The 60,948-nt window shown below is 33.3% G+C and overlaps 3 protein-coding genes and 2 long non-coding RNA genes across 5 annotated transcripts; 2 read left to right on the top strand and 3 right to left on the bottom strand.

The window, feature by feature from the left end:
- Nucleotides 1–4,384: 4,384 nt before the first annotated feature.
- LOC128280463 (ankyrin repeat-containing protein BDA1-like) lies at nucleotides 4,385–10,171 on the bottom strand. The gene is made up of 3 exons (XM_053018611.1): nucleotides 9,590–10,171; nucleotides 9,027–9,477; nucleotides 4,385–4,545 (listed from the first exon to the last, which is right to left on the bottom strand). Exons 1-3 carry the CDS (start codon nucleotides 10,169–10,171, stop codon nucleotides 4,385–4,387), a joined length of 1,194 nt encoding a protein of 397 aa, XP_052874571.1.
- Nucleotides 10,172–11,742: 1,571 nt separating this feature from the next.
- Nucleotides 11,743–12,396, bottom strand: LOC128280462 (uncharacterized). Its single transcript, XM_053018610.1, has 2 exons — nucleotides 12,284–12,396; nucleotides 11,743–12,123 (listed from the first exon to the last, which is right to left on the bottom strand). The coding sequence occupies exons 1-2, from the start codon at nucleotides 12,308–12,310 to the stop codon at nucleotides 11,743–11,745; spliced, it is 408 nt and encodes a 135-aa protein (XP_052874570.1). The 5' UTR covers nucleotides 12,311–12,396.
- A 2,739-nt stretch (nucleotides 12,397–15,135) lies between these two features.
- LOC128280377 (uncharacterized) lies at nucleotides 15,136–20,333 on the top strand. Its single transcript, XR_008270552.1, has 3 exons — nucleotides 15,136–15,275; nucleotides 16,193–16,234; nucleotides 20,134–20,333. It is a non-coding gene; the product is annotated as an uncharacterized LOC128280377 (long non-coding RNA).
- Nucleotides 20,334–24,874: 4,541 nt separating this feature from the next.
- LOC128280822 (uncharacterized) lies at nucleotides 24,875–27,097 on the top strand. Its single transcript, XR_008270999.1, has 3 exons — nucleotides 24,875–24,981; nucleotides 25,449–25,532; nucleotides 26,742–27,097. It is a non-coding gene; the product is annotated as an uncharacterized LOC128280822 (long non-coding RNA).
- A 24,277-nt stretch (nucleotides 27,098–51,374) lies between these two features.
- LOC108451375 (ankyrin repeat-containing protein BDA1-like) lies at nucleotides 51,375–52,595 on the bottom strand. The gene is made up of 3 exons (XM_017749070.1): nucleotides 52,122–52,595; nucleotides 51,620–52,009; nucleotides 51,375–51,521 (listed from the first exon to the last, which is right to left on the bottom strand). Exons 1-3 carry the CDS (start codon nucleotides 52,593–52,595, stop codon nucleotides 51,375–51,377), a joined length of 1,011 nt encoding a protein of 336 aa, XP_017604559.1.
- Between the last annotated feature and the right edge of the window lie 8,353 nt (nucleotides 52,596–60,948).

Here is a 60,948-nt window from a genome sequence, read left to right as displayed (position 1 = left end):
GACGAGTCGAAAGAAAGAAAAGCGATCTACTACCTCAAGAAAAGTTCATCGAATATGAGGCAAAGTATTCATCCATTGAAAAATACTGCTATGCCTCGGTTTGGATAGCTCGGAGACTCGTGCAATATATGTTGTATCATACAACATGGTTAATTTTAAAGCTGGACCCAATAAAATACATGATGGAATCACCTGCACTCTCAGGAAGAATGGCACAATGGCAGATTTTACTATCGGAGTACGACATCGTCTATGTGAGTCAAAAGTCAATAAAAGGAAGTGCAATAGCTGACTTCTTAGCAACTCGAACAACGGAGGATTACGAGCCACTGAGATTTGATTTCCCAGATGAAGACTTGATGTGCATTACAGAAAAAGAATGCGAGTCACCAAAAGAGAAGTTATGGAAGATGAGCTTTGATGGTGCATCGAATGCATTGGGACACGGGATTGGAGCTGTCTTAGTATCACCAGAAGGGAACCATTATCCGCTCAACGCCAGCTGAATTTCTTCCGCACCAATAACATAGCGTAATATGAGGCTCAGATCATGGGACTTCAGCAGAACTATTGAACTAAACGTCAAAACTTTAGAGGTATACAGAGACTCACCTTAGTGATTTACCAAACCGTGGAGATTGGGAAGTGAGAGACTCGAAGGTTAAATACAGTGATCTAGTGGCGAGTTGATTAAAGAATTCAAGAAATAACTTTATATACCTCCCACGAGAAGAAAACCAATTGGTCGATGCCACGCCACTTTGGCTTCAATGTTCAAGCAAACAGAGAAACAAAAATAATGCCTCTTCAAATGAGCATATATGAAGTTCCTGCACATTCTTTCAGCATTGAAAAAGAGCCAGATGGACGGCCATAGTTCCATGATGTCTTAGAATATATTAAGAATCAAAAGTATCCCGAACTAGCAAACGAGAACGACAAAAGAATAATCAGAAGAATGGTAGCGGGATTCGTTCTTAACGGGGATATCCTGTACAAAAGAGGAAAAGATCAGGTGCTCTTGAGATGCGTAGATGCTGTTGAAGCTAGAAAAATACTTAAAGATGTCCATGAAGGAATTTGCGGGACACATGCCAATGGTTTCACTATGGCCAGGAAGATTTTGAGACTCGGATATTACTGGCTGACGATGGAAAGCGTCTGCATTAATTTCGCACGAAAATGCCACAAATGTCAAATTTATGGTGATAAAATTCATGTAGCCCATTTGTTTCTTCACGTCATGACTTCTCCGTGGCCTTTTTCTATGTGGGGCAATAGGGCCAATTTCCCCAAAGGCTTCTAATGGACACCGATTCATTTTTGTGGTTATTGATTACTTCACGAAATGGATAGAAGCCGCATCGTTTGCCAATGTGACGAAGACTGCGGTTTGCGTGTTTTGAAAAGGAAATCATTTGTCGATATGGTTTGCCGAAAGAATCATTTCAGATAACGCCTGAATTTGAACAACAAGATGATGAAAGAAGTGTGAGCAATTCCAAATAAAGCATCATAACTCCTAGCCTTATCACCCAAAGATGAATGGAGTGTTGAAGCGCCAATAAGAATATTAAGAAGATTATTGGGAAAATGATCGAGACGATAAAGACCGGCACGAAGCTACCGCTTGCTTTGTAAGCATATCGCACGCCTCAGACGGACGCTCACGGGCAACTCCTTTCTCTCGGTCTGTGGAATGGAAGTCGTGCTACCTATCGGTTGAGATCCCTCTCACGAGTCTTAATGGAGTCGAAATTAGAGGAAGCGAATGGGTTCGAGCTCGATATGACCAATTAAACCTCATCGAAGAAAAACGTCAAGGCAATCGCCATAGATGATGTACCGTAAGAGAATGATCGCAGCTTATGATAAGAAAATACGGCCAAGAGAATTCTACGAAGGAGAACTCGTGCTGAGAAAGATTCTCCCAATACAAAGAGACCTGCGAGGAAAATGGGCACCGAATTGGGAAGGACCATACGTCGTAAAGAAGGCATTCTCGGGCGGAGCTTTGATTCTCACCGAGATGGATGAGAAGGAGTTACCAAATCCAGTGAACTCAAATGCTGTAAAGAAATATTATGCCTAAAAAAAAAAAGGAGTGATCAAGGTGAAAACCCGAAAAGTGCGTCTTGATTAACACAAAAGATTAGAATGAAAACCCGAAAGGGCGTTCTAATGAAGCAAGCACTGGCTTAAAAAGCAAGGCATTTGGAACGGTGGGTCAAATAGTGAGACTACCATATTTGAAGTATTTCTGAAAGCTCAAAATTTTCTACGCAAGAATCCATGCTCGAAAAGATTCTTGATTGAGGAACGTGGAAGAGTTCATGCATTGATTATCTAGAGTACTTGTATTTGTTGAACGCAATCCTTTTTTCTTTTTATAACACTTTTTTTACTATCATTTGTTAACTTTCTTTGTTTGCTACATTTGAAATGAATAAATGCGAGGTATCCTTTTGTCCCTACCTGACCATTTTTTTCATGCATCTCATTGTGTGGTTCGTTTACATGATAAATAGTGAAATGACATACTCTAAACAAAAGAAATGTTAAGCATTACCCGGGTAAGAATTTGATAAGTACAAGAGCCTCAACGCAAGGACAAAGCTCAACCAGGGGCAAAAGAGTGATATCTAGGAAATACAGATTATTCATGAAGCTTGAGGACGGGTATAGAGCCTGAAGAGAAAGTCAAAAGTCAAAGCAATGAACACAGATCATCAAAAATCGTGACGAAAAGGGAATATATGACAAACATGCCTAAAGCTCATATCATAATCATGTAGGCATAAATGCGTTTAAGACAAACATGTGCATATCATGATAACATCATACATGACATTTACAGGTACTCCAGTAGAGTAAGAGGATGTAATGATAGTTGTACTGAATCAAAGGAAAAGACACCTGAGTTCCACCAGATGACATGTTTTGGTAATCTAATGTTTTTATTTCTGTTCCAAAGATCAACTCATATGGCGAGAGGTGAGTTGAGCCTCGGGACACGCTGAGGTATTGTCAATTTTTTTGGATTTTTCAAAAATTAACTCATATTATGAGAGGTGAGTTGAGCCTCGGGGCACGCCGAGGTATTTTCAAGTTCTACTTAAAAAAATAAACTTATATTGCGAGAGGTGAGTTGAGCCTTGGCTCACGTGTTGAGTCAGTTTCAATTTATGTTTTTCAATTTATTTTTTTCGAAAATCAACTCATATTGCGAGAGATGAGTTGAGCCTCGGGGCACGTTGAGGTATTTTCAATTTTTGTCTTTCAAAATAATCAACTCATATTGCGATAGGTGAGTTGAGCCTCAAGACATGCTGAGGTAATTTTGATCTCCGTTTTCGAAAATCAACTCATATTGCGAGAGGTGAGCTGAGCCTCAGGACACGCTGAGGTAATTTCAATTTCTATTTTCAAAAAAAAAAAAATCAACTCATATCGCGAGAGGTGAGTTGAGCCTCGGCTCACATGCTGAGATCTTTTCAATTTCTATTTTTAATTTCTGTTTTTCAAAAATCAACTCATACTGCGAGAGGTGAGTTGAGCCTCAGGGCTCAGGTAATTTCAATTTCTGTTTTCTCCAATTTATGTTTTTCAAAAATCAGCTCATATTGCAAGATGTGAGTTGAGCCTCAGGGCACGTTGAGGTATTTTCAATATCTGTTTTTCAATTTCCGTTTTTCAAAAAAAAAAACCCGCTCATATTGCGAGAGGATCACATGACGAGTAAAGAATGAAGATTGGAGCTGATTGAAGACACCAGATCTTGTCTCCTTGAAGTTATAGTGGAGCTGATCGAGGATATCAGATATTGCCTTTCTAAAGTTGCAGAAGAGAAAACCACAAACCTTATCTGACTGAAGCAATAGAAGAGTAGATTGAAGCCATAGATCTCATCTTTCTGAAGCTACAATGAAGCAAATCGAAGCTAGGAGCCTCATACCCCTGAAGATGCGGGCAGATTGAAGCTACAAGTCATGTCAAAAGATGCAGTGGATCAAACCAAAGCTACAAGATGTGGTGGACAGAAAAGAGACTACCTGAACAAGAAGAGCACTAAGACAAGTTAAGACTCGGCAAGGCTGAGAAAATTTGGTCTTCTTTGAAAGTCTTTGCTTTATTCTCGTTGCACGACAATAAGCAAAGAGGGGCAGCTGTAGAAGCCCAAATTAGCCCGGGCCTTTTACAAAAAATAAACCCAAACCAAATCAATTACAACAACCCACAAAGCCCAGTCACATTCAGCTAAACCCAATTACCCATTTGCCCATTTTTAAACCCTAAACCCGAGAGCCCAATTAACCTACCCAAACCCATCGGACCCACTAACCTAAACCTAGCCCACTTACAACCCCAAACCCAAACAGAAACCTTAATCAACCAAACCCCCCACTTGCCCCCTACTTACGCCGCACGCCCCTCTGCCCTTGGCTACCACGCCCCACTTTCCTCTGACACTAGCACCATCCTTGGTCACTCCCATACCGTCTGCCACCGCATGCTTCTCCTCCACTTCCCTGACACCTCCATACCCTGCAAAGACAGAAGCAGACCAAACAGAATAGGACAAAAAAATAAATAATAGTTTCCTAGTTTTGTAATCTGCTATAAAGCCGAGAAATAAACATTTGTAAAGGGGGGTGGTAATACAGATATTGGAGATCAAAACAAGTAAAAACAACAAAAAGAAACAAGGAACGAAAACATAAATCGGAAGGTGATTTTGTTTTTTTTTTAAATCTGTTTTTTTTTTCTTTTTCTCTTTTCTTCCTCATTTCTAACATACATACACATATATTCGAAAAAAGAAGAAGTAAATTTTACCTTTTTCGGTCACCGCGTGCTGTGACCGGCGCCGGCGCTGGCGACGGTCCGGCGATCAGACCGACGCCCTCTCCTCTGGCCGAAAATCGCTCCGGGGCCTCCCTCTCCCTCTTCCTCTTTTCTCTTTTTTTTTCTTCCTTAGTCTCAAATGAATTTTTTAAAATTTTTATCTTTATAGGGACCAAACGCACTGCTTTGGTCCCCTGCTTAATAATAAACGACGTTGTTTTGAACACGGCCGGGTCGACCGACCCGCTCCGACTAGGATCGCGTGTTTTTTTAAGGGAGAGGCTATTTGCTAATCGTCCCTCCGCTTTTTCATGCATTTACAATTAAGTCTTTTATATTTTAATTTAGCCCCATAATTTTCATGGTTTTCAATTTAGACCCCTATGCTACTACTGCGTTTTGGACATCGTGAATATTGCGTTTTTGGTCCCCCAGGGTTGCCCGCGTGTTCATTTTGGTCCTTTGCCCTTTATTCCTTTTTAAATTTGCCCCCAAAATTCTGTTCTTAGTTCGATTTAGTCCTTTTTTTTATTTAGTTTCATTTTTTTTTACATATTATTAATATTATTACTATTATTTTATTTCTATCTTTATTATTACTGTTAGTATTATTTTCATTACTATTATTTTTATTAACATATTAATTATTTTCTAACGTATTATTATTACTAATTATTACTATTTCTAGTTTTATTATTATTATTAATACTAGTGTATGTATATTATATATGTATGTATATGTATTTATATATAGTACTATTTTAATTACTTTATTTTAATATTACTATTATATTATATTTGCTTTTTATATACTTCATTATTATTTCTAATATTATTATTATTATCAATCGTTATTTATTTCTAATATTTATATATTATGTAAATGTTTAAATATTATATTATATATATTCTTCATGTATGTTATGTATATATGTTTTCAATATATATATTTTTATATATATTATTATATATATTTTAATATTATTAGTTATATATTTTTATACTATTATATGTATATTTCTAATATTATATTGTATATTTCTAATACTATTATTTATATATATATGTGTGTGTGTGTGAATATATTTGTGTAGTGTACAAAGTAGTTTTTATTATTATTATCATTTCTAAGGTATGTATATATTGTATACGTTTTATATATGTTATGTATATATTTTAATATTAATAATTATATATATTTCTTATACATTTCCATGTACATATTTTTATACCATCTTATGTATATATTTTTAAACACTATATTGTATATATATATATATATATATATATATATATATCTTAATACCATATTGTGTATATATCATTATTACACTTATTTTATTTCTACTATGTTTGTTATTAAACTCAAGACATATATTTTATTATACTTGTATACATATTTTATATATAGTATTATTTTCAGTATATCATTATAATTATTATACCCATTATTTTCACTATTATCACTTATTATTTTATATTACTATGTATATATTTTTATATACGTCATGTGCACACATTTTTCATATGTATATAGGTATATATTATGTATATATTTTAACATTATTAGTTATATTTTTACTATCAAACATTATGTATAGTTTACATACATACTCTTAATATCATGTATCTACATTCATTATTTCCATTTCATATTTAATTCTAGTATCATATATGTCTTGATTGTTTATAATATTATTGTCACATTTATATTCGCTTCAATGTACCTCTAGATTTATCTTTTATTTATTTTTATTTATTAATTTACTTTACATTGTTTCGAACATACTTATTCGTGTTTTTATTTCAATAAGCAAGGCAACGTACCGATTTAAACACTATGTCATCGATTTCATCGCTATGTTGGGTGAATATCAATCGACTTGTGTTAAAACGGTATATCCTTCTCAGAAGAAAACGAAGCTTGAAATTTCTCGTGTTTTACTCGGTCACGATTCAATGTTACTTTGAACTCGCAATTTTGAAAATTAAGACAACACTTGTTTATAAGATACCAATTTTGGGCGTCGCGAGGGTGCTAATACCTTCCTCGCGCGTAATCGACTCCCGAACCCTAAATTTTCTCTGAATTTTAACGTAGACCTAAACTCAGCCTTTTATTTGTTTTAATAAGAGATCTAATAGGTGTTCGATCACACCTAGGAAAAAGGATCGGTGGCGACTCCCTGTTTATTTCAAAAAATCAAACGTCAAATTTCAAACTTTTTTAATAAATCGCCACAATTAGCGACCAAGCGAAACTAAAATTTTTACGTCGCTACAACATTATTGTAAATTTAAACTCGAAATTAGAAAGATGAGTAAAACTCTTTTAAAAATAAAACCTTTTCAAAATAAGTGAAACATATTCATTCTCTTTACTTAAAATAAATCATGGAAGACGCTAATTGTTACCGATTGCATTAGTTTATTGTTAACTCATATACTAAAACATGCGTAAAAATTAATACTCCTACCAAACATAGCATTATTGAACTATGATTTTTATTGTGGATTCTAAGTAAGGCCTTGAACACATATTATTAGGATAACTTGTGTAAACAATAGTTGAGAAACACCATTCATTACCCCTTAGTTGGCATATGGCGAAATCAGAATTTCATAATATATTTAGATACATGTCATGAACCAAGTAACTAGACTTTTCTGATAACAACATTCCTCCTATCACATAAATCATATACAAGTTTTAGCATATTGTTCTATCTACTTGAGAATTGCATTAGCATCGGTACCCATTTGATAAGTTTTATCAACCATGTAAATTTCATGATATCATCATCCCGTTCTTTCACCTCCTTGTTAGTAATAGCATCAAATAATTGATAACATAACCAGAACAAGTCAATTGGACATTCTCTTGTTATCGGTTGTTTTTCAATTAAAAGGTTGGCTATTACTTTTGATACAATGCCTACTTCTACCTATTACCCTTTTCCTAACTCTTAAATCAGAAGAAAAAATATGATTCCTAATTCCTTTAATAGCAATGGTTCCAATTAAACTAAGACTCAACCATTAAAAGGTCGGTTATTAAAGTTATATCTTTCAATTTTATAATAGCTTCCTCGTATGGAAAATGAAAATTATGTGTTTGCAAAGTGGAACATTTTAGTTGTCACTAATAAACTAATCCTTTCTAAGTGGTGTTCGATACATTTATCTAATTGGTCAAAACGAAGATTATGTTGGGCAGAATAGTTGGATCTTCATCTTTATAAAAATTTCACTAAAAAATTTTAATTTATTGAAATATCAAAAGAAATTCATAATAAAAAAACTTAATTGTAACAAAATCTAATAATAATAAAATTAAAAATTGAGTGAGAATATGATCATATTTGCATTTTTAGGAGCTAAATGTTGATATTGAAACATCAATGAAGCCATTAGATAATAGTGGATTAAAAAAAATATTTCGGGTTAAAATATGGGTAAAGAGAGAGAGAGATAGGAGATTTAGGGTTTTTTAAAAAGAATTTTTTGGATATTGTGTGAAAATAAACGAAGGGGGAGTAAGGTTTAATTAGTGCATTTCGTTATATCAAAAATCGAGTGGCAAGAATTCAATAAGAATTAACATCCCATTCGATATCGAAATACTATTATAAATTATATTAAAAATCCAAAAACAACTTATTTTAAGTAACATTCTTAAAAACTAAAATATTCATGAAATTGTTTACTTCATAATATGCCAAATATTTAATTAAAAAATACTATAATAAATTGACAGAAAACAAGAATAAATATAAATTTGATTTTTTACGAGTTACAACGTGCACGACATCCCTTTGTGCAGAACTTACATAGACTAATGAATAACCAACCTCCTAAGAATAGGATTATGAAGTACAAACAATATCCTACAATTAAAATGGATCCTTGCGAAAATTCATTAAAGAGAAAAATTAATAACCCTGGAATAACCAAAATCCCAGAATTGAAGTGATGAATTTTGACGCCCGATAAACAATACTCATCAGCACCAATAAGAAAACAAAGAATATCGAAAATATGTAGATGACATCTTGCTAGATCTGTTGGCTCTTTGATAATTATTGATTGATTGAAGCATATCGCCAAAAATGCAAGTAGTATTTGAAGTGTTGTCCTGAGGCTAACGGGAAATGGTTTAAGGAGGGCTACTGTTAAGAAACATGCCGTCATAAACACAACATAAGTTGGAACAAAGAAACGAAGAAAGTAAACTTCACCCAAGACTGATTTCCCCGGCGCATTTGCATCATATGATCCTTTGGACTTTGAGAAATTTTCTCCTTGCAAAACACCACCAGGCGGGCTAAGATTCACTTGGAAGGATGCCTTTAGAAGCAGTACTCCTAAAATTATTAGTAAGATACTGCGGTCCTCGCTTGATATATTGTCTACATCGTCAAAGATTAACAATGATGCCTTTGCCACATACTTGCCAATTTGTTTCTTCAACTTATATTTGAAGTTGGAAACTCCTGGACAACAATCACGCAGAATGCTAATGCTTTCTATATTGTTCTGTTGATCCGCTACCTTCAGTGCCTTCAGTGCCGTAAAACCAGCCTCATTGGTCTCATGCTTATCAGCTTTGCATTCTAGTAGTAGTTTGAGCAGCTATTTAGTCAATAATTTGAGATATTAAAAAAGAGAAGCAACAACCAGTCAACCATGAAATACAAAACAATCCATGTAATATTAATTATATACAAGAGATGATGGATCGAACCTGGGGTTGATTATTGATAGCAGATATGTGCAGTGCGGTGTTGCCATCTTCGTCTTTCCTGTTCACTACTTCTTGACAGTAGTCTTTCTTTTTAAGTGTTCGGATTAGAACCTGGAAAGCGTCCAATCTATTCTTTTCCGCTGCAATATGCAAAGCAGTACGATTCCTAGTTGTAACGTTTTTTATACTTTGGGGACAAACCTTCAAAAACCTATCGACCAAGCCATCAGGGTTTCCAACTTTACTTATCAAGTGCAAGGGAGTCTTACCCTTCTTCCCTTTGACACGAACAAGATCTTTATCAATCTCTAGGAAGCGTAGCACCATCTCTTTATGCCCTTTTTTAACCGCAATGTGAATTGGGCTCAAACCTTGTTGGTTTAGCTTCCTGGCAAATGATGGCTTTAAGTTCATCATCTCCATTGCGAACCCAATGCATCCTTCTTCTGCAGCTACGTGTAATGGAGTTTCCATAAACTCCACTTCATCAAAACTCCTCAAAACATTTCCATTTCTTTGAATTAATGAATACAAATCACTAACATTTCCTGTACGAGCAGCTGTTCTCAAACTTTCATCCATCTTAGGAGGAAGGATTGATAGACAATAAGAGAGAAACTGAAAGGGTTTAATCAAGTCCCCCACTTACAGCAATTTGCTGAAAAGACTAAAGACGTGATGTATGGTCTATGTATTGGAGTCAACAAGGAAACAGCATCTGGATAGAAAGGGCACCCAAATATACGTATATCTTTTTGGTCTTGGTCTTCGACGAGCACATCAATTAAATATTTGAAAATAGTATTTTACAACTTTTAAAGTAGTCCATTTAAAAACAAGTTTCTAATTTAATCAAATACTAAACAAATTTTTATTATGCCAATAGCTTGCAATGCTAATTAATTATTCATAGTGGTAAGTAAGATCATTCAACAATCAACATGATTTCTGACGTTAAATCTCAATATCTGAAATATTTTAAAGATGGGTTTTGTTTTGATGTATGAAAAGTTATAATATACAGGTTAAAATTTGGTTTCTTACGTCTTTTGTTGTTTTATACCTTAAAAACTTAATAAATTTAAATTTAATTATTAATATGATTAAACTTTTTTTAAATTTATTGGTATGATATTTTAAAATGTAATAAAAAGTGTTATAATGAATCTAAATTTAATAAAAAATTTTAATAATATTAAAATTAGATTTACTTTTCAAAATTTAAAAATTAAAAAATTAAATTATAAAGGAGTACAACTTAACCTAAAATATATAATTATGAAGGGTAAAGTTGGGTTTAATCACAAAAAGGACCGAACTCAAGGGGTTGGTTTGGACATAATGGGAGGAAGAGAATGACTTTGTCCTGTGGGGGCGAGAACACAGATGTGAATTTCGTCTTTTGAGTAAGACATTTAAAGCCCTTCAGTGCCACGTCATCAACTTTTTTTTTTGGGTGCTTTTATCTACCTACTAACCAGGGACCAGTGTTACGTTACAAAAAGTGGTTGCCAATGGTCTCACATTCATTTATTATTACAGATACTACCAGAAAATAGACTTTTAGCGGTGCTTTTTAAAACGCTGCAAAAAATGCCGCTATAGGTAACGCCACAAAAATTTGTGGCGTTTATTGAAAAAAATGCCGCTAAAAGTCACGGCTTTTAGTGACGTTTGTGGGAAAAACTGTCGCTAAAAGACACGGCTTTTAGCGGCGTTTGTGGTTAGCGCGTTTGTGTGAAAAGTGCTGCTAAAAGACGTGTCTTTTAGCGGCGCTTTTCCCACAAACGCCACTAATTTTGGCAGATTTGCAATATTTTTTTTCACCAATATCCAGCCCTTCCTGTATTGAAATCCAATCAAATACAACAAATGTAGTATAAAATGCAGCCAAAAATAGTAAATTTAGCATAAAAAATACAACCAAAAACATTAATTCTAAATGATACTTCAAATTTAACTAAAGATATATGATATAATTAATAAATAAAGTATAATTTAAAATATTCTTACAATAATGTTAAACATGACAAAACTTAAAACATTCTTACAATAAGAAAACTAATGTCTAAGATGGCGGCTTTTACGATTGCTAAAACATATGCATCATCTCATGAAGTCAGAATGGAGGTCATCGTACTTTTTGCTCGCTGCTACCATCGCCGTGCCTCTGCCTCTCTCGCTGCAGCCGCTGCCTCCCTCTCTGCTGCCTCCACTCTAAGTTGTTGCTGGAGTTCTTCATATTTTCGTTGAACCTCGGTAATTTGCTCAACCGTGTTCGCTTGCATCTGAGCTATCTGGTCTCTTAACCTCTGAACTTCAGCTTGAGTTTGACTTCCGGAAGGCATGTATTGCTGGGAGCCGGATCCAAAATATTGGGTCGAGGTAACACCAGATCCTTGAAATCGAACCCGACCGTACCTTTCAGGACCCAAAACTTCAGTGATAATTCTGTTATCAATGTTCTCAATATTAACAGAACTATCACTCGAAGCAATCGCTTCATATTCCGCCTTCTTCTCCTTTAGTTTCTCCTAAAAAATCAATTAAAGAGTTAGAAACGAAATATATAATAAAAAGGAATGCAACATAACTTAACATTATTTAGAACTACTAATGATGAATTGAATTAAACAATTTTAATTAAAGATTATAAATATTTAGAATAAATCAAATATTATTAAGTAAATATACCATAATTTCTCCAGCTTCGGATGTCATAGGAGATCCATCTTTCTTCCTATGTGTAATCTCAAAAAGCTGAAGGCGTCCAACTTTTTGTCCGGATTTGACTTCCTACAATATAGTAGTAAAAATATTATTTAATAATAGAAAGTTATTAATATTTGAAAGAATTAATAAATTCATAATATCTCGGCCTCAACTACAGAAGCAAAACTTCTCGACCCTGCCGTGTGTGTGAATTTTTGTTTTTGCTTGCTGCTTGTTCCAACTCGCTCACGGTCCTACATAATAAAATTATTATTGCGTATATAGTAAAAACTATATATAAGAGTTTAGAAATACGCAATACCTCTCATTTATTTGAATTCCAAAATCTAACCGCATCTTTCCATTGATACCTTAGCATTCTCGGTGGGACATTTCTCAATTTTTCCTCGAGGCTTATTTCTTTCTTAAAATATTGTTTATTTAAAGTGCTTTTATTGTCTCTCCATCTTTTACCTAATGCCTTCTTGATATAATCATCGGAGACTTCTAAAACAAATCTCTCCTAAAAAAAACATAAGTTTAGAATGTAAATATAAATGAAACTTAAACCAAAGTATTATAAATTACATTCACATTTTGTTACCTTAATATTAGCGAGAGCCTGATTTTTGTTGCTATCAGGCATGTGATGCCATGATTCGTAGTTGATGGGCAACATATTTGCATTTCGTGCTAAAATGTCCAAATAGCCTGCTAAAAGTCGAGCTTCAGATCCAACAATCTGACCATGAGTATTTCTACTTACTTTAACACGCTCGACAGGATCTAAGTCGTATAAATCTCTAAGCAGCGTACGTCCTCGAACTCTGCGCGTCCCACCACTTTCAGCTGAAAAATGATATACTATTATTATATTAAAATTGACAAATAATTCAATAATAAAAGTCAACACATGTAAAATGAACGTAACATTACTTTGAAATTCTTCAGGCTCATCAAGTGTCTCCGGCACATTCGAAGATCCAACGACTGTCTGCTGTTCACTATTTCCTTATTCCGAATTTGGAGTATTCTGGACAATACTTAAATCTCGTAATCTTCTTCTACGCATTTTTCCTGCAATACACATAAAATAGTTAAAGTTTTAGTAACAAATTACAACAATAGTAGTACATATAAAATAGTTAAATTATATAACATGACAAAGATTAAAATTATAATATTACATATAATTAAAAAATTGTAAAATCTTACTACATCATTATTCGTAAATATCTTCATCCACATCATGTCGAACCCATTGATATTGTGTATTAGTACTAGGGATATTTTCATTTAAGTTTTGTTCTGGAAAAGGTAATGTTTCTGATCTTTAGACGATGTCATCTCTACTTCCATTACCCATGTCAAACAAGTCTCTAGGGGTGTTCCGGAGTACAAATACCAACCCTCATTAGTTGGATCTTTCGAATAAAAAACTTGTTTCACTTGAGAGGAAAATACATATGGCTCGTCCATCAATTGTTGTCCAGTGTGAATCAAGCGAGAGAAATTCAACATTGTAAAACCAAATTGATCTTCTTTAATTCCTTGAGCAGTATTAACATCAGCCCAATCACACCGAAATAAGACAACTTTCCATCTACCATAGTAATCCAACTCAATAATGTCGGTAAGACCGTAATACTCCACATTACCCTCAACCGGATTACTGTCCCTAGCACTAGTATAACTTGTAATTGAAGAATTAACAACAACTTCACAATTTTGAGTTCTCCTCATTCTCTCACGATACTTTGTATGAAATTTGTATCCATTGATGAGGAAGGCACTATATCTTTTTATTATTCTGTTCGGATCTTAGGAAAGCCATTTAACTTCGTCATTGACATCCTTTCCACTCCAAACCTATTGAATCGAAAGTAAATTGAATAATTAACTAAATTTCAGGATTATATGTAACTTATTAACTTTAGTTACATACCGTTTGACTTAACCATTCATGAAAAGATTCGTGAATAACTTATTAATCTCGATGTTGCAATCTTGAGAGCGTGCACGAGATCTCAAAATTTGTTTGTACTCACTATGTTAAAAACAAGTGTAATTGGTTAGATGATAAACAAATCAAAACGACGAATATGTGAGGAAATTTTAGAACTTACTTGCGTAACGGTTCAACTAAATCGTGGTGAAAAAATACATATCGATGTGCTTATATCCACGATATATCATCTAATTCTGCAATTTCAACTTTGTCGATTGGTTCTCCATAACTTTGGAATAAATAAGTTTTGGCCAAGTTATGATCATTGAGCCCAGCATTTCTATTTGGTCTATTCAATCGTGTTTCAACATCTTCTAAATATCTAGAACAGAATGTCATGCTGTAACGTCCTAATTTTCGGGAATTCTGTGAATGTTGGCATAGGTTTAATTATGTTAGTGGGCCTCTAGAAGGCCCAAGCTTAAGATAGAACCCGTCAATTTTAGTTAATTTTTTTGTTCCATAAGAAAAAATGGGGTGAAATTATGAAATAGGACCTATGTGAAAATGTTTGAAAATGCTATAGACTAAATTGAAGTGGCCAAATAAATAGGAGTGCAAAATAGGAGGATTTGCATGACAAACCTCCCATTTTACATGAAGTGGCCAGCCATCATGTTGTTGTAGACAAAATGTGCACTTGATATCCATAATTTATGGTACAAATTGATACAAATTGATAATGGGTTAGGTAAATGTTCCATGATAATGGGTTAGGTAAATGTTTCATGATAATGGTTTAGATAAATGTTCCATGATAATGGGTTAGGTAAATGTTCCATGATGGGAATTTCATGTCTTTTGTATTAAAGAATTAAATGGATGAAATATGAAATTTTATTAAAAAAAAAGGGGTGAAAAGAACAAAGTTTTGTCCATCTTTGTTCATCATAGCCTAAAGTTAGAGAAGAGAAAGGAGAGGAGAAAGCTCTTGAATGTTCGGTCACTTGGGGAAGAAAATTGAAGGTAAGTTCATGGTAGTTTGCTTTTATTTTGAGGTTCATGAGTTCTTCTTGATTCTACCTTAACTCTTGAAGCATATTTTGGCTTTTAGTTGTGTTGTGAGCATTCAGTCATGAATTAAAATGAAGGAAATGGTTGTTGTTTCATGTTCTTTTGATGAAAAAATAGAAGATAGGTGAAGTTGAGCCAAACAAATGAGCATGCATGTGCCTTAGATGTTAAAGGGAAAAATCGGCTAACATATTGTGCTTTAAAATGATGAAATGGAGATTATACTTCAGTAAAATCATAGATATGTGATGATTGATTGGTGATATACATGTTTAAATAACATGCATGCAAGTTATGTGTGAAAGAGTGATTTGGTAATAAATCTGCTTGGGACAGCAGCAGTAACGTGACTTTGGAAAATCACCATAAATTGTGAGAGATGAGTAAGAAGGTGAATAAATTATGTAATTAAAACTTAATGAGTCTAGTTTCAAATAAAATAAACGAGAACATATTTTGAATTCTGTACGATGAGAAATTTGATTCGTAATGAAGAGTGGTCAGATTAGTCAAACAGTGAAACATGGGAAACTTTAAGAAAAATCTGGTATTTATTGGCCAAACTAAAAATTCTGAAAATTTTATGGATAGAATATATATGAGTCTATTTTCAGGGAAAATTAACGGCACTTGATATGGAGTTTCGTAGCTCCAGTTATAAATGATTTAGTGACTGTTGCTCAGGAAGACAGCTTGCAGTGAAATTATGATTATGTGGTAAACATTGACAAATATTTGTTAATGAGTTGCTTATTGATTTCTTATAAGCTTACTATGATCTGTAGGTGTGGTTGGCCGAATATTGTAAGGGGTTAATACATAGTTTGTATTTGAATAGTTAGATTAACATGTTAGAAATCCAATTGTAGGCGGTTCGTGTGTGGATCGCGTCAGCATATCGTCGCAAACAGGTGTGTAACTAACACCCTCTTTCTTAGTCTAGATTGGCAAAAGTCAAAAATCCGAAATGCCGAAAACCGGTATTTTGTAGATTTGCTGAAGTCTGAATGCTCGTGAGGTAAATCTATTAATGTTTTTGGTAAGCTGCAATGTTTGGACCGCAAAGTGCATGATTTACGTGCCCTCGATATTTTTGGGCTTAATGGGCCAAAATTGGAATGATGGGCCAACGGGCCTAATTCGGTAAGAACCCTCGGTACGTGATTCGTAGTACGTGAAAGGTAGGAATATGCATAAAAACCCTAAAATAGATAAATTACTAAAAATCCTTTAAAAGTGAAAAATTTGCGCTTTACCTGAGAGGTAAATTACTGAAATACCCTAGGGTTAAATTGACTTAAATGCATGTTTGATGTTTGTTATTTATTGCATGCCATGTTGTTATTATCGATGCATGGGATTGGGATATTGGCGGAGGAAGTACTAAAAGTGGCTTGTCCACGTCTTGGAGGCTTTGCCTCAATTCTATCGTAATCGAAGCAAGAATGTCAAAGCTGTGGAGTGTTGGGCTGGGTGGGTTGAGCTATCCCCACATGGAGTGTATGGCTGGTACGGGTGGAGTGTAGTTGTAACGCCCCAATTTTCGGGAATTCTGTGAATGTTGGCAAAATTTCTTGCTTTAATTTTGTCATTTGTGAGTGAAATTATGAAATAGGACCTATGTGAAAATGTTTGAAAATGCTATAGGCTAAATTGAAGTGACCAAATAAATAGGAGTGCAAAATAGGAGGATTTGCATGACAAACCTCCCATTTTACATGAAGTGGCCAACCATCATGTTGTTGTAGACAAAATGTGCACTTGATATCCATAATTTATGGTACAAATTGATACAAATTGATAATAGGTTAGGTAAATGTTCCATGATAATGGGTTAGGTAAATGTTCCATGATAATGGGTTAGGTAAATATTCCATGATAATGGGTTAGGTAAATGTTTCATGATAAGAATTTTATGTCTTTTGTATTAAAGAATTAAATGGATGAAATATGAAGTTTTATTAAAAGAAAAAGGGGTGAAAAGAACAAAGTTTTGTCCATCTTTGTTCATCATAGCTGAAAGTTAGAGAAGAGAAAGGAGAGGAGAAAGCTCTTGAGTATTCGGTCACTAGGAGGAGGAAAAATTGAAGGTAAGTTCTTGGTACCTTTCTTCTATTTTGAGGTTCATGAGTTCTTCTTGATTCTACCTTAACTCTTGAAGTATATTTTGATTTTTAGTTGTGTTGTGAGCATTTAGTCATGAATTAAAATGAAGGAAATGGTTGTTGTTTCATGTTCTTTTGATGAAAAATGGAAGATAGGTGAAGTTGAGCCAAACAAATGAGCATGCATGTGCCTTAGATGTTAAGGGGAAAAATCGGCTAACATGTTGTGCTTTAAAATGATGAAATGGAGATTATACTTAAGTAAAATCATAGATATGTGATGATTGATTGGTGATATACATGTTTAAATAACAAGCATGCAAGTTAGGTGTGAAAAAGTGATTTGGTAATAAATCTGCTTGGGACAGCAGCAATAATGTGACTTTGGAAAATCACCATAAATTGTGCGAGATGAGTTAGAAGCTGCATAAATTATGTAATTAAAGCTTAATGAGTCTAGTTTCAAATGGAATAAACGAGAACATATTTTGAATTCTGTACAATGAGAAATTTGATTCGTAATGAAGAGTGGTCAGATTAGTCAAACAGTGAAACATGGGAAACTTTAAGAAAAATCTGATATTGATTGGCCATACCAAAAATTCTGAAAATTTTATGGATAAAATATATATGAGTCTATTTTCAGGGAAAATTAACGGCACTTGATTTGGAGTTTCGTAGCTCCAGTTATAAATAATTTAGTGACTGTTGCTCAGGAAGACAACTTGCAGTGAAATTATGATTATGTGGTAAACATTGACAAGAATTTGTTAATGAGTTGCTTATTGATTTCTTATAAGCTTACTATGATCTGTAGGTGTGGTTGGCCGAATATTGTAAGGGGTTAATACGTAGTTTGTATTTGAATAGTTAGATTAACGTGTTAGTAATCCAATTGTAGGCGGTTCGTGTGTGGATCTCACAAGATATCGTCGCAAACAGTGTGTGTAACTAACACCCTTTTCTTAGTCTGGATCGGCAAAAGTCGAAAAGCGAAATGCCGAAAACGGTATTTTGTAGATTTGCGAGTGTGCGAATGCTCGTGAGGTAAATCGATTAATGTTTTTGGTAAACTGCAAAATTTGACCGCAAAGTGCATGATTTCTGTGCCCTCGATATTTTTGGGCTTAATGGGCCAAAATTGGAATGATGGGCCAACGGGCCCAATTCGGTAAGAACCCTCGGTACGTGATTCTGTTAGTACGTGAAAAGTAGGAATATGCATGAAAAACCCTAAAATAGATAAATTACTGAAATACCTTTAAAAGTGGAAAATTTACAGGTTTACCCCTAGTAGATAAATTACCAAAATACCCCAAGGATTAAATTGACCTAAATGCATGTTTGATCGTTGTTATTTATTGCATGCCATGTTGTTATTATCTCGATGCATGGGATTGAGATATTGACGGAGGAAGTACTGAAAGTGGCTTGTCCACGATCTTGGAGGCTTTGCCTCAATTTATTGTTAATGAGCGAAAGGTCAAGAATCGTGGAGTGTTGGGTGGGTGGGTTGAGCTATTCCCACATGGAGTGTATGGTGGTACGGTGGAGTGTAGTGGTTGGTGGGTTGAGTAGTCTCCCAAATGGGTTTGCATATGTTATTGATGTTGCATGTATTTTGAAATGGGCCTATGGGCCATACTGTTATCTGAATAAGGGGCTAAGGCCCAGTTTATTGTAATTTGAAAAGGGTTTTGGCCCAGTACCACTGTTACCTGAATGGGCTTAGGCCCAATAGGCTTGAGCTAACTTGGGCTTTGAATGGGTTTTCCTTACACACTGAGTTTCCCCAAACTCACCCTTTTATTTTCATCCACGCAGAAATCCCCAACCATAGTGGGCTTGGAGTCGTGAGGGAATTTGAGTGGCCACCCGCTCGAAAGTTTGATTTTCTTCGGTGAACTGGACATCCTTTTAATTACGTTTGAGGTTTTGGGCTTTTAAATGTAATAAAGTCGCTTATTTATTTTTGATGGTTTTTAATATGTATCACTAAGATAGGTAATACTTATTTTAATTGTTGAAATTGGATAGCTTTAGGGCGCGTTTTCAAAAACAACAGTTGATTTCAAAATAACACGACAACAAGCAAAGCTTCCGCAATGAAAGTATTTTCCAAAATTAATCACTTTTCCTAAAAATGACTTAATCGAATCGGTTTCCTAGAAATATCCATGACGTTAAGGTGTGGCAATGGCGGTATGCATGTCTAGGATTGGATCCGAAGGGAGCTTGGTACTTAAGCAGTCCGATGGATTCACCACCTCTTTTCCGGTTTCCTACCTGGTGCACAGCTTCCATTCACTTTAACCCTTAATGAATTAATCTTTTGAACATCAAGTACGATTTTCTGGACTTAGAATGGAAAATTTTAATGTTTTTGATGTGGCATGCCGGATCCAGCCATAACTTCTGGGCCGGGTTTGGGGTGCTATAGTAGTGGTTGGTGGGTTGAGTAGTCTCCCCAAATGGGCTTGCATATGTTATTGATGTTGCATGTATTTTGAAATGGGCCTATGGGCCATATTGTTATCTGAATAAGGGCTAAGGCCCGGTTTATTGTAATCTGAAAAGGGCTCGCCCAGACCATCATTACTGAATGGGCTTAGGCCCAATGGGCTGGAGCCGACTTGGGCTTTGAATGGGTTTTCCTTACACACCGAGTTTCCCCAAACTCACCCCTTTTATTTTCATCCACACAGGAAATCCCCAACCATAGTGGGCTTGGAGCTGTGAGAGAATTCGGAGTGGCCACCCGTTCTGAAAGTTTGATTTTCTTCTGGTGAACTAGACATCCTTTTAATTACGTTTGAGGTTTTGGGCTTTTAAATGTAATAAGGCCACTTATTTATTTTTGATGGTTTTTATATGTTTTATTAAGATAGGTAATATTTATATTTAACTGTTGAAATTGGATAGCTTTAGGGCGCGTTTTCAAAAACTGTAATTGATTTCAAAATGACACGAAAACAAGCAAAGCTTCCGCAATGAAGATATTTTCCAAAATTAATCACTTTTCCGAAAAAGGACTTAATTAAATCAGTTTCCTAGAAATATACATGACGTTAAGGTATGACAATGGCAGTTTGCATGTCTAGGATTGGATCCGAAGGGAGTTTGGTACTTAAGCAGTTTGATGGACTCACCTCCTCTTTTCCGGTTTCCTACCTGGTGTACAGCTTCCATTCATTTTAACCTATAATGAAATCATCTTTTAAAACACTCAGTAAGTTTTCTTTCTGGATCGGAAATGTTTTGAATGCTTCGATGTGGCATGTCGAATCCGGCCATAACGTCTGGGCCGGGTTTTGGGTGCTACACATGCACTCCTCTGGATAACGCTTATTGCGACAATAAGATTTCAATTTGCTTAGGAACCTAAACACGATATACAATATTTATCAAAAGTTGTAACTAAATGTATAGACGTGAATAAATAAATACTTGACAAATAAATTAGCACCTTTCTATTGGATACATCCATCGATAAAAAACCGGTCCACCAAGTATTGCTTCGTGAGGGAGATGGATTACCAAGTGCACCATAATGGTGAAGAAAGAAGGTGGAAAGATCTTCTCCAAATTGCATAAAGTCAAAGCAGCTCGATCCTATACTTTCTTAAGTTCTTCAACATCCAAAACTTTGCCACAAATAGCTTTCATTATATTGGATAGTTTAATTATACAGGACGTCACATTTTTTTGACATGCAGCACTGTAAAGCAACTGGGAGTAAATCTTGCATCAAGATGTGGTAATCATGTGATTTTAATGAATATAATCTTCGATCTTTAAGACTCACACATCGAGATATATTTGACGCATACGCATCTGGGACCTTTATATCCTTCAACACCATACAAAACACCTCTTTCTCTTCCTTTGGCATTGAAAAAATAGAAGGCGGCAATCGATATTTCCCATTCGGAAGTACTTGAGGATGAAGATCACACCGAATTCTCATGTCAACTAAATCAAGTCAACTCTGAAGATTGTCTTTTGATTTTCCATCGACATTCAAAATTGTCCTAATTATGTTCTCGTAGACATTCTTCTCAATATGCATGACATCAAGATTGTGGCGTAAAATATTATGCTCCCAATAAGGCAACTAAAAAAAAACTTCTTTTTTTCCACAAGTCTGCCTCATTAGGATCATCCTCTTCGTCAGATTCATCATCAGATTCATCCCTCGATCTTCCCTTTGATTGCGTGTTAGGTGGTTGATTCATCTTCCTATAACTGAAGTTGATATCTTTTAACATAAACAAGATTTCAAATCCAACGGTCTGCTGAGGAGCTCCTCTGTACTCTTCAGTACCGTCAAATAGAGTCCTCTGAAATCTAAATTTATGATTTCCATCTAACCACCGACGATGGCCCATGTAAGAGAACTTCTTCCCATTGTACAACCACTTCGAACAAGTTTGCGCAGCACAACAAGGACAAGCATAACGTCCTTTAGTACTCCAACCCGATAAATTAGCATAAGCCGGGAAATCATTAATTGTCCACAATAAAGCTGCACGTAAATAAAAGTTCTCTTTTCTTAATACATCATATGTCTCAACACCCGACCATAATTGTTTTAACTCTTCAATAAGTGGCTGCAAATAGATGTCAATATCATTTTCGGGACCTTTCTCTCCAGGAATAATCATTGATAAAATAAACGAAGATTGCTTTATGCAAATCCATGGAGGCAAATTGCAAGGAACAAGCACCACAGGCCAAGTACTGTACGAAGTACTCATGATTTTAAATGGATTAAAGTCGTCAGCTGCTAGCCCAAGCCTCACATTTCGAGGATCGCTTGCAAAGCTTGAAAATTTTATGTCAAATGATTTCCAAGCTAAAGAATCCGTAGGATGTCTTAATAATCCATCATTGGTCCGTTGATCATTATGCCACCTCATAGATTCGACCGTCTTTGACGACATGAAAAGCCTTTGAAGTCTTGGTATTAGGGGAAAGTATCGCAAAACCTTGACTGCCTTCTTTCTTAACTGTGCCCCACCTTCATCCGTATTCACATCTTCTGTATTCCCATTCATCCAATGAGACTTGCCGCAAACATTACAACACTGTTGGTTCTTCTAATCACCCCAGTACAACATGCAGTCATTTGGGAAACTATGAATTTTATCATACCCAAGGCCCAAATCTTTATTAGTCTCTTCATATCTTGACAAGATTGGGGATTTTTGCAAAAGGAAACATCTCTCTCAGAAACTCTAGCAGCATTGTAAAAGAATTTCCAGTCCACCTTCCCAAACATTTTAAGTGAAATAAACGAATGCAGAAGGACAATTTCGAATATTTTGATCCCTCGTAAAGTTATTCGTTCATTTCATTAAGTAAATTTTAGAACTTCGCCGCTTCTTCATTTGGCTCCTCATAAGGTGCACTTGTTTCCGTTTCACCAAAAACATTTCCACCAATATTACAATCATCGGATGCAATAAAGTCAGGTAGAAACGATTGCTCACCATGATTGTGCATATTAAATGCATCCCGCAACATACCTTCCATGTCATATTATCTAACATACTGATGGTAATCAGTATCAGGATAAGTCGGATCAATCGTTGAAGAAGTTCCACTAGATGTACACTCTCCATGGAAAATCCATTTTTTATACCCCCGAATAAAGCCATCAACAATTAGATGTTCGTAGACAACTTCACGAGTATGCCAATTAATGTTGCCACACTTCTTACACGGGAAAAGAATCATGTTCTCTTGGCTTGCATTTTGAAATGCAAAATTCAGAAAAGTTTGTACTCCATTTCGATAGGCGTTGCTTACCCTTGACAATTTCATCCAACTCCTATCCATTTCGTAGTTCTTGAATTCTAAAGTTGACAATAAATTACACAGTAAGTTGTTTATTATGTAAGTCTTGATATGATATATTTTTATGTTTTATGTAAGTTATGTAGATTATGTAAGTTATGAAATTTAAACTTTAAACTATAAGCTTTTAAGGAAATTATTAGATTACACTACATGTATTAGTTAAGTTATGTAAGTTGTTATATACATTATGTGAGTTATGTAAATTATGTAAGTTATGTGAGTTATGTAAGTTGTTATGTAAATTATGTAAGTTATATGAGTTATGTAAGTTATGTAATTTATTTAAGTAATGATCAATATTGATACTATTTTGATAAAAATTAGTTATAACTTTTAAAGACATTTAAAATTATTAAATATTAAAATCAAACATTATTAATATAAAAATAGTAATTTGAATATAATAATATCAAAAAGAATCGTAGTTTAATTTTTATAAGTAAATTGGAAATAAATTAAGGTTATATAAATATTCAATAGTAAATGAGCTCGATAGAACTTTTTTCAAGTATTTTTGAATTTTTTAAGATTCATCATACGTGGCGTTGTTACACCTAGGAGGATCCATTATATCTTACAGCTCGATATAAGGCAACCCGTCAGTTTCCACCTATATACTTTGAATCTTTAAAATATTTAAAATAAAGTTGGAGAGAAGGTCAGCTATTGTTGTAATTTTAATGGAAAAGCAAGCTACATGGTAATAAAATTAATTCATACTTATTCATACTTAAGTTGAATAAAATAATAATTAAGTTGAACCAAATATAAAAGCTTATTCATACTTATTCATACTTCAAATAATAAATAAGCTACAAGAATCAGGTCTGGTTCAAGTTTATTTAAAGGGCTGCAATTCATACATTTGATTAATGTTATGAAATAAAGAGTGTGCTTGTTTTTCTATCCCATAAAGGATATCCCACATGCGCATATTACTGTAAGTTGAACTATACCTCATGGTTAAGTAAGCAAAATTGTACAAACACATACAAGCATATCTAAGTAACCAAATTTCACTTGCAACATAACCAATTCATACATTGCTCACTTGACTAACATTAATCATTTTTCATGTCATTTAGCCAAATCAAAACATGTCAATTTCATATGCTATAAATCATGCTGAAATTTCATATACACAAGAAAATCAATTTATATATATTCGGTCATTTAATATGACTTCAATATAACAGTTAAAACATGTAACAGCCCGATTTTGGGTCTAGTCGGAACAGTGGTTTTGGGATCACAAATTGGACGAGAAAAAAAAATTAATTATTTTTATTATATTTTTATAGTCTATAAATTTATGAAAATATTTCGTAAAAATTTCATTCGAAAATTTTGACGTTTGAGCACTCAATTTAGTCAAAAGGACTAAATTGTAAAAAGTGCAAAAGTTGCGTTCTTTATATATGAGGTGCCTAATTGTTATGAGTTTTAAATTGAAAGTCCTTATGTGATAATTATTCCTTTAATAAGTTAGTGAATGGATATTTGTTTGGTATTTTTGAAATTTGGTTGAAATAAAAAGGGTAATTTTGTAAATCAATTAAAATAGCCTAATAAGACAAAAATGATAAAAGCTATCATTTTTTTTCCATTCTTTCTTCTTCAACCGTGGGAAAGAACCGAAAATGGCAGCCATGGATGAGCTCCATTCGGCCAAGCTTCTATGGCTTATATAGGTACGGTTTTTGTCCTGTTTTTAATGATTTTCGTATTTTTGAGATTCCCGAAGCTTAAATTTTCTATTTCTACCAATTGATTGAAGAGAAATTAGAGTTTAAAAATTTACCCATTCATGATATGGTTGTGTTTTGATGATTTATAGTGGATAATGAATGTTTGATGTGTTAAATATGAGTTTTATTCAATGAATTTCGGTAAAAATGTCAAAAAGGGGTTAAATTGTAAAAGTTATAAATTGGTCATAAGTGTGTGAATTAGTGAAAATTTGGAGTTGCCATAGAAGAGAAAAATGTTCAGCATGTCTTAAACCTTATAGAAATTGAATAAAAATTAATTTACGAGCATTGGGGCAAAAGTGCAAATATGCAAAAGTTTAGTGGTCAAAATGAAAATTTGTAAAAATATGATTTTTAGACCCATATGAATATTGTGACTGATTATTAGGCTAAATGTGATATTATAGATCAAGGAAATCGAGATTTGGACCTAGAACGGAAAGAAATCGATTAAGGGATGATTATGTCCTTTTCACCTTTGTGGTATCGAGGTAAGTTTGTATGTAAACAATACCATGCTAAACATGTATTTAAATGTTATCATTACATGAATTGTACAGATATTAAGTGTATGTGATTAATAGAATTATGATAAGACAAAGCCTTGATAGGCGAGGAAAAATCCCGTTTGAACTTTAGGAATAAATTAGGATATGAGTGACATGTCACTAGGAATTATGAGTCCAGATGACTAGCTCGAGAGTGAGCATTGAAATGTCATGAGATATGAGGTAGCTTTAGCTACAATTGAGGCACTTATGTGCAAAGGCTTTTCCGAGTATCCAATTAGTATTCCAAGTGTTTAACGGGTAATCCAAGGAAAGAGTTGATGATGGTCCCAATGAGGTAAGTCATTGGTGAGTATGCACTTGAGTTATGTTACGAGTTGTACAAGTATGTATACTAAGCCTATGAGAATGCCTTGATATGTGATGATCTATGATGCATAATATGTGTTCTTACCATGATGGATGAAATGATGTTGTATTAATTTTGTGAACAATGATCATGAATGAGTAATTTAGCCTTGACAGATTTGAGTTACTGCAGTAGTGTAAATCTGAAAATACACTAAAAATAGTGGAAAATGAGTTAGCAGCAGAATAAAATATGGGATTAAAGCTTAATGAGTCTATTTTCACATGAAAGAAACAGGGGAAGAAAAAGAATTCTATATTGTGTGATATTTAAATTCTTGTGAAACAGGGTCTGAATGAACTCGAGATCCCCTGTTCTGATTTTAAAAATTCACCATAAATTGTAAAAATATTATTAAGAGTCATACCTTACATGAATGGATTCCTTATTGAGTCTATTTTTATGGTAAATAAACGTAATGGTTGTTGAAATTCTTTACAATGAGAAATTCGGTTTGTAGTGCACAGGGGTCAGAGTAGTCATACCCTAAAACAGGGGAGACTTTAACTAATAAACTGTACTAAATGGCCTAACCAAAAATTCTGGAAATTTTATGAAAGAAATATAAATGAGTCTAGTTTCAAGGAAAATTTACGAAACTTAATTCGGAGTTTCGTAGCTCTAGAGATAAATAATTTAGTGACTATTGCTCAGGAAGACAGCTTGTTGTGAACTTGAAAATATGTTGTAAACATTGATAAAACAAGTTAATGAGTTGCTTATTGTTTTCATATGAACTTACTAAGCGAAAGCTTACCCCCCTTCTTTTCCATGTTTTCTAGAGTTTTCAGGTTAGCTCGGGTTGGAGGCCGTCAGAGATATTATCACACTGTCGAGTTAACGCTATCGGCGTAAGTAAACTCAAGTGATTCTAGTCTATGGCATGTATAGGGTTTTAATGTGAGTATGTAATATTATGATTTAGCCAAAGGCATTGGCTTGTTATTAAGGTAGTATTAGTCATGTAAATTGGCCTATGTCGGCTAATATCGTTATGGGCCCATATGATTATTCTTATGCATGTATGTTATTATCTCTTGTGATGTGGCTTACAACATGTATGCCTAGAGATTGAATTGAGATTCATCCATGAGCTAGTAACTAATGCAGGATTAAGTGATTGATAAATAGTTAATAATGCTTCATGAATGGTTTGTGATGTAATGATAGTTATGTCTAGTATGTGGTAATGATATGGGCAAATTCTATAATATTTATTGCATAAGAAAATAACTTGAGCATAACATGTTTGTAGATGTTTAAGAGCTTATTTATGCCACGTTGTATGTTATTGGATAAGTATGTATCTATGCATGTGGTGTGAGAGTGACAAAAGGCTTGATAATTAGCCTATTTCTGGCCACACGGCCTGAGCACATGGGCGTGTGAAGCCTTAACGCAAGAGATTTTTCTAAGTTTTTCATGAGTTCTCGATTGGGTCCTGAACCACTCCAGATGTATGTTTTGGGCCTCGTAAGCCCGTATATGGGACAGATTGTATATGAAAATTTTTTTTTTAATTATTTGAGATTTCATGGCCCTATTTAGTATGGAAGTGTTAGTAAAAGTCAGGTAGCACCTCGAACCCCGTCCCGGCGTCGGATGCGGGCGAGGGTGTTACAAAACATATTCATTCTTGCCATCGTAAACCAAACATAAATAGTCAAATATCATAGCCGAACATACAATAATATATATATATATATATATATATATATATATATATATATATATATATATATATATATATATATATATACAATTTGACCTTTACATCCCAAATCACCAAAATTCATGACATAAGTACATATGTATTCATTTATCTATCATCAACCAAATATAACAGCTCATCACTGCCATTTCCCAAACTAATAAATAAACAAATTACAGTCAAAATGTAATTCAATAATAAACCATACCCAAAACACATCCAACAACCATACTTAATTCACTTGAGCCGAATTATAACAACCACAAATGCATATCATACCAATTAACAATCTTACCAAGATGAGCTAATTATAAACCATACTTATCATTACTTCATACCAAATCATATACCTAAGTAAAATGATTTTTTTCAAAATCATCAAGATGAAACTATTATTTATGCGAATTTTGAACTAAAACGTACCTTAATAATTTCAACAAGCTGGACTACTCCACTCTCACCAGGAAACAAAGGCTACAGTCAGAAAAATAGTATTTGTTAAGTAATTGGAAGTGAAAATGCATATAAATAAGCAAAAAAAGTATGCAATAAAACACGTGCTCGATAGTACCTAGAACTGATGTAAGATATGTTTGGTTCCCCTTTCACCTGACAAAGTAGTTTTTCAACAACCTGGTCTACTCCACTCTCACCAGCAAACAAAGGCTGGAGTAAAAAAAGTTGTATTTCTTAAGTAAGTTAAAGCAAAAATGCATAGAAATAAGTTAAGTAATTTAGCAACAAAACATGTACCTAGAACAGATGTTAATGGCTGTGGTGTATTTAGTTGCACCAAATATTAATTTAGGTGCTCGATAGTACCTACAAAAGATGTAAGATAATAAGAGTAGCACCAAATATATTTCAGTTCAAGCAAATATAATGAATAGGAAACATAGGGAGATTAAGAGGCTGGCTAAGGAGATTAAGAGGCCGGCTGGCCTATATTTCTCATGTACTACAATTAACTACATCACTAGCCATAGTGGGAATAACTAGTGATTTGGTTGAACATTAAACTATGTTAAATTAGATTCATCACATGCAAAACAAATTATGTAATAAATATATCTATAAAATATTAATGTAAAACTAATGAAATTTTAGTTAAAATAGTAAAGATAAAATGTTTAAAATCATATTATTTTAGATTTAAATCCATTTTTAAATTTTATATAAAAATATAAATAAAATAAAATACATTCGAAATAATATTTTATTACTTTATAAAAAGGGATAGTATAACTCAATCAAACACTTAGCATTATAATTAGTATAGACAAGTAAAATTTTAAGCTAATCGAGGTTTTAGCCTCAGGTCCTTTATCACAACACTGCACGAAATGGCAGCGTTGGAAGCTGGGGCAATCAACAGCAGAAGCATAATAACACCCAGAGCTGAGATTTTGATTCTCGAACCCATCATTATTCTTCTGTAAAAAAGAAACATTTGGCTTTAATCAATGACTGCTACTTCTGATTTACCTGCATTTATAGGAAGCTTTGAAGGGCTATACTTGTCAAGCATGATCTATTTATCAGTTACTTAGAGATCACGAAACATCATATTAGAAAATGTTGACGAAGACGAAGATTAAGGCACATACCACTGCTTTACATGGGGCGTATTGTTCCAGCAACCTGTCAAAAAATAAGAAACCCACAGATTTAAGCAAATAAGTCCGATATCCGAAAATCAAACTGTTCATTTAACGTTTTTAAACATAGAAACAAAGTCAATGACAGATACAGCTTTCAGTCAACGATTTAAACTTTATTCAACAAAATGCAAATAATGTAGTCAATCTGTGCTTTGTCATCGATCAAAACTGAAACAGTGATGAATCTATCCATCTAAAAGTTCAAAGAAAAGGGTAAACTTCTCAAATTCTCGATGACTTTACAATTTAGTTTCGGTTTAGGTAGTTTCCATCAGTCCCACAACATGAGATATTATGTTTTCGAACTAAAAAGTGGGAAGCGAACTGTTGCATGTTTAAACAAAGAGATGGAAGAGATAGAAAGGCACTTCAACGACCTATATTAACCTCATCGCCACCAAGGTGGAAGAGCTCAAATAGGAAGATTTTTCGGATATCTGTAAAAGACAAACTCAAATATAAATTTAAGAAAGCGAGGGGACCATGATATTGTATCACGAGCATGTTGAACGGATTAGTTTTGATCTTAAAACTAGTAGAGTTGAAGAAAAATACTAATAATACGTAGTGGAAATGTTTTCATGGAGGCTAACCTGAAAAAATGCCAGAAATTAAATCGAAAGTAAAATTTTTCGTAACATCAAGTGGTTCTCTGCAGGAAGTAGAAGGCCATAGATCCGGATGCCCAAACTTCAATTGAGTGTATTTCTTAGAGCATGACTTGAGGATTAAGGAGAAAATAAAACAAATATGCAGTTACCAAGACAGAAGGAAACGATAAGATAACTTCTCTCCAAAAAGTAACAGGTTTTGAAATTTCTACAGTTTCTGTGAAAAGATGTAGACCATCAAGCTCAATAGGTGCCCTCCAATGCAAGGCAGCAAATTTCAGAATCAGAAAGTCTTTAGCCAGGGTTTTTATGACTCTAAAGTTCGCCAGAAAACTTGAGGATAGCTACTACCCGCTATTTAACAAAGGTAAAAGCAATGCAGATAAGGAAGGATGTATTAACGTTACACAATATGCAGAAGATCATGGAAGAAAAGGTGACTGGACCAGCTAAGATTGGTAACATAAATATTTGAGTGTAAGGCAGCACAAGCACAACAACAGAAGCAAAGAGTGTTTTTGAGGCATGTTTTCATGAGGATGACTGGTGACACGCATTTTTAGAGTTTAATAAGCCCAGAATATTGACCATTGTAACCAAAACACAATAAATAGAGCAAGCAATTCAATATAGCTCGGGTTATCTAACCTAAACTATCTAATCCAACAAGGAATTGCTTCTAAACAGAAGCCAAGCATGAGATTAGAATGGCAAATTGCAAAATGATCATGCAAAGAAGTGCAAACTGAAAAGATGATAAATTTAAAGAATAATAGAAAAAAAACGTAAGAAAGGTTTGAATAATACCTGGGGAGATCTGGAGAGTGAAGTGGAATCGAGGATTTGAGAGAGAAAGAGAGTTAAAAAAAGAAAGGAAGATTGATTGAGAAGAAACACCAAGCTCAGGCCTTGAATCGGTGAAATATGGAGGAAAGCAACTTAGGGTTTGATTTGGGGAAACTGTGGGGAAACTTTGTTTTGGGAAAAAATGCTAAGTATCGGGGCTTACCTTGGGGATAAAGAGTATGAAAAAAAAACGACGTCGTTTAACCTATTAAAACTTAAATATTTGCGGCGTTTTTATTTAAAACGTCGGTATAGGTCAACTTTTAGTGGCGTTTTTTATTACAAACGCCACTATAGCTCATTTTTGTATGCGTTTTTCAAAACGCCACTAATGCACAATTTTAATTTTTTTCATTTTAACATATATTTTCTATGCTTTTTATTTCAAATTTTCTTCACGAGATTATCATTTTTAAAATTTTTTATTTAACTTTGTAACTAAAATATTAAATTTTAACTTTTAAGTTTTAATTCCAAAATTATACCTAAACTCTAAACCCCAAACTCCAAACTCCAATCTCTAAACCCCAAACCTCAAATCTCATACACTAAACCCTAAGCCCTAAACCATAAACCACAAAACCTAATCAACAAACTCTAAACCCTAAAACCCTAAACCTTCCTAACCCAGTATAACCCTTAAATATTAAACATGTATACTTCTAAACCCTAAACCCTTAAACACTAAAAATAACCCTAAACTCTAAACCTTAAACCAAAAACCCTAACACCCTAAAACGCTAAAAATAAAATCTTATTGGTTACCAGCTTAAACCCTAACCTTAAACCCTGATAGCATAACCCATAAATCCTTGAACAATGCTAAGACCCTGACCCTATACCAGAAACCCTAAACCTTAAACCCGAAACACTAGACGCTAAACCCTAATCCGTTTGGTCTAATCCGTTTTCAACCCTTTTGGTCTAATCCGTTTTCAACTTCATAATATTTTATATATATACTATGTAATTTTATAATTTATAAAAAATAAATTTATACTAAATGTATAATAGTAGTCTAATATAAACATTAAAATAATATTAAGACAACTATATAAAAAATTAAATAAATAAAAATATTAAATTAAAATGACATAATTATTACAAAAATAAAAATATAATATGATTGGACTTAAAATAAGCTTAGGTTAATCATTTGCAAGTATTAGTGGGCTTTAACAAAATGTTAAACCTATATTTTAAACCCTACTAAAAATAAATTCAAACAAATATAAAATATATGATATTATATTTAAACAAATATTATATTTAGCACCCATAAACACCTAATATTAAGTAATAAAGATCTAAAAATGTAATGATTTTGTTGTCTTTTACTTTGTTTAAAGAAAGAAAATGTGTCTGGCCCATAAACTCTAGCGGCGTTTTTCAAGAAACGCCGCTAATGCCATTGAAGTTCAAACAAAACGACGTGGATCTACTTAATGTTTTAGCGGCGTTTTTAAAAAAACGCCATTAAAGATTGATTTATTGCGGCGTTTTTAGTAAAGCGCCGCTAATGCCATTGAAGCTAATTTAAAACGACGTCGTTTTGCTTAACCTATTAGCGGCGTTTTCCAAAAACGCCGCTAATGGGGAGACCTATAGCGGCGTTTTTTACAAAAATGCCGCTAAAGTGCGAGATATTACGGCGTTTTTAGGACAGCGCCGCTAATGTCATTGAAGCTCATAAAAAACGACGTCGTTTTGCTTAACATTTTTGCGGCGTTTTTGAAAAAAAGCCGCTAAATTTTGATCTATTGCGGCGTTTTTGGGAAAATGCCGCTACTTCCAATGAAGCTCATATAAAACGGCGTCGTTTTGCTTAACCTTTTAGCGGCGTTTTGCTCGACCTATAGAGGCGCTTTTTCTAAAACGCCGCTAAATCTCGACCTATTGCAGCATTTTTTTAAAAACGCCGCTAAAACTCCATCTATTTGAATTTTTCCGGCGTTTTCGTTTCAAACGCCGCTAAAAACGCCGCTAAAAGTCTGTTTTGGTGTAGTGAGACCTTTTTTTTTTGTTTTAAATAGTTCTGAAATTTTAAATAATTATCAAAATTATTTAGAAAAAATTATATACAAAAATAACCCATTTGTTAAGGTTGGTGTTGCCTAACACATTAGCAGCACCACTCCCTTTTCCCTTCAATCATCACCCAATCATTAGATTTTAAAAAAAATATTTTTGTTGGTGCAACTACTATATCAAGTGGCACTAGTATATATTTTTTGAAATATCCGTGAAAAATAATGGTATTCATGGTGCAAAAAAAAAAAAAAATTTAATGGGTGTCACTAATGTGTCAGGAGGCACTGATAAATTTTTTTTAAAAAATTTTGTGAGTTAAAATAAATTGGGAAAAAAATAATTTTTTATCGCATCGTACATAATGACTCTCACTGAATTGAAAGAATTGAAAGCTGAGTTGTAAGAGCTTTTAGATCGAGGATTTAACCAACCGAGTGTGTCACATTGAAGAGCTCCAATATTGTTTGTGAAAAAGAAAAACAGAGCCCTAAGACTATGTATCGACTACCAACAGTTGAATAATGTAACCATAAAGAACAAGTATATGCTTTCCCGAATTAATGATTTGTTTGATCAACTGAAAGAAGCAACCTTGTTTTTTAATATTTATCTTCAATTGGGATACTATTAGCTCAGAGTCAAAAAGTTAGATGTTACAAAAACTACTTTTCAAACTCATTACAAACTATGAATTTTTGGTAATGCTGTCTGGGCTTAATAATGACCCTATCACTTTTACGGATTTGATGAACAAAATCTCTTTCAGTTGTATCTAGACCAGTTTGTCGTCGTGTTTATTTATGATATCTTGATTTATTCAAAAATGAAAAAGATCATGATCAGCATCTAAGGATTGTGTTATAAACTTTGCCAGAAAAGCAATTGTATGTTGAATTTAGCAAATGTGAATTCTAGTTATGAGAAGTGAGATTTCTAAATTACGTGGTATCAATTGAAGGTATTCGATTTGATATAAGTAAAATCTCAGCTATCATTTATTGGAAGCCTTCAAAGAATGTCACAAAAATAAGAAGTTTTCTAGGATTGGCAGGATACTATCAGCGATTAATTGTAAAAGGATTTTTGGTGATACCCCTTTTGTTAACAAAATTATTATAGAAGAATGTTAGTTTCGTTTGGTTTGAAAAGTGCCAATAGAGTTTTGAAAAGCTGAAGGAAATGTTAACTGAAGCTTCGATTTTAACCCAACCTGAATCGGGACAAGGATTTGTTCTGTTCAGCGACGCGTCACCCAACGGTTTAGGTTGTGCACTGATGCAAGAGGGGAAAGTAATTGTTTATGATTCTCGACAAATTAAGCCGTGTAACGCCCCGCACCCGAGACCGTTTCCGGAGTCTAACACGAGGTGTTAACGAACTTAATTCATTTATTTACACAGTTCATTTTAAAATTTCCAGACAAGCTGGCTAACTGCATCACTGTCACCTTAAAAATCATATCTCGAGTTCCAAAACTCGAAAACTGATTTCGTAAATTTTCCCTGAAACTAGACTCATATATCCATCTACATATTTTTTTCTAGAATTTTTGGTTAGGCCAATTAGTAGATTTTATTAGTTAAAGTTTTCCCTATTTCAGGGTTTGACTACTCTAACCTTCATGCATTACGACTTAGATATCTCCCTGTACAGGGCTTCAATACATATGCCGTTTGTTTCTAATGAAACTAGACTCAAAAAGGAATCTGTACATATAAAGCATGACTTCTAATTATTACTGATTAATTTATGGTAAATTTCCAAAGTCAGAACAGGGGATCGATTAACCGTTCTGGCCCTGTTTCACGAAAACTTAAACATCTCATAAAATACGGCTCATATGGTCGTTTTGCTTCTTCCATATAAAAATAGACTCATCAAGGTTCGATTACATAATTTATTCATGATTTAATTCCATTCGTAATATTTTTAGTGATTTTTCAAACTTACATCACTGCTGCTGTCAGCATCTATTTTAAGGTAAATTTTACCCATTTCATAAATTTCCATGAATCCATTAACAAATTGACATTCATTGTTTTCAAGTATAATCACGATTAGCCGCGACGTATGTAGCATCAATAGGACCATGATTGGCCATTCCAATGGCTAGTCCTTATCAAACATTTCCACACCACTTAATAACCATATCATAAGACCATAATGTTATACTTCAAAATATACGAGCCATTTTCGCATGGCTATACGGATATACATTACCAAAGGGTACTCAATTAACAACAAGGGTCAGCCCTATACATGCCATCTTCAAAATTGAACTAAAAGAGTACCAAAAGTGGCTTAGATAGTGTGGATGACTTCGACTTTGACACTCCCGAGTCCGATAGCTGACGAGCAAAATCTATAAAACAGAGAATCAAAGCAACGGAATAAGCATTTAATGCTTAGTCAGTTCGAGTAATGAAATTAGTTTTGATTAAAGTATAACATTCATATGGCTAAATGAATAACTTCATATATGCACATTCTCATAATCATACTCACTTCGCGCTTCAATCAACATATTCATACACAAGGTATCAAACCTAACTAAAGGCCGAAAGTTCGTTAATCAATTGAACGAATACTATTTAAAACGAATTGACTTTTCCGATGCATATACGAAACATACCTTATCGTTTGGATTTTATGAGCGTATTAATTGAAATTATTACAGCAAGATCGCTCACTTCCAAACCCAAGTATCTTCGAGATTTAGCCGGATATAACAACTCGCACAAATGCCTTCGGGTCTTAGCCCGGATATAGCAACTCGCACAAATGCCTTCGGGTCTTAGCCCGGATATAATCACTAGCATAAAGGCCTTCGGGACATAGCCCGGATATAGCAACTCGCACGAATGCCTTCGGATCTTAGTCCGGTTATCACCCAAATAATCATGCACATATGTCCACAAATCATAACACATCTTTATTTCGTTTTCATTACTAGAACTCAGACACAAGGCACTTATCTACCATTACCATTTTCGGCTCAATAACCACATACAAAGAGCATGGTTTTGATTCGCTATATAACATGATCTAATCGAATCATAATCTAAGTTCCATTACTCGAAAACTTACCTCGAATGTTGTCAGACGATTTCAACGGCTATTCGATCACCTTTTCCTTTCCTTTATCGGATTTAGTTCCCCTTTGCTCTTGAGCTTAATTTAACAAATGAATTGATTTAATCATTTTGAACATCAAAGAGAAATTCAAGGTACTTAGCCCATATATATTAGGCATTAGAGTCATATATGTATGAAATCATGAATCAAATTCAACATATTAGCCAATATTCTCCTTTAGCCGATTTTCTAAGTCAAGATAAAGCCATCAATATGCTTACCTATAGCCGAACGTACAACATCAATCTATGTATTCATTCATGTGGCCGAATATGCATGTCTATGCCGATTATATACTTAATACATTCTACAAATATGGTTACTTATGATGACTAAGCACCATTTTATCTCAAGTTATACTTATAAGCACATCCATCCAAATACATTCGTACTTAAACATCATTCCGTCCTAACACTCATATTACCTCTATAAAACTACAAGCCGAATATCCCTATACTCACATCACTTAAACATCAACCCTCAATTTCTTTGACAAAGCACATTTCCGAAAATGATAAGGCAATATAACAGCTTTTAATCCAACTTATAATTCATACATATCACATTCCAAGCATTCACTCTATTCTATAACTTAAAATACTTACATTACTCAATAACTTCCTAGTTCAAATTCGGCAACTACACCAATTCACTAGATGATTTATTATTATTATTATTGTTCATTTATTCAAACTACTTACAATTTCCTTAAACTATCACAATTAACAACCATTTATCTCTTCCATTTTCTACCATGGCCGAATGTTATAACCCAAGTCACACATATTGTTCCTCAAGGCCCTTCAATGACCACATTCGCACCTCCTTAAGAACAACCCAATTTCAACCTTCAAGAAAGAAGAAAAATATATGTACTAAGAGCTTCAAACTACTTGGCGAATATCAAACCTCCTAACAATCAAAACTTAATCCATGGAATGATTAGAACTTGAACTAACCACCTTCTTTATACATAATTTTCCAAGAATTTCAAGGTACTTACCTCTTCCAAATCCTCATCCAAGTTTAACATGAAGCAAGAGAACTCCTTTCTTCTTCCTTCTTCAAGTCACGGCAAAATGGGGGAGCAAGGATGAAACAACTTTGGTTTCTCCTCCCACTCCCCTCATATTTTATTATTCTTCCCACAACATATTAACGCAAAATGTTTATAATATGTTTTACCCCATAGCATGGCCGGCCACCATCAAGATTTTTGGCTAATTTGACATGCAAACCCATCATTTATACAACATGCATTAATAGGTCCTTATAGATTAACCTATCACATTTCAAAAGTGTCACACATAAGTCCTATTACTAAATTCACATGCAATCGACTAAATCGAAGCTTAAAACTTTCACACATTCATATTCACATATTTTAGACAATAAATATCATATTCAAATACTTTGGTGACTCGGTTTAACGGTCCCGAAACCGCTTTCCGACTAAGGTCACTTTAGGGCTGTCACAAGCCGCATAAGAAGAATTATCCTACTCACAACTTGAAACTCGCAACTATGATTTTCGCTTTGAATATATGGAGGCATTATTTGTATGAAGAAAAATGTCACATTTTCATAGATCATAAAGTATAAAATACTTACTGACTTAGAAATAATTGAATTTAAGGTAGCATAGGTGACTTGAGTTACTTAAAGACTGCGATTTGATCACTGACTATCATCCGAGAAAAGCCAATGTTGCGGTTGATACTCTAAGGTAAAAATCTCTATTCGCTTTATAAATGATGAATACTTGTTTGACTTTGGGGCAGGATGTCTTTATTTTAGCCGAGTTGAGAGCTAAACCTGTATTTCTTTAGAAGATTTAGGAGTTGCAAAAATATAACACTGAATTACAAGTGAAGCGGAAACTTATTGAAACAATCAAACCAATGAATTCAACATAGATGATAACAGTTCTACCGGTTGTTATTGAAGAGAGGTTTGTTTTTCCACTGAAAGTAAAATAAATATTTTTTGGTTTTGTGTTTGATTTGAATTTGTTTGAGCCTACACTCGAAGCAATTCCTTGTACGATAATAAATGAGAAGGTCGTTTAATTGAAAGTTGGGAATAACAAGGATCTGTCTAGCGGAAAATACAGGTGCGACTATTTTTAAAATTTTAAATTTTCACTGTGTAAGAAAAACATTTCCAAACTGGATTTTTTCCAACACTATTGGCCCAGCCTATATTATGATATGCAAAAGAGTTACTGGCAAATGAACCTCAAGGATACAATAGCCTAATGACTATTTACGTTTTGCATTGACGGAAACAATCCACTGAGCACTAAGTGGAGCATAACAATGATGTCAATTTCTATAAAAAATTTCTACAATAATTCTCTACAGAACAATTTAAGAATATGAAAGATGGTGGAAGAATAAAAAGAAACTTTGTTTCTATGCTTTTTGGTTGTGTCATGCAAATGAAATTCCATTCCTATTTATAAAATTTCTCATGTCTCTTTATAAGGATATAACTACATCTTTAATAATAAATATAATTATTCAATAGATATCTACTTGAATAATTATAACTATTTGTTAATAATCAAGTGACATAACTTTTGGATTTAAGAGACATAACTCATCACTATAAATAGTGACAACTTTTGGTTAATAATCGAGTGACATAACTTTGGTTACTTATAAATTTTCATTTGCAACTACTAGAACACTATATATTTTGGAAATGTTCTAACAACCCCCCCCCCATTTTCAAAATATTCTAGATTTTGATAAATTTGGAAATCAATTGTGTAAGGTGTCTTACGATTGAACCTTCACTTAGTGAAAACATGTTAAAGTTAATCAAAATTGTATGGTAGACTATGCTCTGAATCAACTATTTCATTCGGTTAATCGAACATATCTCACACAATGATTTCAATACTAATTAATGCACCATATCTAAGGACACTATTATGGTAATGTGTTTGTAAGCTCTTTTTAATGAGTGTTGTCAAAGCTAAACCCTTGAGCTCCTAGAATCAGGCACACTTCCTGTAACACCCCAAACCCGGCCTAGACGTTACGAGCGAATCCGGCGTGTCACATTGAAGTGTTTTTCGAAAACCATGTTTTCATTGAAAACCCTTCTTGATGTTTAGAAACTTTCATCGTTTAAACTTGAATAAAACCTTAGCCTTATTTTTTTCCAAAACGTGATTCATTGTAATAATCAAAACATTGTTAACAACCTTGTAAAATCTTATGGGAAACTTTGAAAACTTGTAAACCTTTGTAGTGGCAGAATCATGTTATTTTAAAAAAACAGTTAAGTATCAAACCTTCTTTGTCATGGCTTAAAATGAATGGATACTACGCACCAGGTAGGATTCAAGAAAGGAGGAGGTGAGTCAATTAGACTGCTTAAGTACCTAGCTCTTCCATGATCCAATCCTACACATGCACATATCCATTGCCACACTTTAAGCCTATTACTTGTCCACGAATAATAAATTAAGTTTAAGTCTATTTAAAATATTTATTTCCTTTGAAACCATTTACGTTGCGGAAGCTTTGCTCGGAAATCGTGATATTTTGAAAATAAGTAATTTTATAAAATGCGCTTTAGAGCTAACCAATTTAATAACCCAAAATATTAAAAATAATAAAAAGAGCGGCCTTATTACAACTTAAACCAGAATAAAAATTATCAAAATAATAAATGCGAAACTTATTTTAAAGAAAATAGAAACTTAATCTTCGTGGCCACTCTGAATCCCGCCCAGCTCCAAGTCCATCAATCTAAGGCTCACCTGCAAAGATGGGAAAAAGGGGGGTGAGTTTGGAAAACTCGATGTGTAAAGTATCCCAACCAGAGCCCAAATCGGTTCAAGCTTTCTTGGGCCTAAGCCCTATTCGTAAATCGATGTTAATCGGGCCTTAGCCCATATCAAGATTAGTCCGGGCCATAGCCCTATTACAATATCGAGCATCTGGGCCTAGCCCATATCAAGATGTCGATCGGGCCGTAGCCCTATTACAAGTCGAGATATATTGGGTCTTGCCCATATTAACACAGTTAGGCCCATTTTAATACAGCTGGTCCATAATAAAACAGTCTCATATGATTAATGCATGATAACCCCATCCAACCCTGCACTTGCCTCCGTCCATCCCTACACTTCCTGTGGGGAATAAATCACCAACGCCATCCCTACACTTACAGTGTTAGCACCGATTGCGGCACTAACTATAATCCGCAGCAAAGCTGCTTATATCAGAATATGTGGCACGACCACCGAACGGGTTCTTCCTCCATAACAAAACCCAACCCCATGCAATGATATACATGTCATGGCATATAACAAATGTAATCGAATATCATGTATTTCAGTCAAAATTAACCCTAGGGGTATAACAGTCATTTTGCACCTAGGGGTAAAATGGTAATTTTCATACTTAGGGTATTCTAGTAATTTAAATATTTTAGGGTTTACATACATATTCTAACCATTAACACATTAACAGAAGCACTTACCGAGCGTTTTTACCGAATTGGGCCCATTGGCCCACTAACCCGTTTTCGGCCCATTAAGCCCAAATATACCGAAGTGCACGAAATTACGCACTCTGCAATCATACTGTTTGCGATTATCAAAATTAACAACCAAACCACCTCACAAGCGCTCGCACGCTCGCAAGTTCCTAAATGCCGGCTTTTCGGCTTTTCGGCTTTTACCGATCTAGTTTATGAGTGGGTGTCATTTACACACCTGTTTTATGACGATTCGTTGACGAGATCCACACACGCTGCCTACAATTATATTACTACCACATTAATCTAACTACCGAAACGAACTACATATTAATCCCTTACCTTATTCTGCCAATAACACCTTAGGCACTAGCAATCTTACCTTTGCCGAAGTTAGCGACTAGATTTAGATCCACTTGTTCCCCTTGTCCAAGCCCTTAATCAGCAGCCTCTAGATCACACTATTATCAAGATAAAATAGTTATCACAACCCCTTAGGGCTGTGAACCCAAATCGAAAGCCTCCCTAACCTTTAGGGGTTTCGGTTTTTTTCTAAAATACGAAATAAAGACTAGGTTGGAAGGACTTACCACCGATTCCTTCAGTCAATGATTCCCCTTAATTCCTACTCGATTCTGATGCAGTTCTAAGCCCTCAAATGATAACAAAAGTCAAGCCTTCAGTGATCTTAAAATTCGGCTGTGTCCCTATGGCTATGCGTTTTCGGCTTTTTGTAACAATGAAGAAAAGATAAGGATTTTGTAATGGCTTTGTTGACAGAAACTTGGGGTTTAGAGGACTAGAGTATCGATCAAGAATGATGAAGAGAAGTAAAAAGATTTGGCTAGGAAAAATAGGCACAGAAGAAAATATAGGCTTTTGGGATTTCGGCTTTTTATGACAAATGGTTATGAAGGTTTAGAAATGACTGATAAAAGATGGAGATGTACAGGATGATAGGAAGATTCAGCTATAGAGGAAAAAAGAAAAAGAAGAGGAGAAAGTAAATGGAGAGAAAAAGAAAAGAAAAGAAGAAGGAAAGGGAATGGAAGAAGAGAAAATATCAAAACCCAAAGGAAATATTCTAAAATACCCCAAATATATACTGAAGAAAAAAAAACAATCAAAGGGAACAAAAATCAGCAATGGCTAATTTACTCAAATCCAATAGACTAGCCGAAAAACTCCCCAACTAACACCCCCTAGTTGGCTTAAATACTTACCCCACCTCCTTCCAATTTGAATTCAATTAAAATTCCTTCCTTAATTTTTGCCAAAATTTTAATTTGAATTACACCCAAATTCTTTCCCCTGCTTAATTCAAATTCCAATCAAGGTCTGGGTGTTTCGGTTCAGTTCAAATACCTTCCCCACGTGCAGCAAAATAGCAATTTATTTACGCGTAAGGTAGCTTGAACACAGGACCTCCAGGCTCCCACGCATGCTGCCATCCACTGGGACGCGACCTTGTTCTTAATATAATAGCGTCGCATTAATTATTAAACCTTACCTGCTGTAGCCTCATCCATTTTAAAATAAAACAAAATTCGCTCACAGACGGAATCGAACTCGCCCTCTCCATATGTCCAAAGACGCCATCGCCATCGCACCACAGTGCTCTTTGTGTTAAATTAAACCCGCAACTCCTCTTAACCCTTATTCTAGCCATGGTCTGCATATTAAAAACAACCCAAATTACGACGCCACACCTTGAATCCAGGCTCCTCCTCCGCCTCCTAGCATACTTAGCCACTAGGCTAGATGCTTGCTTCGACATTAATTAGCTCGAACATTTAATAAGGCCTACTGCGACAAACCCTTGGTTTTCTAAAATAAAATCCCACATTTGCGCACGCAGGAATCGAACCCCGATCCCTTCCTATCGCTAATAAGCCTAACTACAAGGCCGTGCTCCTCCTTATGTCCAATTTTAGCCCAACTTATTAATAAACCTTCGCCTGGATCCCTAAAGAAACAAAATAATAATTTTTCTAGAGTCTTGGACCGAATCTTTCCCACACTTTAAATACTTCTAAATTTATTTAAAAACTATAATAATAATAATAATAATAACCATAATAATGAAAATTTCAAATACGATAATATATATATATATTTTTTCTTAATAATAATTATAATTTCCATAAATCAATAAAATAGATACAAGAAAATTTTCTAATAATAATTTAATTTAAACACTAAATTAACAACAATAATTTTATAAATATATTTGTATCTAATAATTATAATGATAATAATTTTCATAAAAATTAAAATATTAGTAATAACATAAATATTTTATCAATATATATATATATATATATATTTTTTTAAACACTAGTAATATTTAAAACTCCTCAATATTCAGGTTTCCTTCTATCCAAATCCCAGACTCAAAGTCCAACTCTTCTAGGCCCAATTTTTGGGGCGTTACACTTCCACTCACATAGGTAGATTCTATCGAGAGTGTTCCTATAATTATAACACTAACATATTTATGTTATGAGTCTTAATAGTATAATACTCATCCTTCCCCTTATCATTACGAGTACCTAACACTTTTTACCTTGGGATGATATATTACATATTATTTTATAGTGCCAATGGTCACATATTAATGATGTACTTTATCTCATTGAACTCGAGACTTAACATTATACCAAGCGTTGAGTTGAGTTTCCATCATGGGTGACTCAAATATTATAGGCTTATATCTCATCCCTAAATTTTCAAAATTTCAACATAGTTATGTTAATTATCTATATCACATGGTGAAACTTTATATTTATTTGTGTCTTAAAAATTCACAAGACCAACATTCCCACTATGTTGAATTACTTATTCTTTCGCAAAAGAATGATATCAAGGATATCCTTTTTATTATTGTCAAATTACAGTGATCACTTTATCTTTTCTTATCATACAATTTCATATTTAACTACATTATTTATTTCTTGATATCCAAGAAATTAATTTCACAATCACCAAATATATGGAACCAGGCATCATGTATTTTTCACCAAGTAAGTTGTTGTAAAGAGGCCTTGAATCCCTTGGTAAAACTAGACAATATATTTACTATTTATCATAGCTTTTTTTCAAAGTCAATACATGACTTTAAAACCTTTTTTTTTTATGCATTCATACTCAAATAAATATTTTTCTCAACACATCATATATATATACAACGGTGTAACATATATTGTCATATTAAAGGACCATCAATTGTCCAATCAAGTGACTTTAATATCACACATTTATTCACTCTTCATCATGGATATTATCTATTATTTTCTGACTATGATCAAAATTATGTCCATCATGATAATTGGTCAAATAACATTCATATTGCTATTTTCCACTCATGAGATCTTTGATTCATGGCTTCCAAAGTAAATTTTAAAATTTACATCTCAAAATTTTATAGAACAACGGGATTGTAGATCATAATCAAACCATGTATAAAAACCACATGCACCATCGTAAATATGTACAATATCATCTTGATTTCAAATATATGATTATCATGTTATATATTCTCACTAGAAGATTTCATACCGAATATTAATCTTATTATATAGGGCAATGCTTTTCACTATTCTACATTGTCTAGAAAAATTAACCATGCATATGACTTATTTTATTTCTAGTTAAAATCACTTTCATTTCAAAATTTATAACATAAAATAAAAATGTGCAATCACATATGAAGCCCATTTAGCTTAACGTTATTTAACAAAAACAACAACCAAAATAATGTATATTATATGATCATTTATAAACTTTCATTTTAACAATAAAATGATGTCTCGTTAATATCATTAATTCTAGTTACTAATATTATGATTTAAATAAACAAATAAATTAAGATATCAAATTAAATATATATCACCAAAAAAGAATACTTTTGTACTAAAATTTCATTCACAAATTTGATGGAATGAATTAAATTAATTCAACTCCAACCAAACATCTATATATAATGTACCAATAAGTATATAAGTGTCATTTTGAAAAACCATAAATTTTCATGATTGGAACTTTACTACATGGTTATTTGGATTTGAAATCATTGAGCAAACATATGTTTTCTGTTTAAGGGACCAACCGAAATAATATTTCCTTGCATTGCTTAAAAGTTTCATTAACTTATTTTCTTTCTCCTTTTCATGATTGTAAAATATATGCATATCATGTTGGAAAATATGGACATCACATATATAATAAGGGTAATTATATGTTATTATTTACTATCATGATATGTTAGCCCAAATTAAAAGTGATCTAATTAGGTTAGAATTTTATTGGGTTTTAATTATTAAATAAAAAGTATGAGTCAATTGTGTAGATACTCTAGTAATTGAGTTCTAATCAAATTCTAATTAATGATGGGCTAATTAGAATTTGATCAGAACTAATATGCCAATGTTATAAATATTAGGGTTATGCTCTCCAAATTATATACAAGATATATTTTCTAATATCCCATTATTAGGGAAGAGAGAGCAGATATTCTCTGAATTTGTTGTGTGCTAATTTGGAAAATCAAATCCCTAAAATTCGGTAAAAAATCAATGAATTCATGGATTCAGGTACGCTTCCACATTTAGTTTTATTCTTGATTTATTTTTGATGATTTGACATGATAGATCCTGGTTTATTCAGTTTTATTTTAGATTTATTTTACAAATCTAACAAGTGGTATCAAAGCCTCGTCATATCGAATCATTGGAAATTGATTAAGGTTCTTCATTTCAATGATTGATTCATGAAATTTCATTGGTTTCATATTTCAAATATATATGTTAATCTTTGAAGATTTAAATTAAAGTATTTTTTAGATCTTGATTATCTTGAATTCATATTAAAAATTTTAGGGTTTTGTTTTAAAATTTTTTAATTTATGCTTCGATTTGCTACATGTATATATGCATATATAATTACAAAACATTTAGTTATTATTATTATTATTTTAAAGTCATATAAGGCATTTAAAAGTTTTTTCATATGTATAAGTTTTGTTTATATATAAATATATAATATATGCATGCTTTGATTGGTTTAATGCATGTTGTTTTGGAAATTTATATAAATATATATAATTATCTTTTAATTTGATTGAAAGATGAAATTATTAAAACAAACAAATTCAGATTTTGACTTTTAATTAAGGATGTCTAATATTTTAAATAAATCAGTTGAAATAAAATGCCGCCAAAGTGACATCTTTTGTGTAAATTAGTTTATTTGAAATATTAAGATGATTATATATTTTTGTGATTCATGCGTTTATTGATTGACTCAAAGGTAAGTTAATATTTGACTATCTGGTGATAAATGTGTGACAATTATAAGGTATTTTACGTGAGTAATAAGTTAGTCAAAGATTAATTCATTCTTTCACATAATTTATTATCAATAAGAGTATCGCTTACTGTTAATATTACTATCCAAGGACTTGATATTAATGTTGTGTTTGGTATCTTGAGATGAGATTAGTCATTATCTTGAATTTATTGTTTACTTATGAATATTGATTTAAGCTTGTTTTTGTTTTCTATATTCAGCTAATTCATCTTCTGCTACCACAATATCTGCTAATATAAATTCTATACCCATGCTTAATAGGACTAATTTTAAGGAATGGAAAAGGCATTTACTTATAGTGCTTGATTATATGGACATAAACCTTGCACTAAGGGAAGAACAACTTGCACCTCTCACTGCGAGAAGCACCCTTGATGTTAAGAGGGATTTTGAGAGGTGGGATCGTTCAAATCGCATGAATCTAATGATCATGAAACACAACATTCCAGAAGCCTTTAGGGGCATAGAATCTGAAGAGATTACTCAGGCCAAGGGTTTCCTTGATGAAATTGAGAAACGTTTTGCTAAAAACGATAAGGTTGAGATGACATCACTTCTGACTTCTTTGGTGTCTATGAAGTATAAAGGTCAAAGAAAGGTAAGGGAGTACATTATAGAGATGTTCCGTACTGCTTCAAGACTTAAGGCACTTAAGATCGAGCTTTCTGATGAATTGCTTGTTCTTATTCCTGTACAGTTTAATCAATTTAAAATTAGTTATAACTGTCAAAAGGAGAAATAGACCCTAAATGAACTCATTTCTCATTGTGTGTAAGAGGAAGAAAGGTTGAAGCATGATGAGTCTAAAAATGCTCATTTGGCCAATGCCTCTAATATTAGGGCAAGGAAAGAAAATATTAGAATGAAGTTGCTAAGGGTCCAGATCAAAAGAAACAACAACAAGCTACAGAGAGTTATTTCTTTTGTAACAAGTCTGGACATGTAAAAAAAGATTATACCAAATATCATGCATGGCGTACAAAGAAAGGTATAATTTTTAATTTGGTCTGTTCTGAGATTAATTTAGCTTCAGTACCTAAAAACACTTGGTGGATAGATTCCGGTGCTATTACTTACATAAGTGTTTTTATGCAAGGTTGTCTGAGTTACCGAAAGCCAAGTGATGGTGAAAGACAAATATTTGTGGGCGATAGAAAATCGATAGAAGTAGAAGCGGTTGGGCATTTTAGGTTGTTATTAGGAACTGGCTTTTATTTGGATTTAAAAGACACTTTTATTGTACTGCCATTTAGACGGAATTTAGTTTCTGTTTCTTCGTTGGACAAATTTGGATAATATTGTTCATTCGAAAACAATCAATTTAATTTGTCTTTAAATTCAAATGTTATTGGAACTGGTTATTTAAATACTTATGACAACCTTTATTTGCTAGAAACAGTTGCATCCTATAATGAAACCTTGCATGTGGAATCACGTGGTATTAAACGCAAAATTAAATAAGGAAAACTCAACATCATTATGGCATAGGCGCTTAGGTCATATCTCAAAAGTTAGAGTTGAACGCCTTGTGTCTGATGGTATTTTAGAGTCCCTTGACTTCACAGACTTTGATGTCTGTGTCGATTGCATTAAGGGAAAACAGACCAAAACCAAGAGATTGGGTGCCAATAGATCTTTAGACGTCTTAAAATTAATTCATATAGATATTTATGGGTCATTCCCTACGGCATCCTGGAATGGTCAACAATATTTCATAAAATTCATAAACGATTACTCATGTTATGGGTACCTATATCTCATTTATGAGAAATCTCAGTCTTTGGACATGTTCAAAGCTTATAAAGCTGAAGTTAATGATCAACTCAACAAAAGGATTAAAAACATCAAATCTGATTGTGGTGGTGAGTACTATAGTAGATATGATGGCTCAGGTGAATAATGTCCAGGACCAGTTGCCAAATTCCTAGAGGAATGCAGTATTGTCCCACAGTACACCATGCTAGGATCATTTAGTATGAATAGTGTAGCTGAAAGACAAAACAGAACTTTTAAGGATATCGTAAGGAGCATGATCGCTTATTCTACCTTACCTGAGTCTCTCTAGGGAGAAGCATTAAAGACATCAGCTTACATTCTGAATAGAGTACCCAATAAAGCAGTTGCAAAAACACCTTATGAGCTTTGGATAGGTCAAAAGCCTAGTCTAAAGCACTTTCACATATGGGGATGTCCAGCTGAGGCAAAGCCTTATAGGCCATATGAAAAGAAATTGGACTCAAAAATAGTAAGCAGCTACTTTACTGGCTATTTTGAGCTATCTAAGGGCTATAAATTTTATGATCCCATAATAAGGAATATTTTTGAGACGAGAACTGCAACATTTTTTGAGGATGTTGAGTTTGGGGGGAGAAATAAAGTTAGAGACATTGATTTTGAGGAGGAATTGGATTCTAACTCAGCTCCTACTATCACTTTTGACGATGTTCAGGTTCTTATACTTATCATTGATCAAGAAGTGAATCTAGAACCTCTACAAGACAATGTTGAACAACTTCCCATTCAAAATGAGGTAATTGTTCCAGAAGAACAAACTAAACAACTTCAAGAACAAGTGCCATTAAGGAGGTCCACAAGAGAAATGAGAAATGTCATTAAGGAGGTCCACAAAAGGAGACAAATTTAGTCTTACTCAATGCCCTAAAAGTAACCTTGAAATTTAGGAAATGTAAATGGTTCCCTATGCATTAGCTATTGGGAGTTTAATGTATGCTCAAGTTTGTAAGTGTCCGGACATTGTGTACATTGTTGGGATGTTAGGCAGATATTTAAGCAACCCTGGTATAGACCATTGGATAGCAACCAAAAGGGTTTTGAGATATCCTCAGAGAACAAAATATTACATGCTTACTTATAAGAGATCGGGTCTTTTGGAGGTCATAGGGTATTCTGATTCTAATTTCGCTGATTGCCAATATAGTAGGAAATCTACATCAGGCTATATTTACTTGTTAGCTGGAGGAGCTATATCTTGGAAAAGTGTCAAACAGACACTTGTAGCTTCATCCACTATGGCAGTAGAGTTTGTAGCATGCTATAAGGCATCAAACCATGGAATATGGTTACGAAACTTTGTCACAAGGTTGCGCATTTTGGAAAATGTAGAAAGACCACTCAAATTATTTTGTGACAATAAGTCAGCAGTGTTGTATTCCAATAACAACAGGAGTTCATCTAAGTCAAAGCATATTGACATAAAGTTCCTAGTTGTAAAAGAAAGAGTGCAAAATGGTCAAATATCCATAGAGCACATTGGGACAAGCTCCATAATAGTAGATCCACTCACAAAAGGTTTACCACCAAGGTCTTTCATGAGCACACTGCTCACATGGGTGTTACATTGTTTGAGGATATCATGATTTAGTGGGAGTTTATATTTTATTTATTTTTAGGCATTTATGTATTTGGTTATTTTCTGATCAGCAATGAAATATTCAGTTTATTCACTCTGTTTATTATTTTGAAACTGATTTCACTTAAGGGGACTAGTTGGAGATAGACATGTTTAGATCATATTGCATGTAATTTCCATGCTACACATCCATATTTGATCTATGTCATTTGGTTGTGTTAATATACGTGATCATGGATAGATTTAGTTGCGATATATGTAATGAAAGTTACCTTGGTTCTATGTTAATATAATTAATGGACGAGATTGTTCGGAATACCTTTTGGAAATGATAGTAAAATTTTGAGCTCATAAGATTATATAATGACATGTAATTATAGAATAATTAGTATATATATGTGGTCCAAGTAGGAGATTGTTGGAAAATATGAACATCACATATATAATAAAGGTAATTACATGTTATTATTTACTATCATAATAGGTTAGCTCAAATTAAAAGTGATCTAATTTTAGAATTTTATTGGGTTTTAATTATTAAATAAAGTATGGGCCAAATATGTGTAGATACTCTAGTAATTGAGTTCTAATCAAATTCTAATTAATGATTGGCTAATTAGAATTTGATTAGAACTAATATGCCAAGGTTATAAATATTAGGGTCATGGTCTCCAAATTATACACAATATATCTTTTCTAATATCCCATCATTAGGGAAGAGATAGCATATATTCTCTGAATTTCTTATGTGTTAATTTGGAAGATCAAATCCCCAAAATCTGATAAAACATCAAGAAATTCATGGATTTAGGTATGCTTCCGCATTTATGACATGATAGATCCTGATTTATTTAGTTTTATTTTAGATTTATTTTACAAATCTAACATATCATATATATTATATAATTATGTATCAGTCATAACTATGCATGTATATCATGTATATAATAAATTAGAATTTGACTTTATAAAAAACTAATCCATGAGACATTTATACTTTTTGCATAATATAATTATTCTCAATAGAACATAACCATGAAATTCAATTCATGCAATAGTAAACCAAAAGTTTGATGTATCTCTTATTGCTACAAAGATTTCTTCTAAATTAATAATTAGATCACTAACCTCAATGTTGTCCCCTTACTGATAGTCATCCTCATAGTACCATGATTGTAGTGGCATTTGAATGCATAGTGAACAAACACACCTTCTTTAATTTATCATAAATTACGAAAATAGAACCTTAAAATTGTTGGCGTGGGGGGATAAAACGAATTTATAAGAAATTAATGAATACTTCAAGGCAATGCTACTTTCTTTAAGGTTCTATTCGTCCCCACTTATAATATAGTATGCAAAAAAGTTATTGGTAAACGAACCTCAAGGATATAACAAAGCTCAATGATTGTCTACATTTTGTACTGATGGAAATATAAAAACAAAGTTTCTATGTTTTTTAGCGTGTCATGCAAATAAAATATAGATATCTACTTCATAAACATAATTATTTGTTTAGCAATAAACATAATTATTTAATAGATATATACTTAAATAATTATTTGTTAATAATCAAGTGACGTAATCTTTAAATTTAAGAGGCATAACTCATCACTATAAGTAGTGACAAATTTTGATTAATAATCAAGTGATATAACTTTCCATTTGATTACTCGAACGCTATATAATTTGAAAATATTCATAAAGTTTATAATTAGTGTTTTTATCTACATTAAACCCTTCAATTTCAAATTACAATTTTTGAACAGAAGATATGATTTATGAAATTGAAACTCTGATTTTTTCAGTTTCAAATTACAATTTTAAATGTTTGCTACATTATTGATAATATGTCAAATATTTATTAAGAAAAATACTATAATAAATTGACAGAAATCAAGTAGGTTGAAAATAAGAATAAATAATAAATTTGATTTTTTACGAGTTACAACGTGCACAACATCGCTTTATGCAGAACCTACATAGACTAAAGAATAACCAACATCCTAAGAATATACTAAACCTAATCAACTGCAGATGATTACCGCCTAAGAATTCAATCGTGGAGTATAAACAATATCCTATAATTATAATGGCTCCTTCCCAAAATTCATTTAAGAGAAAAATTAATATCCATGGGAATAACCCAAATCCCAGAATCGAAATGCTGAGTTTTGACACCCGATTAGTGATGCCCACCAACACCAACAAAAGACCAAATAACATCGAAACTATTGTGATAATATTCGCTGCTAAAAGAGTTGGCGCTATGAAACATATTGATAGATGGAAGCATAATGCGAAAACTGCAAGCAATATTTGAAGTGCAGTCCTGAAACCAACGGGAAAAGGTTTAAGGAGGGCTAATGTTAAGAAAAATGCTGTCATAAACACAAAATAAGTTGGAACAAAGAAAAGAAGATAGTTAACTGCACCCAAGACTGATCTCCCCGGTGCATTTGCATCATATGATCCTTTGGACTTTGAGAAATTTTCTCCTTGCAAAACACCACCGGGCGGGCTAATAGTCACTTGGAAGGATGCCGTTAGAAGCAGTCCTAAAATTATTAGTAAGGTACTGCGGTCCTCGCTTGATATATTGTCTACATCGTCAAAGATTAACGATGATGCCTTTGCCACATACCTGCCAATTTGTTTCTTCAACTTATATTTAAAGTTGGAAACTCGTGGACTAAAACAATCACGCAGAATGCTAATGCTTTCAATATTGTTCTGTTGATGCGCTGCCTCCAGTGCCGTCAAACCAGCCTCATTGGTCTCATGCTTATCAGCTTTGCATTCTAGTAGTAGTTTGAGCATCTATTTAGTCAATAATTTGAGATATTAAAAAAGAGAAGCAACAACCAATCAACCATGAAATACAAAACAATCCATGTAATATTAATTATATACAAGAGATGATGGATCGAACCTGTGGTTGATTATTGATGGCAGCTATGTGCAGTGCAGTGTTGCCATCTTCGTCTTTCCTGTTCACTACTTCTTGACAGTAGTCTTTCTTTTTAAGTGTTCGAATTAGAACTTGGAAAGAGTCCAATCTATTCTTTTCCGCTGCAATATGCAAAGCAGTACGATTCCTAGTTGTAACGTTTTTGATACTTTGGGGACAAACCTCCAAAAACCTATCGACCAAGCCATCAGGGTTTCCAACTTTACTTATCAAGTGCAAGGGAGTCTTACCCTTCTTCCCTTTGACACGAACAAGATCTTTATCAATCTCTAGGAAGCGTAGCACCATCTCTTTATGCCCTTTTTTAACCGCAATGTGAATTGGGCTCAAACCTTGTTGGTTTAGCTTCCTGGCAAATGATGGCTTTAAGTTCATCATCTCCATTGCGAACCCAATGCATCCTTCTTCTGCAGCTACGTGTAATGGAGTTTCCATAAACTCCACTTCATCAAAACTCCTCAAAACATTTCCATTTCTTTGAATTAATCAATACAAATCACTAATATTTCCTGTACGAGCAGCTGTTCTCAAACTTTCATCCATCTTAGGAGGAAGGATTGATAGACAATAAGAGAGAAACTGAAAGGGTTTAATTAAGTCCACTTACAGCAATTAACTGAAAAGACTAAAGACGTGGTGTATTGGAGTCAACAAGGAAACAACATGTGGATAGAAAGGACACCCAAATATACGTATATCTTTCTGGTCTTGGTCTTCGAGTGCCGTAAAATTTAAGGTTGTACTTTCTTCTCCATTGATTTTAGTGTTTTCCAAATTGAAGTATGCCTATTGGAGTCAGCAAGGTTGTATTTTCATTGTCAAAAGTCTCAGCCAATAGGGTGAAGGAGGGAACCGATAAAGAAGAAAAAAAAACCATTATTCTTAATGAGTCAAAATATTGCGAAAATAGAAGGAAGCTCTATAAAAATCAGTGATTATAACAATAGGGATCTGCTGACAATGTGCGCCACTTAAAGTTATTTAATAATTAATTAAGAATATTCTGTTATATTCAAAATAAAATTATTCATGGTTTCATAATTCATACTATAATAAAAATCTCAGAACAAGAAATATGTATATTTATTATAATAAAATTCTTTTGGTGCAGCCAGATAAATAACACTTCACTTGCAATTTCATAAAAGTTAGGAATATTAATCTTAATAAATATAAAATTGAAGGTGTTCCAGTCTAAAATAATGCTCAATTAATATAAGTTTCTTAGAAAGGTTTATATTTAATATTTTGTAAGTGTACAGACCACAAAATCATTAATGTTAAATGTAAATACGAAATTTCAACATTTAGTATGTCATGCATATTTTATTTACTTTTTTGGAATTTAATATTCCTTTGAAAATTACTTTTTATAAATATGACAATGTGATTCTTATGATAAAATGTGAGAAAATTATTTTTTATGTACATTGAGAAGTTAAATAAAAAATAAAATTAATCCTATTTTATATTAGTTTAGTACATTAGTCTACTTAAAAAAGGAAAAGCTATTGCCTCCTTCGTCATTCCTATCACTTGATTTTCTTTATTACTCCAACAAATTTTTGGCAAGTAAATTTTATTCATTGATTTTATTTTTTTTTCTAGTTACAAATTTGATTTAGCACTTGTATTTGTATGAAATACTTGTTAATTTTTTTTTTGTAGAATATGAGTAAAATTGTTCATTGAAGCTGTGTAGAAATTACGGGTCAAGCAGCCTATGATTTTACATTTTTATGATTTAATTATTTGTAGTTTTGCTCAGAACGATACCTAGAATCAACTCTTTTTTTTTAATATATTCCTATTGTTTTTGAGTTGCTCGGTGTTCAAGATTGTAGGGTATGGAAAACTTGATTTATAAGACTCATTTTGAGTCCACACGGCTAGGCACATGGGCGTGTGACTGAACCATGTGAGACACACGGTTAACACATGGGCGTGTGGTTTGGTTGTGTGTCCCTTGTAACTTTAAAATTTCTAAACAGAATGCCCAGGTAATTTCACTCAGGCAGAGACACAAGAGTGTGTCTCAACCGTGTGAAGCACACGGCCTAGCACACGGGCATGTGGCTACCCGTGTGGCCTAAGTCAGAGAGTTACACGGGGCCAGACACGACTTGAGGCACGGGCATGTATAATGGCCACATGCGCGTGTGACCCTTGCACCTAGGAAAAATTTATAGAGTACCCGATTTAGTCCTGATTCATTTCTAACACATATTTTGATTCGCGATGGCTCAAAAGAGGGACAACATGATTAAATTATGATATGCATGTTAGATGATTATAAAATATTTTTATTTGATCAGAAAAGTCCGGTAATGCTCCGTAACCCTGTTCCAGTGACGGATAAGGGTTAGGGGGTGTTACATTTGAAATGTTGATGGCAATGTTAACTGAAGCTCCGATTTTAACCCAACTTGAACCGGGACAAGAATTTAATCTGTTCAGCTACGCATCACCCAACTGTTTAGGTTGTGTATTAATGCAAGAGGGAAAGTAATTGTTTATAATTCTCGAAAACTTAAGTCGCATGAGAAGAATTATCCTACTCACGACTTGAAACTTGCAGTTATGGTTTTCGCTTTGAAGATATGGAGACATTATTTGTACGAAGAAAAATGTCACATTTTCACATATCATAAAAGTCTAAAATACTTGCTGTGAATTTGAGATAGCACAGGTGACTTGAGTTACTTAAGGACTGCGACTTGATCATTGACTATCATCCGGGAAAAGCCAATGTTGTGGTTGATGCTCTAAGGTAAAAATCTCTATTTGCTTTATAAACGATGAATACTTGTTTGACTTTGCTGCGGGATATCTTTATTTTAGCCGAGTTGAGAGCTAAACCTGTATTTCTTTAGAGGATTTAGGAGTTGCAAAAATACAACACTGAATTGCAAGTGAAGCATAAACTTATTGAAACAATCAAACAAATGAATTCAACATAGATAATAACAGTTCTACCGGTTGCTATAGAAGAGAGGTTTGTTTTTCCACTGAAAGTAAAATAAATAATTTTTGGTTTTGTGTTTGATTCGAATTTGTTTGAGTGCACACTTGAAGCAATTCATGGTACGAGAATAAATGAGAAGGTCGTTTAGTTGAAAGTCGAGAAAGACAAGGATCTGTCTAGCAGAAAACACAGATATGATTTCAGTTAAATTTTATTGCTATAAATATCACAAACCAACTCGATTTTCAAAATTTTCAATTTTCACTGTGTAAGAAAAACATTTTCAAACCGGATTTTTTCCAACACTATTCGCCCCACCTATATTATGGTATGCAAAGGAGTTAGTGGCAAATAAACCTTGAGGATACAATAGCCCAATGACTATTTACATTTTGCATTGACGGAAACAATCCACTGAGCACTAAGTGGTAATTTCTATAGAAAATTTCTACAATAATTCTTTATAGAACAATCTAGGAATATGAAAGATGGTGGAAGAATAGAAAGAATGTTTGTTTCTTTTTTTTTTTTTTTTGGTGTGACATGCAAATGAAATTCCATTCCTATTTACAAAAGGTCTTATGTCTCTTTATAAGGATATAACTAATTCTTTAACAATAAACATAATTATTCAATAGATCTACTTGAATAATTATAACTATTTTGTTAATAATCAAGTGACATAACTTTTGGATTTAGGAGACATAACTCATCACTATAAATAGTGACAACTTTTGGTTAATAAGCAAGTGACATAACTTTGGTTACTTATAAATTTTCATTTGCAACTACTAGAACACTATATATTTTGAAAATGTTCTAACAATCCCTTCCCCCCATTTTCAAAATATTCTAGATTTTTATAAATTTGGAAATCAATTGTGTAAGGTGTCTTACGATTGAACTTTCACTTAGTGAAAACATGTTAAAGTTAATCAAAATTGCATGGTAGACTATGCTTTGAACCAGCTATTCCATTTGGTTAACCGAACACATCTCACACAATGATTTCAATACCAATTAATGCACAGTATCCAAAGACACTATTATGATAATGTGTTAGTAACCTCTTTTTAATGAGTTTTGTCAAAGCTAAATCCCTGAGCTCCTAGAATCAGCCACACTTCCCCTCACTTAGGTAGATCCCAACAAGAGTGTTCCTGTAATTATGATACTGACATATTAATATTATGGGTCTTAAGAGTATAATACTCATCCTTCCCCTTATCATTACGAGTACCTAACATTTTTTACCTTGGGATGATATATTACATATTATTTTATAGTGGCAATAGTCAAATATTGATGGTGTACTTTATCTCATTAAACTCAAGACTTAATGTTATACCAAGCGTTGAGTTGAGTTTCTATCATTGGTGACTCAAATATTATAGGCTTATATATCATCCCTAAATTTTCAAAATTTCAATATAGTTATGTTAACTATCTATATCACATGGTGAAACTTTATATTTATTTGTGTCTTAAAAATTCATAAAACCAACATCACCACTATGTTCAATTACTCATTCTTTCGCAAAAGAATGCTATCAAGGATATCCTTTTTATTATTATCAAATTACAGTGATCACTTTATCTTTTCTTATTATACTATTTTATATTTAACTACTTTATTTATTTCTTGATATCCAAGAAATTAATTTCACAATCACCAAAAATATGAAACCAGGCATCATGTATTTTTCACCAAGTAAGTTGGTAAAACTAGACAACATATTTTCTATTTATCATAGCTTTTTTTCAAAGTCAATACATGACTTTAAAACCTTTTTTTTTTTTTGCAATACTTCCAATATATACAAAATGTTGTAAATTGACTTTTCCGACAATCACATTCCTAATAATGACATTTCAAAAAGTCACATTTCATTAGAATCATTGTAGCGATGTAAAATTTTAGCTTCGGTCGCTAATTGTGGCGATTTATTTAAAACTTGAAAATTGAAGTTTGATTTTAAAATAAAGAGGGGAGTCGCCACCGATCCTTTTTATAGGTGTGATCGGACACCTAATGTAACGCCCCCACACTCGAAACCGTCACCGGAGTCAAGCTTGAGGTGTTACTAAACTTATCTTACCTTTTAAACAACTCTAAACCACTTATTTTAATTTTCGGAATAAACTGTTTTTCTGCATCATGGTTGCTTAAAAATTCATATCTTGAGTTACGAAACTCGAAATTAAATTCCGTAATTTTTTCCTGAAAATAGACTCATATATCTATTTACTAATTTTTTTCTAGAATTTTTGGTTGAGCCAATTAGTACAGTTTATTAGTTAAAGTCTCCCCTATTTCAGGGTTTGACTGCTCTGACTTCTACGTATTTCGAATTAGTTTTCTCTCTGTACAAAATTCATATGACTATACTGTTTGTTTCTATTAAAACTAGATTCAATAAGGATTCTAACTATATAAAGTACACCACCTAATTATTTTTTTTAAATTTATGGTGAATTTCTAAAGTTGAAACAGGGGATACAGAAATTAATCTGTCCCTATTTCACTAAAACTCAGATATCTTATAAAATACAAAACCTTTACCTGTTTTGCTTATTCCATATGAAAATAGACACGATGAGCTTTAATTTCATATATTATTCACCATCAAAAATATCTCTACAAATTTTTGTTATTTTTCAAAATCACGTTATTTCTAATACTTGAATCCGTTTTTAAGTTACTTTCACATTTTTTTATAGTTTTCATGTGATAGTTACTACTTAATCATACATACTATTAAACATGTATATCATCAGCCATTCTATTAGCTAATCACTAGCAAGTATTTACACATCATTCATTGATCGTATCATATCAAAAGAAACCAAGTTTCTATACATGCCATACACAAAACGAAACGTCTAACTATACCAATGTGATTTATTCGATAGTGTGGTTGGGTCTCCGACGTTTCCTTCGATCCCCGAGTGGCTTGATAAAAACTATAAGAAAAAGAAAGTAAGAGAGTAAGCACTAGGCTTAGTAAGCTTACAAGCAAATAAATTACAACATTCAACATAATGAATAAATATACATAATGTCACCTAGCCTCATAAACTTTCTTTACTTCTCATTTTCTACCTTCTTCTTTACTCACTTATCTTCTTTCTTACCTGACCTTTCACTATTCATAAATATAATCTTCCTTCCCTTTTTGCTGATAATTTACTGTAATTTAACATATACAATGACCCATTGAACCACTCGGAATACTAAGGATACTAGGGTCGTTCCTGTTTATCAATATCCTACCAATGCTATGTCTTCGACATGGACTTACATGAATTATTCCTATCTCCAATGCCATATATATATCTAATATGGGTTTACATGGCTCATTCCTGTCTCCAAAGCCATATATCTGATATGGACTTACATGGCTCATTTCTATCCTGTCCTGTCAATCCCAATATCCTAATATTCCCAAGGTTCAAACGAGGCTTCCTAATGCTTCTTCTCTGTCACTTCGCCTTTAATTCGACTTTAAATATTCTCAAAAAAATAAGTATATAAATGCTGAAAATTGACAATAATAATGTAAAATATAAGAATATTGCATTTATTTACTGTAAACTTACCTCGATACAAAATGTGACTAAACTTTACAATTTAATCTTTTACTTTTTCTTTTCCCCGATCTACTCCCGAATTTCGTTCTTCTTGATCTATAATAGCAAATTTAACTTATTTAATATTCACATTTATCAAAAAAATCCTTTACTCAAACTTTGGAAAAATTACATTTTTATCCCTAAACTTTTGCATATTTACACTTTTGCCCCAAATCTCATAAATTAAACTTCAGCCTATTTTCTTATGTTTTATGACATGCTGATCATTTTTCCCTTCTATAGAAGTATCAAATTCACACTCTAACATGTACTTATGACTATTAGGTATTTTTACCGATTAAACCATTTTACTCGTTTTCACTTAAAATCGAGTAGCACAAGTTGTCTAACATAATTTAAAATCGCATGTTCTATCATAAAACACCAAAATACACAAATTTCACCTATGGGTATTTTTCCAAATTTGAACCCTAGGTTGAATTATTGCTAGCATAAGCTTAATCGAGCTACCGGGATTCCAAAAACGTAAAGAACATTAAAAACGTGGCTTGGAATCACTTACTATGGAGCTTGAAAGCTTGAAACAAACCCTAGCTATGGAGAACCCTTGAAATTTCGTCCTAATGAAGAAGATGGACAAAATTTGGCTTTTAATTTTGTTTTTAATTCATTTTAATAACTAAATGACCAAAATGCCCTTACTACTAAACTTTCCAAAAATTTCATCCATGTCCAATTTTTGTCCATAGACTTAGAAATTGGTCAAATTTTTATTTAAACCCTCCTAATTAATATTCCAAAGTAATTTCATACTAAAAACTTCTAGAATGCAAATTTTGCAAATTATTCGATTTAGTCCCTAACCTCAACTTAAGCACCTTATGCATAGAATTTCATCGCGAAATTTTCACACAATCATGCAATCATATCATGAACCTCAAAATAATAATAAAATAAATTTTTCTACCTCAGATTTGTGGTTTCGCAACCACTGTTCCGTTTAGGCCCTATTTCGGGATGTTACATTTCTCCCCCCTTTAGGGATTTTCGTCCCCGAAAATCTTACCTGTGAAGAGATTTGGGTACTATTTTTGCATAGCCTCTTCGGGTTCCCATTTCCACTCAGGAACTAGCATAGGCTGCAATAAACCTGAAGGTACCTGATGTTCGGCCTTTACCTGCTGACAGATCAAGCATCTAGAAACAAACTCTTAAATGTCCCTTTTCATTCCTACCCACCAGTACATTTTCTTCAAATCATTATACATATTTGTACTACTGGATGAATAGACAAAAACTACTATGTGCTTTCAGAAGATCTTTCAATAAGCTCATCATTCTTCTATGACGCATACCTGCCTCGAATATCAAACAACCGTCGAATCGATCCAAAATCGACTCTATATCCGACTCACACTAATCTCTTTTGGCTAACAACTCACTGTCATTTTTTTGAGCTTAACAAATTTCTTCAAGAAACATCGGTTTGGCTCTCAACTCAGCTAAGATAAAACCATCATCTGATAAGGCTAAACTAGTGTTCAAAGCTCTTAATGCAAATAAAGATTTCCTACTTAAAGCATCAGCAACAACGTTTGCCTTACCTAGGTGATAATGGATCACTAGTTCATAATCTTTAATCAAATCTAACCATCTTCTTTGCCTCAAATTCAAATCTTTTTGAGTCATCAAATATTTCAAACTTTTGTGATCAATGAATATATGGCATTTCTCACCGTACAAATCATGTCTCCAAATTTTCAGTGCAAAAACAATGGCAGCTAGCTCTAAATCATGTGTCGAATAGTTCTTCTCATGTGGCTTTAGCTGTCTAGAGGCATAAGCAATTACCTTCCCTTCCTGCATAAGTACACAACCAAGTCCATTCATGGACGATCACCAGAAATCACAAACTCCTTACCGGTTCGGTTGTACTAAACAGAGCTTTAGTCAACAATGCTTTTAACTTGTCAAAACTCTGTTGACACTTCTCAGTTCATTCAAACTTGACATCCTTTCGCAACAATCTTGTCAGCGGGGTAGCTATCATGGAAAACCCCTCTACAAATCGTCTATAATATCCGGCAAGACCAAGAAAACTTCTAACTTCTGATACATTTCTAGGACACCCACTGACAGTCGGATATTATCATTTAACCCATCCTCAAACCTTTTACACATGGTAGCCTCTGTGGACACACATTCTCGAGCATATTTACTAAGCCTGAC

The sequence above is a fragment of the Gossypium arboreum genome, chromosome 9 (genome assembly GCF_025698485.1).
Source record: "Gossypium arboreum isolate Shixiya-1 chromosome 9, ASM2569848v2, whole genome shotgun sequence".
Lineage (NCBI taxonomy): Eukaryota > Viridiplantae > Streptophyta > Magnoliopsida > Malvales > Malvaceae > Gossypium > Gossypium arboreum.
Note: the sequence above shows the minus strand (reverse complement) of the source record. Positions and strands in the feature narration are given on the sequence as shown.

Coding starts and splice junctions, on each gene's coding strand:
- LOC128280463 (XM_053018611.1), bottom strand. CDS start 10,171: ATGGATGAAAGTTTGAGAACAGCTGCTCGTACAGGAAATGTTAGTGAT. Junction 9,478..9,589: donor CTATCAATAATCAACCCCAG/GTTCGATCCATC, acceptor TTGACTAAATAG/CTGCTCAAACTACTACTAGA. Junction 4,546..9,026: donor TGTTGTGTTTATGACGGCAT/GTTTCTTAACAG, acceptor CTGTCTTTGCAG/GGTATGGAGGTGTCAGGGAA.
- LOC128280462 (XM_053018610.1), bottom strand. CDS start 12,310: ATGACATCCGAAGCTGGAGAAATTATG. Junction 12,124..12,283: donor CCGAAGCTGGAGAAATTATG/GTATATTTACTT, acceptor TTGATTTTTTAG/GAGAAACTAAAGGAGAAGAA.
- LOC108451375 (XM_017749070.1), bottom strand. CDS start 52,595: ATGGAAACTCCATTACACGTAGCTGCAGAAGAAGGATGCATTGGGTTC. Junction 52,010..52,121: donor CCATCAATAATCAACCACAG/GTTCGATCCATC, acceptor TTGACTAAATAG/ATGCTCAAACTACTACTAGA. Junction 51,522..51,619: donor GGAGATCAGTCTTGGGTGCA/GTTAACTATCTT, acceptor CGTTGGTTTCAG/GACTGCACTTCAAATATTGC.